The sequence below is a fragment of the Helianthus annuus genome, chromosome 6, assembly GCF_002127325.2.
Source record: "Helianthus annuus cultivar XRQ/B chromosome 6, HanXRQr2.0-SUNRISE, whole genome shotgun sequence".
In the NCBI taxonomy this organism is placed as follows: domain Eukaryota; kingdom Viridiplantae; phylum Streptophyta; class Magnoliopsida; order Asterales; family Asteraceae; genus Helianthus; species Helianthus annuus.
This window is the reverse complement of record NC_035438.2, coordinates 142,544,007-142,616,095: the sequence shown is the minus strand read 5'-3', so window position 1 is coordinate 142,616,095 and position 72,089 is coordinate 142,544,007. Positions and strand designations below refer to the sequence as shown.

Sequence of the window (72,089 nt, the reverse complement as noted above, 5' to 3'; positions counted from 1 at the left end):
GTCCTACGCTTATTTCCTAAGTCAATATGCCTTAAAAGTATTTTGGTATCAGTAGGATACCTTCCGTAATGCCCGTAACGAGTTTAAGTTAATATTATGCCCCGTAGGGGCTTTTCGGTCATTTTAAAGACTTTAAAAGGGATTTTCGAGTTCTACAGGAAATCTGAGTTTCCCGAACAGCTTATAAAGCTTAAAATACTTTATTTATTATTTAAAATCAGTAGCAACTGGAATCGGGTCAAAAGACCTTGTAGAACTCTCGTTTTGGCCAAAAAGGGCATATTCGGTATTAACCGAACCGTAGCCATAACCGCAGGTTATGAGCAAGGTAAAAATTATTAAAAATCTTTAAAATTCCCAAAATATTATTTTACCACAGTGGGTAAAAGTTTTGGTGACGAAAACTTGGGTTAGATGGGCGTTATGCTAATTGCGCCGTTAATTACAAAACTTTCTTAAAAGTGCGCCTTTTAGCATAACTCTCATTCTAGACCTCGGATTGACGTGAAACTTTAAGGACATGCTTATAATTTAACAAGCAAGGTTTTGGTCCGTTCACGTGTCCGAAATACTCGTTTTAATTTTAAAAGGCCGTTACGGTCAACTTTTAGGCGAATGACGGAAATACGTAAAAGACTCGGATAACTCATGAACCGACCACAGAGGCTTATACCAACATGTGACCTGGTCCTAAGAGAGTCCTAAGGTATATTTATACCTCACTAAAACGGGTCAGAACTGAAGTCAAAGCAAAAGTCAAACTTTTGCGACTTTCGGCTCCGAACCGGTTCTATATAGTAAATGATCGATTCAAACGAGCGCAAACAAGTTTATATACTTAATATCATGTTTTATGATTATCAAAACAGGTTCCATAACATATATATTACAGATTATGCATAAATCGCTAAAATAGCTTTCTGTTGACTTTTTAACCGCACGTTTGACTCGACATTTGACATAGTTAGAGTGGTGACCAGGGGGAACCATTTTAGAGGTTTAATACCCACATAAATACCAACTCAAAACTACTTTTGGTTCGTCATAAGACTGAACCATCACTGAGTTATTTTAAAGTCAAACCGTACTTACGACGGTTTGGTTTTTAGCTAAATACTAAGCATAAACTGAAGTATGAATGATCAAGGCAACTTACAGAAGTTAGGACTTGAATATGGAGCAAAGAAGAACACTTGGGAGCACTTAGAATAATCAGATGGAAGTTGTTTGAGTTGTGTGAATGATATGAGCTTAAGGTGGCTATTTATAGCCAATGCCAAGCATCTTTGATCATTACAACTCTTACAATCAGACCAGATGTGATGGTAGGTGTCCCCTAAGTGTTATGGGTCGAGCATAGGGTGCCCATGCCCCATAATTATGTGCATGATCGTTCACAAGCTCCAAAAGTCAAGAAACTACAACCATTCTGCATCTGGGCACTTTACGCGGCCCGCATGGGAGTTCCCATGCTTTCTAATGCGGGTCGCCTAAAGGTTAAGAAATCAGGCGAGTTAGTGAGGAGGCTCGCGGCCCGCCTCGACTTATGTCTAAACCTTACGCGGGTCGCGTGAGGTTATATTTTCTGAATTTTTCAAATCTTTTATAACGAAATCTTTCGTAATGATTTGCCTGACCTTTCGGATTTGAAGGGGTAACTTTGCGGTTTGGCCCTCGGTTATTTACCGATAGGGGCCTCGTGTTAATTACCCGCATTATTAAGTCCCCGGTTTATTTATTAATTATATTGGAAAGCCCTAACTTTCACTGTTGACGCTTTTAACCCTTCTTCTACGAATTCGATCGTAACTTTCTCGTCTCATATCGAAACTTCGCGAAATTCATATATATTATTTTAGTGAGGGTATAATACCGTTACAAAGTCTTTGGTACGTTAAAGGGTCACTCAGAGGTATTATTAAACATGTTGACACAGTTAACCCCTGTAGTTTGTAATCTCTCACTTTCTTCCGCGTTTTGTTTTTGTACAATCTATAATTTATTCGTTTGAAGGTTTAAGCATTATTTAGGGATACTATACAGTACATTTACCCTTGTTGATATTTATAACCCTCGAATTTATATACTTTCAAGGTTTGTCAAAATTAGTCCTTTATTTATTATAGATGCCACGTGTAAACAAATGACACGTGTTAACACATCATTGGACACAAAAATTCGAGGTGTTACATTTAGTGACTTAAAACGAGACAAGAATTAGTTAATTTATGTTATGTACTCTCTGGTTCTTGATTAAAACAATGTAAACTTTCATGTTTGATTAATAAAACGAAACTTCAATTGCCATGGATTTGAAACAATTAATTCTGTCCCAACACTCCCCGACGTTTCCGCCGCGGTTGCATGTTATACGCGGCCGGGGTGTGACACCCGACAAGTTTGTATACTTTTATAATATGGGTAAACTAAACACATTCTGGATTTTGAGATAAAAATGATAAGGTTTCAACCGTTTCAGCTAATTTATGCAAACTAGTTACATAAACCGCACCGAACGCGAAAAATGCATAACGGGTAACCAAATGAGTCATGAACAGGTTTCCCTAAGTTGATATGCCTTAAATATGTTGTGATATCAGTAGGATACCTTCCATTATGCCTAAAATGGATTTAAACTCAAATTATGCCCCGTAGGGGTATTTTGGTCATTTTAAAGCTTATAAAAGAGTTTAAATATTAATCTGAGTTTCAGGTCTGATATAATCAGTAAAAAATATTTATTTTTATAAGTCATAACAGTAAGGTATTGCATATATCTTTTATAACCAAACTATGCACCGTATGGGCTTTTTGGTAATTTCATATAAGCTTTAAAGGTCAAAATTAGAATTCTGAGTTCAAAACTTTTGCTTACTGCTTAATTATAAAAATTTACTTAAGACATCAGTAGGTATTGAGTTTTATATGTTAAAAATAGTTTTAACCCATACGATGCGCTTAAAACGCGTAAAAGTCGGTTTTAAGCGACTTTCGGATTATAATAGGAAATCTGAGTTTTTGATCAGTTTATAAAGTTCAAGATATTTTATTTATCATGTAAAATCAGTAGCAAAAAGTTTGATATCAATATGTTATGTAAAACTCATTTTATTCATGAAAAGGGTATAACCGACTTTTTACCCTATGTTATGCTCAGCTTAAAAATAATTAAAAATCTTTAAAAATCCCAAAATATTATATAACATCAGTGGGTAAAAAGTTTGGTATCAAAATTTGGGTTTAGATAGGCTTTATGCTAATTACGCCGTTTAATTAATAAAAAGCTTTCTAATTACGATATTGAGCATAACTCTTAATCTAGACCTCAAACTGATATCAAATTTTTAGGACAAGTTTATAAATTAGTAACAAAGGTTTTTGTCTTCTCATATTTTCAAAAATCTCGTTTTAAGGTCAAAAGGGCATAATGGTCAACATTTAGGCATATAACGAAAACATGCAAATGAATCGGATAACTAAGGAACCAAGTTGTATAACCTCAGAGGGTTATACTAACCTATAACCTGGTCCTAATAGATCTCTAAGGCATTTCTAAAATATGCTATATTGGGTCAGAACTGAAAGTCAAAGCAAAAGTCTACTTTTGCGACTTTCGGTTCCGAACCGAGCCTAAACATGAAATTGTCGGGTTGAACATGCTTAGACATGTTCTTACATTAATTGCCAAGTTATACAAATGTTAAAACAGGTTTCATGGCTTCTACATTGTTAATTATGTGTTTATTTGAAAATTAGCTTTCTGTTGACTTTTTACAATTAAGTTTGACCCGACATTTGACCAAGTTAGGGTGATAATCAGTAGGTGCCCTCTTAGGGGTTTATTACCTACATAATTACCAACTTATAACTACTTTTAATTTAACTAAAGACTGGATCATTAGTGATTAATCTTGAAGTCAAATCTTAATTGCAATAAGTTTGACTTTTGGTCATTAAGCTAATTAAAAATGAAATTAGGAGGTTAAGGACACTTACAAAGGTCCTAAGCACGATTTAAGACTTCAAGAAAACTTGATTGAGGATCAGGAAGCTCCAGAGAGTAGCCTTGAAGTGATATTGAAATGAACAAGAAATGTTGCAACATAGAACTTCTTATATAGGGACTTAGATGCAACAAGATCATTACAACATAGTCTACACATGTTCCCTGATGATCCCAGGTGTCCCTATGCATGAAAAACCACTGGCCAAGCTCCTGAATTTCGAAAACCAGCCTTCTAAGGCGGTGTAACCTGCTGCAACAGGCAATTGTCCAAAAATCTGCCCAGTTACAGGTCTTACGGACCGTAAGCCTTTGGCTTTGCGGTCCGTATCCACTTTTCAAAACTTATCGCCCAGTTAAGCTGCTTTACGGTCCGTAAGGCATACACCTTGCGGTCCGTAAGCCTTGTCAGAAGACAAAAATCTTGTAAACTTTTAGGTTTTGACCATGCATTCTTTTCGTACTCGAATCTTATGCCTTTTTCAGCAGAAGGGGACCATGCAATCAGGCCTTGCATGTCCTTGAGAGTGTTGCCATGCACTTACATATTTGGACTTTATTGATGAAGGTTTTCAATTGAGGATTTGTCGTAAAACACATAGGATCCATTTCTTATGTAATTTGAATTATGTACCACCAAGGATAATCGGATTTGAATATATGTCAGATGTTTATAAAACATATTAAGGTTTGGGATTAATAATTTGGTCACTCAGAGGTATTAATTAACATGTTGACACTTTTAATCCTACCATACATCTTTCAATTTGATCCGGGTTTATAACACGTTTAACTTCCATGACATGTGTCTTTATAATAGTGGTTGTGATTTTACGAGGTGTTACACACTTACACGTATGAATAAATTTTATTTTGTATTTGAACTTTATTTTTTGTGTTAATATAATGCAGTTATTTACCATATAATAAAGTTCAAAATAAAGTTAGTATTCTAAATTTACAAGTCAACTGAACTTATATAAGTTAATATCCTAAAGTTGCAATAAATAGATATTGCAGTTAAATATAGTCAAGTTGAAATTATAAAATATTGCAGTTATTCTTGGATATTAATCTAATAATTTGTATTTCTTAATTAAAAAGGTATAAAGTAATAAACTTTAAAGCTAAACTAAAAACTTGAACTTAATATAATATAAAGTTAATAAAGATATAAACTCTTAACATCCTATTTTTTATAAAAATTGTTTTTAAAATTTTATAAAAATATAATTTTTATATATATAAAACGAAATTTAACAATTAAAGTTAAAGGTGTAAAACGTATTTACGAGTCAACTACTATTTTTTATTTTTATAAAAACAAAAATTTTAAACTTAAAGTTTATTTGATGAGTACCTTGTGGATATTTAAAAAAAGTTATGAACTTAAAAAAAGTTATGAACTTTAAAGAATAAAATTATAAGCATTATCATTTAACCAACAAAATAAACTTACTTTACAACTATAACAACTTATCTTTTATTTTTTGTCATTTGATTATTATTTTTTATTAAAAACGAAACTTTACATGTGTAAAACAGTTTTTTTTTTACTTTATTTATAAACAAAACATTTTGTTTTTATAACAAAATAATTCTTTTATAAACATTTTTTTCTAACAAGTAATATAAATAAAATACTCTATAAATTTACAATCTTTACAAGATAAATACTAAAATGTGTTGCAAATTTTTAGGAATTACAAGTTCAACTATATTATTATAGATAAAATACTCAAAAGAATTCTTTACCAACTTGACTAGATACATGGTAGATTGTGTTGCATATTTTTAGGGATTATAAGTTAAAAGTTGACTCACATATATAAGATTAGTTAGTAACTAAAAATCTGAATTTAGTATGATATAAAGTTAATAAAGATATAAACTCTTAACATCCTATTTTTTTATAAAAACAGTTCTAGAAATTTTATAAAAATATAAATTTTTATATTTGTAAAAACCCGAAATTTAACAATTTAAGTTAAAGCTCTAAAACGTACTTACGAGTCAAATACTATTTTTTTTTTTATTTTTATAAAAACGAAAATTTTAAACTTAAAGTGTATTGGATGAGTACTATGTGGATATTTAATAAAAGTTATGAACTTTAAAGAATAAAATTATACTTTATAATTTAACCAATAAAGTAAAATACTTTACATTTATAACAACTTATCTTTTATTTTTTGTCTTTAGATTATTAATTTTTATAAAAAAACAATATTTTTTGTCTTTTGATTATTAATTAATTTTTATAAAAAAACAAAACTTTACATATGTTTAACACTTATGACATATATCCACTACAATAATGTTATCATAATTATTAAACTAATAAGAAAACTACCAGAAACGAGTGTCGCAATGCAAAGTATCGCCCCCGCCGCATCGCACGGGCACCTACTAGTGTGTTTAAATAAATAAACCGGGGGTAAATTGGTAATTTAATAAATAAAGTTCCTCTACTCTCAATTCAATCACTGCTCTTGGCTGCTGCTCCTGACCCTGATCGTTCTCGTATCCAACGCTCTTGCCTGCTGCACACTCACATCGTACGGACCGAACCCTGAATGGCAAGTCCTCTATTTTATCAACTCACAATTATAAATATTAGTAATTAGTAATTAGCAATTTTATTGTTAAGATGCAGCAGCAGCTGACGATGATCTAGGGTTACTTGATTGATTAGTCTTTATGTATATTTTAGCCTCTAAATTCAGGATTAATTTGTTTTCTCAACTTTGAAACCCTAATAATTGATGCTCCAAATATAATAATAATGTGTTAGGTTAGGGTAGATCTCCTCCGCAGCATGATAAGGTCTACGGTGTGTATGAGTTTTTTAAATGTAGCCAATAGAGAGAACTGAATGCTACTAATGTGTATATTTTGTGGTAGCTGCATACACGCGGAAGAAGCATCACCCGTCTAAGGTTACTAGCTACAATGAGATTGTAATCCGAGCACCGGGAAACTACCCTCGGGCATGGTTTTAAAAAACGTTTGAGGCCTGCGCCTCGTGGGGTTTTTATTGTATATGCGCCTCAGAGAGGCTAAGGCGCTAAGAAAGGCTGCGCCTCAGGGGATTTTGATAGGTGTTCTTGACTTTTTGTGTCAATTTCAAGCATTTCATGTCTTTTTTATCTGTGTTTTTGATGAATCTAATGATGAAATTAGTTATTATTATTATTTTTATAATATATATAATTTTTAAATTTATTTATTAATACCACCTCGGCCTTAAACCTTGCCCCGGGAACCTAATCTGCAAAACAGGTCGCCGTTAGTCTAGGCACAAGAAGGGATTTCTCATAGTGACCACCCTCAGGCGTGAGAATAAGTACTTGTTTACCACTGGAAATATAAGTTAGAGTGAGAGAGTTGAGCTGACTTTCTTTACTAAGCAAATAGTAATTATACTATGAATGGTTGCCGGTGGTGTGGGTGCTTTGAGGGCATAATCAACTTGAGGTTAACATCTCCTATTTGATTGGTGGTTACGTTACCATGCTTTTTGTGGGGATGTTCCACGTCAGCATGGTTTGGGTCTTTAGAGCCAACCCTAATGGGTTACATTCTTTGACCCGCCAATCTGTCGGGTTCCATCCCATGATCTCTTTCAGCCTGAAACTGTCTTGTGACAATTGCTACATGCTTCAAGTATCAGCTAAAATAGAAATACTACAAAGAGCAAAGCTGCCTGCAATTTGGTAACTTAAGCACTGTTCCTAGATCAATAGCACTTCCTTTTGTGGGCAAGTGAAGTGCATTCATGTTTTGCTTCTGCGCCGGACCTATTCACTGGATGGCCTAAACCACCATGGCATGTGTGGTACGCTATGAAGTGGTGATTTTAAACAAGTATAATGTTTATATAATTTCTTTTTATCCACAATGCGTGTGTTTTAGATGAAAGCTGGTGTATGTTTATGTGCTTACTTTTCTTGTCATAGTTTTATGTTTTTTTAATTCTAGTTTCCTCGCGTTTATGGCATATTTATTAAAGGCGCGAGGCCCACTCAGGGCGATTTGTTGGGCCCGGGGCTTTATTTGCGCCTAGGCGTGCCTGGGCGCTTGCTTTAATAACTATGCAGAAGATTATTGGCATCATAGCTATTAAAGGCGCGAGGCGCACTTAGGGATATTTGTTGGGCCCGGGGCTTTATTTGCGCCTAGGCGCTTGCTTTAATAACTATGGTTTATGGTTATTTTTCTTAGGGTTGCTTTAGATGAGTGAAGTTTGAACATCCACCATCAAACTACAATATAGATCCTGCTAACTTTATCGATTTGTCCATTTCGGTTTTAGAAAAATATTTATATAATTGCTTCCATTCACTTCTCCTATGTTTTGAACATATAAACCAAATAAAAGAGTTTTGGTAACTAATATGGTAATAAATGAATATTAAATGACTCCTGACCATGTGATTTTTAAATTGCTGCAGTTTGAGGGTGACAATGGCAAAAGTTATAGAGAAGTTCTTTATAGCATCCATGCTGATGTGGGCAGTTCCTGTTGCAATTTTGATTGCTTTCAACAAGAATTTATTTCCTGGTAAGCTTCATCTGAATTTATTTTGCAATTTTGTCTGTACTTTTTTATTCAGATTTTGCCTTTTATGAATCCTTATTTTGTTAAACGTGATTAAAGAAAATAAATTATCCATTATCACACAAATAAAATGTCTAGAAAAATGAATTTACCAGGTTTTATGCATTTGAATTTTGAATAAACATCGTGTGACTTTTGACCCATTTGGCATGATTCAGTTTAAGTAGGATCTCTTACCCTTACATATAAAAATAACCCAATCTGACCCATTTATTAGTAAATGTTACATTAGACGCATAAGTGTCACACTTGTTCTAGAGAAAGAATTCACTTGTATTTAATTATCAGACATGTTGTTTCCGTAGAAAAAGTTGACATGAATTCTTAGCTGTGTTTGTTTCGCTACGAGATAAATCAGGAATTATATTGTGTGTTGGTTGTGTGTCTGATAGGGGCTCTATGTATACTTCTGTTGACCTAAACTGACTTTTGGCATTAATGAACAGGTTCCGCTGATATGTCCCCATATTCATTGACACTTTTAAGCGGGTTTCTAGCAGTCATTTCTGTTAACATTGTAATTGCATTCTACATACATTTAGCGATGAAAGAGCCTTCAGAGAAACACGAACCAGATCCTAAGTTTGTCTCAGAAGCCGAGGCTGGTGTCAAACACTTGGTAAAATCCGAAAGTTCATCCACCAATAAAAAGGACGAGTAAGAGTTTTTGTTGATTGTGTTTTTGTACATTTTTATTTTCATGTCCTGAATCTTTTGAAGGATTCATTTCTTATTTATTACAATTTTTAAGCATGTCTTAATGGGTTTGCGGTTCACAAACTTGATGACTTGCTTGTGAGGTTATACGATATTTGATTGTATTTGTTGTCTATCGTTTATATTTTGAGAAGTTATAGAAATCACCTCGTATAATAAAACCCGAATCTGATTATGTCAGTAAGCTGTCAAATTTGTGTTCAGCAGAAACCCGAATCCATTCAATTACAACAAATTTTAGAAGAAGGCATTTGACAAACCACTAAAATCTTAACAGGTTGATACGACCCGAAAATTGAGAATATTAATAAGATGTGCAATAAAAAGAATATACAAGCAAAAATTTTCATGGCCCGCAGTTAAGCAACAGGAAATGAGGTCACAGCGGCTGCAGCCAAGTAACCAATCTGAACCAAAGCTTCATTCCATATAGGTGTGTCCTGAAGAACGTTTCACACGGTCAAGTGGACAATGGGAACCAATGTTGGGGCCACTTGGGATATGCTCGCTTGAATAGACTCATGCATACTGTGTCATTCTGCTGGAGGACACCGTTCAATATGCACTTCATTGCACCTTTAATAAAATTCAAAATAAAGGTTTAGAATCCTTGAATTACATATAGTGTATGTGCAAAAGTTGCATAGTATGGATTATGTTGTATGTAAAGTACTGACACAACAAAAAAATAACCAGGTTGTTGGTTAGTCATATCTATAACCCATTTAATAACCGAGTCGTGTTCGGGTCCTGTTTAATTAAACCAATCGATCCGCCAACCCGATTTGCACATTTAAAACTTGTTTACAACCCGGACCCGCCAACACGTCAACCCATTTGACCCATCTAGAAAAATGGGTTATACAGGTTGTGTCCGGGTTAGGGTAGGATTGATGATTCTGACACAAACAAATATATGGGTCGTGTTTGGGTTCAACGCCCACTAATCCACTAACATGACACGATGTAATTGCAAATCTTAGTATCGACATACCATGGGTACCAACAGGCTCTTTAATGCGACCACGGCGACCTAATTTCGTCCAAACTTCCACAGGCTGCATACAAGAACGCATCAACAAAGGGTTACATTTTATGGGTAAAGTTCTTGTACAAATAATCTTAACATACTAAACATACAAATTGAAGAAAAACTCAAAAAAACAAGGTGACATTTTTGTAATTATCAATAACTATCAAAGTTACTCTACAAATATACCTAAAAAAACCTAACCACTCCCCCCACCCCCAAAAAAACCTAAACCCCCCACCCCCCCCCCCCCCACCCCCCAAAAACCTAAAAAAACCTAACCCCCCACCCCCCCCCCCCCCACCCCCAAAAACCTAAAAAAACCTAACCCCCCACCCCCAAAACCTAACCCCCCCCCCCCCCCAAGCTAAAATGCTAAAAACTAAACCCCCCAAAAAACCTAAAAAAATCTAAAAAAATAAAAAAAACACACAAATTATTTTATTTTATTTTTTTAACATTTTTTATTAAAAATCGCTACTTTTAGTAGCAGCCAAAATTTTTTTTTTTTTTTTTTTTTTTGCTAACGAAATGTAGCGATTTTTTAATAAAAAATGTTAAAAAAAAATTGTGTTTTTTTAGGTATTTTTGGTTGTAACTTTGATAGTTGGTGGTAATTACAAAAATGCCACCTTGTCTTTTTGGGTTTTCCTTCAATTTGTATGTTTAGTATGTTAAGATTATTTGTATTTGATCTTTTGCCTACATTTTATTCATATGAAATAATCAATCTTAGAAACAAAAGTTCAAGCTCCAAAAATCGTATACCTTGAACCACTTCACATCCTCTGGATTATGGAACATGTATCTTACTGCAGCTTTTGATTTTGAAACACGTTGAGGATACCTGCATCATTCACAATCGAAATAATGCTAACAGTTATTAAGGTAGATTAGTTCCCCCTGTTTCATGAATATTGTAACAATCTCTATCATCATAGTCACATAGTTCGCGGTACGCTCGCTCCGGTACGGGAACATGGAACGGGATCGCAATTCGCTAGGTCCCTAACATTCGGTACGGTCGGGGGTAGGCTCATTTCGGATCGCTCCGGTACAATGTACCATGTAATGTGGTATGATGTACCGGTTAAACATTGCGCTATTTTATAAATTTATAAGTTTTAAGTATAAAATGTTAAGTAGTGAAGATAGAGAGGGTTAAATGTTAGAATACACAAACTAATTTTACACTTTTTATATAAACTTTACAAGTTTTAGGGATTAAATGTGAACTAGTGAAAGATAGAGGGGCTAAAAGTAAAAACACCTAAACTTATTAAAACCCTAGAAGGCTTAAAACGCAGGAAGCACCGCTGCTATTCCTGGTTTCAGGCAGAAATCGTTTTTTTTTTCTGTCCGACTTTCCATCTTCAGGTTTGGTTCGACGTTCCCACGTATTTGTATACACGTTCCGAATTCAAGAAAATCGCGATCCCGATAGCACGTAATACGATTGAATTGATGAGTTGGGAACACCAATTTTAACTTCAAAATCGTGATCCGGGTCGATCCAGGATCGCGAACGTACCGCGATTGGGATAGTTCGAACTGGATCGGAGATCATGGCTCAACTAGCAAATTATGTTACTATGATCTCTATTTCTAGGTGGATTACAAAATATTTGAGGTGGCAACTGGCAAGATGGGCAGGTAGGTAGGGTAATGGGTCAAATAATGTGTTCAGGTTGTAGCGGGTCATTTTTAAAACGGGTAGCAGGCTGAATTGCGTTGACACAAAACATCTTGTCCATTTTTAAATGCACTTCATTAGTAGTGACTAAAGCGTCGGTTATTGTTACAAAAACAATATTATCACTGTAATAATCTAAATCTTTAAATATAATAATTACAAGGTTGTATGGGGTGCAAATGAGCCGAGCCCGACTAGGCTCGAGCTCATTTAACTTATGTTATGAGAGCTCGAGCTCGGCTCGTCTATTATCTATTAACTAATATATTAATTATTAAATAAAAAATGATATAAATAATAGACTCATTTAGGCTTGTGAGCTCGATAAGTGAAGCTCGGGCTCGGGCTCATTTAATAAATAAAAGCTTATTTTTAAGTTCAGGCTCGGCTTGTAAACAAGGTTAAGTAAGCTCGGCTTGGCTTGTTTACTAGACAACTTCAAATAAGGGGTAAATGTTAATAAAAACTAGTATTACACTAAAGCTTGACGAGCCTGACAAGCTTCACATGCCAAGGTCGGTCTCGGGCTCAATAAATAAACAAGCTTTATTTTAGGCTCAAGCTCGGCTCGGCTCGTTTCGAGCTTTTTCTAGAGCAGCTCGCGAGCCGCTCGGTTGCACCCCTAGTTGTATGCATTTAGAATAGACTTTGGGTGGCTTTCGATACGTTCAACCTATTTGACCTGTTCTACTTTCACAGCTAAAAAAATTACTCAAGCCCGTATGAGATGAAACACAACCCAAATCAACCCATGTGTAAATGGGTCAAGACTGCCATCTCTATACCAGAAGTGAAATGAAAAACGAGGAGTTTCATACCCGGTTAAAATGATCTTTTTCAGAATAATTTTATCAGGATCAATACATTTTAACGAACCAACAGCAGCCAGTGCAGGTGCAAGAGAATCGCCTCTACTCTTCATAACAATCAAAGGAAGAGGAGGAAAAGAAATTGGAGCATATACTGACGCTACAGAAAACCGTCCTGCATGAAGAAACCTTTCCATCTTGTGCTTGTCTGAATTAAAATTGTCAGACGCAAAAGTCGGCCTGCAATTAATTTTTATAGTCAGTTTGTTAAGAACTCAAGATACAATTAATAGTATGAAAATGATACAAAGAACGCAAATGCTACCTTGTGATGAACTGTCGGAATCCAACATGAAATATTAGTTCTTCTTTGGCTTTTATGGGCTCATTGTATGTCTCATGCTTCTTTATCCTGCACAACAAAAATATCCAGAATGTTGAAAAACCGAATAATCATGTGGTACTCATACTGTATATCAAGTTTCCAAGTTTATCCTGTATAACAAGTTATCAGTTACCGAATGAACACGAACAAGACCTTGTTCGTGTTTGTTTGTTAAGAAATATATGTGTTCACGCGAACGAGATTTTATGTTCATGTTCGTTTGTTAAGGAAATGAGCGTGTTCGTTTGTTAATTTTAGGCAACGAATGAAAACAAACGTTGATGAACACAAATGAACACACACCAATGTTCATGAACACAAATGGAAACAAACACAAATAAGCTTTCATGAACGGAATATATAATACACCGACACTTATTAAATATTTTATTGGCCGGAATTTTGAAGTATTTAAATAAAATATAAAAACTAAAAACACTAAGGAACTATCGAACACAATCGAACATAAACGAACACGTTACCGAATGTTTATGAACATAAATGAACGAGAACTCGGCCTCTGTTCATGTTCGTTCATTTAACTAAACGAGCGAAATTTCTTGTCCGTGTTCGCTTGTTTAATAAACGCACGAACACAAACAAACTTCCCGCTGAACGGTTCGCTGAATGTTTGGTGTGCATAAACAGAATAAGATACCTGAAGTGAAGAACAGAAATCTTTGATTCATGTTGCAAAAGACCACATGCAATGACTGGCATTGTCTTCCACAAAATGCATAACTTCGAAGCAATATGAATCGGGACTTCTCTGATGTGAAGTGTCACATAAGAATTTACAGGCACACATTCAGATATGCTTCCTTGCTCCATATCAAGAGCTTTAGAAAGAACGTGCTTGTGTGTTCTAGTAAAATTATCAAATGCAAATATTCGTGCATATTCTGGAGGTAGAGATTCCTAAAAACAAGAGCATTGTTATAAAAATGCTAAGAACAATGGTGTGAAAATGTATAGAGCTTACTTTTGGGTCCCATGAAGAAGTCCTGAATGACTTTAGGCCTCTGTATTTAGCAAATCGTTTCCGAGCGGGAACGTCTACTGGAGCATCCACCTCATCAGGGAATTCTGAAACAATAACACCCAGTAAAATAAAATAAAATAAAATAAAAATCATAAGTTTGACCTTTTAGCTACAAATGGCTTCATTAGTTGACCATATCAAACTACAAAATACATAAAATATATGTTCCTTTACACTTGTAAGAATCTATATATGCATATTATGAGGCCGGTTAACGTACAAAATGCCTTAACGTACATTGCGTACGCGAGGCAGTATCAACATGTGGATTTGGTTTATAACATGCGACGTTCATCTTTTTATATACATGCGATTTCAGCTTTTTTGATACACGTGCGATTTGTATAAAAATTTTTAACGTATGATTTCTGGTTTCTTAATGTACATGCGATTTTCATCTTTTTTGTAACATGCGATTTTCATTTTTTAGTAACATCACGTACGATTTTGCCATCGCGTACGTAGCGTACGTTAAGGCATATTGTAAGATATACTTTTTCTGCATATTATTGTATATAGTATAATATACCCTCATCTTCAGCATGTGCCTCTTTTATTTTTCGAATATCTTCTTCTATCTGCTCCTTCGTCAAGTTCTCATTATCCTGCAGACCAAAAAAAAAACTTGTTTTAGAATCCATCCCGGCGGTCAATCACAGATAATCTAAATCACAATAACAGTTCTTGTTTCATACTAGCTAATCTCTCTACTCTGATAAACAACACTGGATGCGTCAATTCTGACTCATTTACTTATGAATTTGGATTACGTTTTACCTCTCAGGACAAATGGTGAAATTAAAAAGATTAGCTAAAAAACAAACGGGTCATGAAACCTCCTAAATCATTAATGTTTGTTAACGGTAGTTTTTGTGTAAATATTTGACACACCAAATATTCATAGAAGAACTAATATAGGTCAACCCAAGCTAGCCAGACCAATACCAAAAACTGCCTATTTTGACGGACCCGAACCCAACCCGCCCATATTGCCACCTCTAGTAGCAATTGTGGAATAGCAGGCATATATGAGTATAATGCATGTAAGGACAGAACATGATACCATCATCATAGAATCAGCTTCGGTTTCATCATCAGAATCCCTAAGCTTGAGTGAAGCCTGGTCATCTTCAAAGTCAGACTTTCCACCATCACCTTGACCAGGATAGTCATATTCTCCTTCATCAACTACCATACCATTATCTGGACCATCTTCGCTATCTGAACCTGACACGTCAGAGTCATCGACGATCCAAGCAGCCTGCAAATAAAAAAAAAAAACACATAATATAAATCATGGTAACATCAAACAAACATTGAACGAACACGTGTCAAGCGAACTACCTACCTGGTAATCAGAAGTGCCACGAGGAAGAGTCCGCTTTTTCTGCTTCTTTTCTTTATGTACTCTATCGGCTTCTGCCATCTCTGCCTCGGTTGGCCATGTCTATGTAAAAACGAAGAGATGTAAAAAAACAGAAATAAGAAACTCACTTATATACCTTAAACAAAACTTTATGATCTAAGCATACGGATTATGGAAGTTCAACAAAAGCACGTAATGTTTTGTTGTAACACTTTTGGTGTGGTGAATTCAAGTAACCAGAAACAATATTTAGTTTTCTAGAATTTGAATTAAATACTCTGCAGTTTATGGAAGGCAAACTCAAGTAGCAAGTTATTGAAGGAAAAAGGTGATAAAAAGGGAAAAATGAAAAACAGAGGAAAAAAATGTGGTTACAGATAACAAAAGGTACCCTTTTGAAGCGTCAAGGGTTGATTCTCATATTTCTTAAAATACAATGCCGGTGGTATTTATCAAAAATACCCTCCATTTTAAAAACTCCCCGGTAATGTTATTTTGTATTTACACCCTTCAACTTTTGAAAATTGCATTTTTAACCTCTAGACTACTACTACTCCGTTTTACAATTTTTATAACAGTTTTTGAAATTTTTATTTTTAACCCGTGCACTATTACATCATTTTACACCCCTAGACTACTACTCAAGTTTGAATTCCACCACCACCCCCTCAAGTTTTAAACTTTGCGTTTTTACTCCTTGCACTATTACCCCCTCAAGTTTTGTACTTTGTGTTTTTACTCCTTGCACTATTACTCCATTTTTAATGCCACCACCCCTCAAGTTTTAGCCTTTGCGTTTTTACTCCTTACACTACTACTTCATCTTTACCGCAACCACCCCGTCAAGTTTTAGACGAGTTTTTAGTCCTTGCACTATTACTTCATCTTTGCACCTCGACTATGAAAATTTCATATGGTTGATGCATCACATAACGCTTGGACTAATCCATTCGACGTTTGCAATGTACCCACGCCGCAATGCGCGCAAGTCTAATTGCTAGTTAATACTAAATAGAATGACAGATAAAGTCCGGTGTAAAGATACCTGTTCTCCTTCCAGAGGATCTGGTATATTTTCAACAAGTAAAGGCTCTTGCTTCATTGGATCTGGGAGTAAACTTCTGATCACCTGCTAAATTTCATATTAATATTAAGTACAAAACTAACATTTTTATTGCAAAGTTCACAGATACTAGAAAACATAATTATAAAAAAAAGAATATGTACCTGTGAATCTTGTACTTCATCTGCATCCATGAAATCTCCATCTTTTTTAACACTTAGTGAACATGGATCCTTAAGAAGCTGAATCTTGCCCAGCTGAAAATCCCCAGCACCTGATACATGAACCTAATTAACCTAAGTTAGGAACTGAACCAGTTACGAAAACTGCCAAATGTGTAGTAAATAATAAAAAAAGTAAATACCAACTGATTCACTGAAAGATTACGGGCCCGAAGATAACCAGTGATGAGAAGAGTGCATTTTCCAGACCCATCATCCACCATGTCCACCTGTCATGGTATTAAATATCCAATAAGCGTATGATAAATATTTTTAATAGTCTTCTATAATACAATATATGCGGTTTTACACTGATGGTATTAATAATAAGAAAATGTGTTGTGTTCCTGTAGAAAACAAAAGGTTTACCTTCTGAGCCATGAGGTAAGGTCGTTGAGTACGCCAATGAGGTACCGTGAGCCTCTGCTCCTTAAATAGAAACATGAACTACATAGAAACCAAAAACACAATTTATCCAAAAAAAAAGTTGCTAATACAATCTTATATCATTTCAATAGTTTATTTACACAAATATAAAAATATCCGTTGGATGTTTAGGGAACTTGAACCTAATCAGCCTGTCTCATTTACATTATTATTATCATTATTATCATTATTATCATTATTATCATTATTATTATTATTATTATTATTATTATTATTATTATTATTATTAATTAGCAATTTAAAAAAAATACTTTTAACCCAAAACTTTTCATTTTTGCAATTTAACCTCAAACGTTTTTACTTTCAACTTTGGTCCCCAGTCCCCTATACTTTTCGTCTTTCGCAAATTTCCGTTTTACGTTTCATTCTAAATGTTGCGAGTTAACAAGGCGCAATGTGAGTTTGTGGTTCAACGTTTTTACGTTTCGCTTTACGTGTAGTACAAAATTTTGCAAGTTAACACGGCGCAACGTGCATGTGTGGTTCAACATTTTTACATCTATTTTTCCAGTTACAGGTTCGTCGCAATGTGTGGGGCTGTGGGCCCTAGATCGAGTTAGTTATTCGTTTCTATATTTTACGTCTCGGTCTAAATTTTCGCATTAACACACCGTAACTACAGTGTTGGTGGTCGCTGGCGGTGGTGTGGCATTGGTGCTATTTGGCCTGATTTTACGCCCCCGCCACAACACGAGGAGGCTTAATTCTAGTTAATAACTAATTTTGAACTCGCCTATTTTGCATGTTAGAGATTAATATAACACGAATCAACCCTTTCATAAGCAACTGTTTCAAAAATGTCATCTTTAGGAATGATGCCTTTAATCAAGCATCACAAGCCGTTTATCAGGATTTGGAAAGTATACCTTGTGCAAGTCATCTTTACTATCTGCTGGATAAAACTTGCAATCTTCGGGAAATTCAGATGAAAGGCTAGAAATGCATGTTTTCTTTAATTCATTTCTTCTTTTTAGATCAGAAGGTAAATCCTGATAAACAAACAATCCCGTTGTCAATATAAACACGATACTTTTCATGTACATAACAACATATCAGTCCGTAGAGATTTTATCAAGTGCTTACTCGAAGGAAAACGGCGGAACTTGGTAAACCAAGAGATCTAAAGACAGAGAGACACTGAAAGCCAAATTCATCAACATAATAGTTGGAACTACCTCGATCGCTTGAACAGTTAGCAGAAGCCACAAAAACAATCAGATCTGCGATCTATGATTAAAAGTGTGTGCGTATCAGTTTAAATTTACTGAATAATACGATATTCTATGTGTATGATTCAAAAGGTATGAAATTTAAGTACCTTGGCCATCTCCATGCATGCCATAAAATCACCATGAGGTGCTTCTAGGACCTATTCAAATAAGTAGGTGTAAGATAAAATTTTCACAAATAAGCTCAATGTAGCATTCGGTAAGCAAGTAAATAAAAAGCCAAAAGCTTTATAAGGTTTATCATCCATTGACTCCATTCCAATGTCACTTATCATATAATAATAGCAAACCTTGAGACTGTAATTCTAAAATATATTCTATATTTTGTCAATTGTATTACGAACCGATAAACATACATTACTAGAAAGGGGTGAGCAATAACCGAACCATTAACTGAACACCGACAAAACCGAAATTAACCGAAAGCCGAATAACCGAATTAACAGAAGATCGGTTATCGATTTTTTTGTACCCTTTGGTTAACCGAAACTAACCGAACCATTCGTATTTTCAATTTTTTTTAGCTTTTATACCTCCATTTTATATACTTATGCATCCAATTCATGTTTCTGTACCTCACTATTTATGTATTTATACTACCATTTCGTGTATTTATACCTCCATTCCATGTATTTCTAAGTAACAAACTTAGCCGAAGTTTGGTTTGGTTTATTAACCAAAATGAACCGAAAAACCAACAAACTAACCGAATAAACTGAACCGATTAACCAAAAACCGAATGGTTAATAACCGAACCATGCACACCCCTAACTAGAAGTTTGAGGAAGTAAAATAATGTGGCAACCTACCGTAGCCCTTAGCCTATATTCGGACGATGCAACTGCTGGAAACTGAATTCCAGTATGCCCATTTGATAGTAACACCAAAAGATCCCCTGCTAGTGAGCTTACGCTTGTAGAAGCAGATAGACCGAATAAAACCTGGTTTAACGAAACAGGATGGAACTTTGTAAGCCAAAAGTCCAAAACAAATGAAACTTCAAATGGCCAAATAAGTCAATAGAGTAGATTCTACATGGAGAATACTCACAATAACACGCGGAGCACTAGCTGTTCCACTAGACGCCCTTTTCTCTTTCAAAAGGGTGGCCCGCTTCTGTTCTCTCATCTACATCATTTAAATTCAACACTTTCAAGATAACTTTTTTCTGCTATGAAAATTGGAAACATTTTCCAGAGTGTAGACTAATAATAATATGTGTTGATTAACGATAGAAATGGGTACGGAACACGTAATCTGAATTACGGTCCATCATAACTAACAGAAAGTATAAATAATGAAGAATACAAATTACCATTTTGTTACGCTGCAGTCGAGCAGCTCTTGCTCCCTTCATTACATTGCGATCAGGTTTACTAATCTTGCTCTTATCTAAGTTCCAGTAAAATAATTAAGAAACATAAGGTAGAACAAATAAAAGCCATTTTAGTGATCCAATCAAACCCTTAATTTAAAACTCTATCGGCTAGCTTTGATCCAAAAGAGCTATGTTATCACGTTTAGCCTCAATTTTATTAGTTTCCGAGTGCAATGTTCATAAAAATACAATGGTTTGGCGAGCTACAGCAAAATCGGTCAAATTTGGATCAAAATTGGTCAAAATCTTTGAAGTATTTGAAAAAGTTATACTTATTAATTCAATCCGATTAATAAGTTTGAAAAACTATATACAGAATTTCGAAAAATTTTGCGTGTCTGTGTGTCTATATCTATAAGTTTGAAAAATCAAATATAAAATTTAATCAGATTAAAAATCCCTATGAATCCCGATTAATCACTGGTAGTGCCTAGCGATTTTTACAGCCATGGCAACAGCTTACATGAGTTATACTTGATACAAACTTTTACTTCAGCAAATTTATCCCACATACTTTAAACTCCTTACCTATTTCTACTAATTCTACACTCCAAAAAAAGCACTAACTACAATCAAACTTAGCACATTACGACTGAGGTTCGATAAAAACTTGTTCAATTCATGACACTTGTAATAGAAAACCACAAGCTTCATAAAAATAAGTAATTTTGAAGTCAAATTCACCGATTTCAAACTGTAATCTGTTTCATTTTCGTTTATGTTAAGCAACAATAAAAAATTCAAAACTCCTAATTCAACAGTTTACCTCTGTTTTACATTCTAAATAACACAAAATCTATCAAATTTTAGCTAATCAAAAGATGAAATTATGATGAGGAAAAAGCGTGGGACCTTTGACGGAAGTTTTGTGAATGTTGCGAGAGGATTTAGAAGCAAAACGAGTCTTGTGTGACTTGTTGACTTGAGCTCCAGAACCACCCGCCATTGTTGTTTGAGCTGAAGAAGACGTTGAAGGGTTTATAAACCCTAATTGGGATTTTAGACGATGATTATCAAGTATTTATATGTCGGGTCGGGCTATGACCCGGTTTAATTAGACCGCATAAATTACCCGTTTGGTGAAGTATGGGTGTGCCCCGACGGCCCGACCCATATACAAAGTAGGGAATAGTGGCACACTATCATAATAAACAATTAGAGAAAGAAATGTAGGTAAAAATAGATATTTCATTGATAGATATATCATACAAGATATACACTGGAAAGTATATATAGGAGAAGAAAACTTGAAGAAAAATCTAATCTATTTTTTGTGTTGATAACCATAATATTAATAATATACTTATAACACTCCCCTTGGTTATCAACTTGATACGTTTGGAGATGGTGCCTTGTTAAAAACCTGGCCAGGAAAATCCAGTGGGACAAAACCTTAGCTAAGGGAAAAAAAGTGCAGTGCATATCGTCTCCCCCTGATACTTCTGGATCATGTACGTTGCCTCATTAAAAACCTTACTAAGAAAACTCAATGGGATAAAACTTAGTGAAGGGAAAAAAAAAGAGTGCAACTTGTATAATACTCCCCCTCATTTGAACATGTAATCTTCAAGTGACTAGTGCCCATTTTTCTTGAAAGTTGCTCAAAGTTTTTGTAATCAATGATTTGCCGCTTGATCCCTTAATGTGCAATTCTTTATGTTCGCAATGTTGTATATCTTCATATGAGCCTTCTAGTGCCTCTTATTTTAAACAAATATCATAAGATCCACAAATGTGATTTGTTACATTCCCTGCATTTACAAAACTAACCAAATTTGTTTTTATAGGTTAGTAAAATATAAATTCATATCTTACATACCTTAGATGTATTGAAATAGATGTTTTCCCATTTCAATATTTCATCGTTTAACACATGCTATGTCAAATCTATAAATTCAATAAAGATATATAAAATCATGAATAGATAGGAAGAAATACTAATGCACAATTGCACTTAAAAAGACCTCTAGACCAAAAATTTCAATTTCTTCCATATGAAGCTATAACAGTCATTTTATATATCGAGTAATTGAACAACCTTTAACGTAGTTAAAGGATAAGCATTGTCTATGGTAAAATTGTTGGCTAATGTGATCTTTCCATTAAGAACAGATGATACAAAGCCAAAACTGTTCCGCAACAATTGATCCTAAATAAACAGTGTTTTGAACTATATTCCCTCCAATGGCAAAGGCATCTAACATCTGCTGGTCTCTAAGGTATGTTATGTACAAAGATGAAGTGTAAAGACTGTTGAAGACCAATCCACTGAAGAAGTCAAAGATCTGCTGGAAGTCAAAGGACTGATCAACCTTTGTGGAAAGCACTGCTAAAGCTTCATCAGCGGTTGAGCCCATCAGATGATAGCATCAACAACACTTCAGTAATCAGTGTTTAATTGTATCAGTGTTTTGTATTAAGCAGTGTTTAGAGTTAGTTAGTGTTGTTAGATGTCACTGTCTAGCGTTTGTGATATTGGGGTGGTGGTAAGTGGCGGTGAGAAGAGAGAGACGATTTAAGGATTGACGAAAAAATGGGCTGATATAGGGTTTAACATAGCGGCTAGGTTTAGCTGGTGGTGGCTGATGGTTGTTCGTGGTGGTGATGGTTGCTGGTGGGGTGGAGGCAGAATGTATTACAGAGAATACCTAGGGGAGAAAGTGATGAGAGAGAGAGAGAGAGAGAGTTCGTTCAAAATGGATTTAATGATTATAATAATAAACAATTAAATTCTTTTTGTAAAGTTACTAAAACACCATTCTCATTATATGTAAAATCACCAAATTGCCCTTATTAAAAAAAACATTTTGGATGGCATTAGGGGCGGGGGGTGAAATGGAGATAAGCTTCATAAATCAGGGAGTAAAATGATTATTTTTAAGGATTGGGCAAAACCATTAAAACAACCAAACCACAGGGAGCAAAACGGAAGTTTACTCTTTATTTTTTTCAGCATTGCGATATAATGTTTATTGATAACAATTGTGCCGCTATCACCAAACCGAACATAAACCAACTAAACAACATCTGTATCGGTACCGGCATTTATTATTTTTTTTATTGTTTTCCTTTCAATAAATTAGCATCGTACCGCTATTGTACTGAATTGAACAACATCGTTTTTGGTACATGAGTTTATTTACATTTTTTTTCTTTCGACGTATTGCTACCGTACCATACCGAACATCGGTACTGGTCTGTATTAATTTTTATGGTTTTTGGTTTCGAAAAATTTTCATTTATACAACTCTATCTTTGAGGATAAATGAATAACGTTACCAGTACCGTGACACTCTGAATCGATCGGTGTCGTACGGACAACAACATCGGCGCCAGTACCCGTGTTTGTTTTTATCGTTTTCAGTTATGTAAAACATGTGTTGATTTTTGTAACAAGTGCATGTATCGTACCAGTACTGTCGAAACGAAATGAATCGATACCGATCTAATGCACACAATAACGTACCACCACAACGCACGGACAAATAACTTGGAATGTTAAAAAATAAATAAACACAGATGCGGATTTAGACTTTTTGTAAAAAAATGACCCTAAAAATAAAATTAAATAATCTATAACGTATTTCCATAATATAAATTTGCAACGAATTGTTGCATTATGTGTTGTACCCATGCTTGGGGGGTTTTCCAAAAAAAAATTGTGATTTTTCATTTTCAACCCAAAAGTGTTAATCTTTGGATTTTAACACTTTTAATTTGTTTAGTTCTAACCCAAAACTTTTTTATTTACAACTTTGGTCCCCATACTTTTTATCTTTCGTAAGTTTTTCGTTTTGCGTTTCGTTCTAGATTTTGCGAGCTAATACGCCCCAACGTGCGTGTGTGGTTCAACGTTTTTCGTCGATTTTTTCACATTGACAGGTATGTCGCAATGTGTCTACTTTCCCCCTTTTGGCAAGTTCGCTACAACGGGCGGATCCAACATTGACTTAGTTATTTGATTGTCCTCAATCAAACCGTTACGGAACTACTCACCATAGTGACAACACCTCTGAACCCCTTAACCAATGCAACAGATTAAGTCCCAAGTCATACCCATCCCATAGACTGATACAATCGAGATTGACAGTCCGACAAGCAGTTGGTGCAATTTTTTAAAACTTAAGACTTGTTTATTCAGAACTAACATGCTTAGGATTATACACATGCTACATGCCCCTCACAATAAACTCTCATCTCGGCTTAAAAATATGAACTAGCATGTAATGTGCTAGCATTTATATCACTCAAAACCAAACATAAAATCCTGTAATCATAGGCTTGTATAACGATCATACCTCCACTGTATCATATAACACGGCACGCATCAAAAGGACTTTCGGTTTTTGGCTTAGGCTAAAGGTAGGAAGTTTTTTAGCTTATATTTATATTTTTATGTGGCGAACAAACAAACGACCAAACCGTGACAACTTTATTTGCAAACACATAATGACTATCACATTCGGGTTAGTTTCTACCCAAGAACATAGACGATATTCACAATACTTCTATTTTTTCTTTTTCTTTTTCTTTTTTTTTTCTTTTTTTTTCTTTTCTTTGTTTTCTTTTTTTTTTCAATTATTCATAATTTGTCGTTCACGGTCGGTATCAAACAATTCATATTAGGTGGACAAACGAAAGGTAAATGGGCTCAACAGGGCTACTAAGGGTGATAACTAGGTAAACACAAAACAAACAAACAAGTGGCGTAAGGTATATCGTAATGCCTTTATCATTTACGTGCACATGTCAACCACAGTCTCAGCATGTATCAAATCATACAAGTTCTAACACAGAATAATATGCGGCCTGCTCTCAACAAATGAATTCATAATGTAAATCATTCTATCAGTTCTACAGGCTCAAAATTCTCACCAAAGAAGGGTAAAAGGTTACCGACATGTAGCATATGCAATCTAAAGCATGTTACCCCTAAATAGACATCTCTTTTCACTTCTTTTTTCCTTAAAACACCTGTCAGACCTACTCTCATGAAACTTAAAGGAACAACCATGACAAGGGACTATGTTAGTTTACTACCGGCAAGGACTCATTAGTGATTGAAACGTTCGTTTTTTTTTATCCGTTTAGCTTATTTAAGGTGATGAAATTTTTCAAAATTTTCAATTTTTTTTTCACTTTTCATCGTTCTCAATCACTTTTAACCTCTTTCAAACATTTCCCTTCCCGGGTTTCCCATATCCCCACACTTGGGCGACATTGTCCCCAATGTATAGTGCTTTTATAAAAAAAAACCCGGGAATACCAACTAACAACCCCCTGAGTGGCTATCCCTAACACAAATAACGTAAACACATTCCCTAAACATAAATAGTTCAACCCCACCAAAAACAAAAATAAAAAAAATGCAATAATAAAAGTGGAACAGACTCCCCTTGTTTAAAGCGTAGAATCCTCATGCGTCATGTTCCACCACGACCGTATAGCATTTCATTCGCGATCGTGTCCAACAAGTACTCGGGTCAATCTCTACGATTAGTGTTCAGATCATCCCCGTCCAAATGGAGATTGAGTATGGACAGTTTTGACTGAACTATAATCCGTGCATCATCTGCAGCTGCAACTAGAACATAATAGGACTTCACCAAACATCCCCACACTTGGACCATTGCACCCGTAGAGATTAATAACCTGGTAACCTGCCACAATACTCAAACAAAAACAAAGCAAATATACAATACTCTACATCCTCGGGCTGCCTCCCGAGAGCGCTAAGTTTATAGTCTTCAGCCAGACCGTATCTGGTTAAGCTCATGGTGGTTCATATAGTATCCCCTGTGTATGAAACACATGGTTATCATCCCACATCCATCCATCATCTCTTATGGCATCCCAATGATCCGGCTTATCTGGATCTGCATCATCGAAAGAATATAATAACTCGCCCGTACGTGTCTCTATGGGATTCTTCTTGGATTTGGTTGCTTCCTTTGGTGGGTTCTTTTTTCGCTTGGCTAATTGCTTTTTAATTCTCAATTTGAGCCACCAAGGAGACTTGGCCTCTTTATCCTTCACGCTCTTGTCATCTTTAGACCTGTCAATCATAGCAACACTCTCTTTCGGGCCATCGTCACACACTCGAGAATAACTCGTGTTAGTAACAAAATCCCAAGAACAAGTATTTATAAATGAATAATCAAAAGAATGTGAAAGGAAGTCAATAGAAAGCTTACGGCTCCCGTATGTCATATCAACTGTACCTTTCCAGCAACAGATCTGAGCATCTGCAGAGGCCAAGAATGGTCTGCCAAGTATCACCCTCAGTTGTTCCTTCTCTGTATATGGATCTAAGACAACAAAATCTTCAGGATAATAAAAGTCGCCTATCTTTACAGTCAATCCCTTCAAAATCCCTCGGGGCCTTCCTCGTGAGTATTCAGCTAACACCATAGGATCATTAACCTGTTGCAATGGGCCCAAATCATACTTGTCATAAATATACCCAGGAAGAACACTCATACTAACTCCAAAATTCAATGAAGCGTTATCTGTCTTGAGATCCCCAAGTTGAATTGGGATGAGCGGTTCCCCTGGATCTCTATCTGTCTCTGATCCAGCATCCTCAACCAGGCTAACTGTAGCTTTTCTTTCTGCAAAATTGTCAAACTGATTAGTTAGTTGTTCAATTCGCTGGTTAAGTGATTCATTAATATTTTGCTGTTCCTTGAGAGACTGGGTGAGTTCCTCTACATGCTTGAGGAGGGTTTTGAATAACTCTAAAATCTTATCTTCCTCAATTGCGTTTCGATTCTGCTCGTTACCGCCTTTATCGGATGGATTGTAATTTTGATATCCTCTGGAGCCATGATCCGGGTGGTAAGAACGTGGACAATCTTGAGCCCAGTGATTGTGACTCCCGCAACATGAGCATGGTTCAACATCATAATCCCATTCCATAGTTGCTGCACAAGTAACAAACTAAAAGTAGTACTGAAAAAAAAAATAAAAAAAATCAAATAAACGATATAACACTAAGCGCACTAGCTCCCCGGCAACGGCGCCATTTTGATAGACTGTCGTCGGGTCTATGCAAAAACTTAAAATTACCTATAGACAGGGTAAGTCAGGTATCGAATCCAGAGGAACATGTGGTCAGTGTAATACTGTTTAACTAATCTAAACTTACTTTATGAAATTTGCTAGTTTATCTATTTTTGTAATTTTTATGAATAAGTATTGTGAAAATGAGAAAACAATGACAGAGAAGGTGATCACTCCGGGATTCAGATTCTGTAATTACTAATAACCTAGTTCTGATTTTTTTTGGATGCTATTGATTGAATAGTAAATCTGTCACATCTACCAATTACCTATGCAGTTCAAAATCTTAATATTAATTGATTAGAGAAATATTAAGACAGACATTCATAGGAATCATTCAATCAACAAAAGCATAATTGGATTCAAAACACAATTATAACTCTGACTGTCACTCAGGATTTGTCTGTCACACAAATAATATAATCATGTAAATAGTCGGCTGTCACCCGACTACAAATCCAAATCTCAATACAAACAGAAACTAGAATTAAAAGTGTCTAACAAGAATCATTCACCCGGAGTGTTCACAAGAGATTTAGCCTCTCATGATGCTTGTGCGATCCTCAATAGCTTGAAAGAATGTTGAATTCATGATCGATTCGGTCTTGTGCGGATTAGTGATGATCGATGATCTCTGATGTTTTACGAGATAAAAAAAAAGATCCCTCTCGGCTGCTTCTTTCGTGAATATATATATCAGCTCCCCTTATCGAATTTAATGGTGTCCACCCCAAAATAATTGGGCTCCACTTTTGTGGATGATGTTAATGAAATTCAAGGCCCACCAAAAACCCCCCTTATCGAATTTTGTTAGAATAATAAAATAGGATGATTGCACATTTGCACATGATGGCTCCTAGAAACCCCCCACAAAGCTGCCAAATTTGTCTCCCCTCTCACAACTAAAGTCTACGTGACTTTTTTTTGTGATGTTGATATCCCTTCATTAGGGTTTTTAAACCATTTAAATATTATTAACAACTAAAGCTCATCCAACTTCTTTTATCGTAAGCTACATTGTATTGACTGTAACTTACAATGCATATTGACTGATGCAAACAGAATCCTTCAACCGTAGGATACTCTCCTTTACCGTAGCTTACGTTTTGTATGTTGGTTCCCATATTTGTTCATGCATTTCAACTTTCACTTAATTACCCACAGGTCCCTAGACTTCAATATTCTGCGTTTCTTGCACGTTTAAGCTATTTCTTGGACCCGAACAACTACCGAATAATGAGATTCACTTAATTATTGTGCCCGACTGTTCCGCTTCATCACCAAACATCCTAACTCCCTCGATTTACGCAATTAATCTGTGAAACCATAAAAATTTGTAGTTAACATATTCAACGCGCATAGTCACTTAAAACACAATAAGATACGTATTATAACACACTTAAGGCTCGTGTTTTGCACTCTACATCATTATTCTTTTCTACGTTATCTTGCGAGTTAACATGGCGCAACGTGCGTATGTGGTTCAACGTTTTTGCGTCTATTTTTTCCCATGTAACAAGTTCGTCGCAACGCGTGTGTCCTAAATCGACATAGTTATTTTTTTCATGTTATATGTTTCGTTCTTATATTTCCGCATTAACACGCCGCAACTTCAGTGTTGGTAGTCGCTACCAGCGGTGTGACATTGATGTTATTTGGCATAGTTTTAGGCCCCCGCCGCAACGCGAGGGTGCTTAATTCTAGTTACTAATAAAAAAATAAAAACAATTAAAAATTTTTAGTTACTATTTAATACGAAAAGTGACAAATAATTAATACACAACTAAAAAATAAAAAACGAAAACTTAAAAAAATCATCTCTTTGCCTAATGGTTAAGGGGAATGTGGAAAGCTTTGTTTCTCTTGGAGATCCTAAGTTCAATTCCATGTAAGGGGATTTTAATATTAACTTGGTAATACTAATTACTACCTCGGTTAGCGACATCCTAACCATACGCCGTTTAAAAATATATATATATATATATATATATATATATATATATATATATATATATATATATATAGAGAGAGAGAGAGAGAGAGAGAGAGAGATAATAGATTATATAGTAATGACGACATCCTAACCATACGCCGTTTAAAAAAATCTATATAGATAATAGATCATTTAGTAATGTCTTAAAGAGTCGTAATTTGTTCGGTTTGAATAAATTCAACCGTATAGTAGTCCACAAAGCGGTTAATTTTCGTCGGTTTGGTTAACTGGTTATGACGATTAATTTCACCTTTTTAGCTTAATTGGTTATTACTTTAAGCTGTTATTGCTTTAACTGGTTCAGTTAATCATTTTAACCGATTCAGTAAATGAGTTAATAACTGATCTTTTTGCCTTTTTTTGAACCTTTTGTTTTTATGGTTAAGCGGTTTACCGGTTAATAACCAGTTCAGTTTCTATATTAAATATCTATAACTGGTTACTAACCGATGGTTAAAATTAATACTTATTTTTGCCCACCTCTGTGTTCACAGATTTCAGGTCAAATCGTTGCTTACATCTCTACACCATTATTATCTAAATTTTAATAAAAGACTCCAAATAATGCCACATGGCATTCTCTCCTTTAACCTCATAAATTTTATTTATAATTATTTAATAAATTTCTTTTAATATTATTATTAATCTATATATATATAAATGAGATGGATTTGGGCTATGTGGCATTTGTATTTGGTCATCTAGGCTGACGTGGCAATTTGATTTAGGAGGGAAATCCCATTTTGCTTTCTACAATCACGATTCCAAGAAAAAAGAGGCGGGATCCGGATTTGATTCGGGTCACCCATCTCTCAAATTCGGATAGTATATATTCTCTTTCTCATACACACAACGTATTACATCCTCACCTTCCTGAAACCCTAAATCCCAAAATACTCTGCTCTTCTTTTTCTTTTCCATTGTTCAACGATAATAGAAGGTATGTTTTTAGTTTCATTCCTCTATGATTTTTATTGTTCAACGATTTAGACGCATCATTTATTCGTTTCCAATTCGGGATTCAACACAGGTCGCTATGTATAACCTTTATGTAATAATACTAAAGATTGGTGCCATGAATGTTAGGGCTTGATGTTAATGACATATCTGAAGATGCAAGACAAGATGAAAATGAATCCTTATTCATCGATCAATTGTGTAAGTGCTAATCTTAACCCTTTGCCAGTTAATCATTTTTCCGTTTTTTCATCTGAAGAGAAAAAGATGACGGCGAAAAGGATTTCTTCGTGTAGTTAATTCATTAAACCGTTGATGTTTTTGGATTCGTAAATCATTGGTGTTCTTTATTCTTCATATTTGAGGTTCAATTGTTTATTCTTCACCAGTATTCCTTTCGTTTTAAGTTTTTTTTGCTTGGGTTTCTTCATTATTTTGATTTTTAAGATTTAATTATTTTTTAACATAAAGTTGTTTTTCAATTACAGAGAAGATAGTTACTACTGGGACGGAATCTACTACAAAACTGGAAATAATGGCTTTAATAGGAATGGTTATGTGTTGATAAACCTATTTAATTTAGATATGTGCTTTTATTTAGATTTCATGTAAATAATGTCATTTTGAATTTGATTATTGTTGACTAATCGGTCCGTGTTAGTAGTCGAAGTGGAATTGTTGGTGTTACCAAACCACGTTGTGTGGCGGTTTCCGCAAACGCAAGGTAGGTGACTTTTGGGCTTGATGTTGGTCTCTCGAAGGAGGTCAGTTTTCAATTTAGGCATGACAAAAGGATTGAAGAGAGTTGTTCTTTCAAGTTCTTTGCTGGGCTTTGAGCTCTGATTTCAGAAGTTGAAGATATTCTGAGCTCTGATTGCCTATGACTCCAGGCATCTAAATGAGTTTTTGTACTAATTATCAAAATTGTACTAATTATCAAAATTTGAATGTTAAAAGATGCGGATTTGATGCAGGGGTGTTGATGTAGCTGTTAAATGACAACCGAAACTACCTCATCAACCTATTTTGAATGGTACGCAATAAAGGTTACGCCTATTTTGGATGATTATTTCAAACTTCTAGAGTAAATGATAAAAGTCTGATTGCAAGTCTTTGTGTATTATTTGATTTCTTTTTTGTTAAAGTGTACTTTTTTTAAAATGAGAGCATGCATATATAAGGCTTTTACATGTGCTAATCTCATTATATAAAAACCTTATGTAAGTATATATACTAAAATAAATATTATAAAAACCTTTTGTCGCCACATGCATTTAGATACGATAACTTGATTGTGAGAAAAGCAGGCCCTTAAGCCGCTTGAAAATAATTTTTTAATGGTAAACTAGGCTTCTTTAGGAATTCCAAACCCTTGGCAAGATCCATGAAAACAGCTCTATGCGATCTTTGCATATCCAGTCTTTATTTATTGATGTTGTAGAGTTTGGATCTTCAAAGGATTGATATAACCGGGTTGTTTTAATGCTTAATATGGTCTATTTCAATTGTTGTCATAGCCACAAGGAACTGAGGACCAAAGAGATAAACTGAGATAATGTCATACAGTTGGGGCGTGCAGTTCCTTCTAACCCAATTGATCCGTCACGAGTTACTGAACTCTCTTGGCGACCAAGGTCAAGTACTCCGATCCATAAAATAATGCTTTTTGTTTCGCTGGTACATGACCTCCAGCCACTGCCTTCGCCACTAGGTACATCTCTCAAATTAATCATCACTATCAAAAACCCATTTTTTTGTTTGATCTGAGCTGTGAAGCGCTTTTAGAAAGCCATAGTTTGAGTTTAAGAAATTTGTTATCTTAATTTGGTTGTGACCATAATTCACAGTTGGCTGATTTGATTGACAAATTTAAGTGTGGATTAAGGTTATTGTTTAAGGTGATTTTAACTGCATAAGAGGCGGGAATATCCTATAAAAGTCTCTAGAACGCCTGAATGGGGTATTACATTGTTTTATCATTATATATATAGATTTCATCTCCTTTCAAATATATGATCAGCTTGACTTAGAGGTTATATTTTTAATGCAGTTTGCTGGAAACTCTTCATTGTCATATGGAAGTAATGCAAAGACTTCCCCAAAAAAGTCGACCGTTGGCAAAAAAATGTTAGAAGCATCTGTTTCTTTGCTAAGGTAGTTTGTTTTTTTATTTCAAACTAGGTTTTCATCATTAATAAAATTGTTTTCTTCTATGTCTTTCAGTTCCGCGCAATTTCTGACCAGCTATACAGGTCACCTCACCTGAGTATCACAAACATGTCCGAAAGGAGGTTGTGAAGCAAAGTTTGTCATAATTTCTTTTTGTACATCTGCCATTAATAAATGGGAAGCATTATCTTCGCCTATCCGTAATACTTTTATCGTATGTTCTTCAATCTGTGTTTTTTTTATTAACTTACGATTTATCGTTTTAATAAATCTGTATATATGTTAATAATCAAAATCGGTTAAGATTCACAGTAAAGATCTGTTTGTAGCTTTCCGGATTTTGGATTGCGTGCTTGAATATGCAATTACAGTAACGTAATTACATGAACCGATTGCTTTAATTCATATTGATTCTATCTCTTATTCTGGTAGAATTCAACTTTGTGTGTGTTTATGGAATAGTATTTCTGACTGTTGATACTCGATCAATTAGTTTAAATGATAACGATTTTTGTTAGTTTTAATCATACTTAGTGTGTTTTAATTTGAAGATTACATGCGCGCGTGTGTGTGTGTGTGTTTATTGAATATTTTGTTGAGGATCTTCAAATTGAAACTGTTGATATCGATTCAAGTTTGAATGAGAATGATTTGTAATTATCATGAAATTAAGCTTTGATTATGCATGTAAGTGTGTTGACTTTTGAAAATTAAAGGTGTGTTTATGGAATAATTTGTTTTGAAATCGAAACTGTTGACAGAATAACTAGACCAATTCAAGTTTAAAATGATAATCATTTGTGTTAATTGAATTTTCATTTTGCATGTTAGTGTGTTTAATTTGAAGATTAACATAGCGATGTTTGAACGAAGGGACGAAGGTTGCTGGAGTTGGAACTTGCTAGAGCTAGACGCGCGATTCAGCGAGCGGATACTGTTCGTAACCTTTCTCAGCTTTTGCAAAACGGTGACGTTTTGTCCAGTGATATCTATCATAACCCCAACGAGTTTTATCAGTAAGCTTCCATCACTTCTTCTTAACTTTTAGATTTTTGTTTAAATTTTATACTATGTACAACAATTTTTAATAGGGATGAGTATTTGGTATCGGGTACCGGTACCGTACCAGGTATATTAGGTACCGATACTGGTACCCACTTTTCATGTTTTTTCGGTACATATACCGGTATTTACAGGTAAAACACCGGTAAATACCGGTACCCACTTTTTTTTTGTTTTTTGTTACCGGTGCTGGTTCGGTACCGTGCTTATCCTTAATTTCTAAAAGAATATCTGACGAAATTCACAATTTTTAAATGATTATAAAAACTTACAGATGGAAAAGGTGAAAACACGAGAAAATTCAATACTACTAAGACAATGTCTCAGCCTCTCAGGTATTAACTACTATGCTTTTTTTAGAAACGGTAATTGGTCCTGCTAACTTTAGAAAAAAGGTCAAATGTAGTTATATTTATTTTCAAACTGATAAAAAAAGAAAGTGCATAAAAGAAAACATGGTTTGATGGGCTAACCAGAATTGAGAAATTAATGTACGGTTTGTGGGACAAGTTGACTCAATTTATTGATTTAGATGATGTGGAAAAGAATAGAGAACATACAGTGATGGCATAAATGGTAGTGATGAATTTGCTAGGGGCTATGATCATGTAATAGGAGAAAATGTTGGGTTTAATAAGCTTGACAAGATAAAATACACAGTGTTATGTTGGTATCAAGTATGTGTTTAGGAAGTTGGCCATTATACGATGCATTTTATATGAATAATAACTCTCTTAATAGGTTGTAAAAGCTTCATTACAATAAGATGTGTTCTTTTGTTAGAACCTGTGTGTTATCATTTTTAATTGTATTGAGTTATTAAGTGACACAAGATTAGTCTCACAAAATTGCATTAAGTGACAAACGATTAACCTTGTAAAGTTGTTAATTTTCCTTTTATACATTTATCTCATGTAACCATTATGTGATCTAATAGTTTATTGGTTGAATCAGAGCGTTGTATATTTGTTGACAGGATTAGCTTAGTAAGGGAGGTCTTTGTGGTATACACTCATATTTGTCCTTGCTAGCAAGGTCTCATATTAAGGTAAACTGTTTTTCTATTATCTTTGTAAGATTTGTTGTAAGGTAAACTGTTTTTCTATTATCTTTACAAGATTTGTTGTGTTTATAGACCTAAAGTGTATACTCTTTTATTTGTATGCGTTAAACTACATGATATGCATTCAGCAAGTTTTATTGCCCAAGTCCTACATACATAGAGAAATCTTCAAGAAGCACAAATAATATTTATAACAAGGGTAAGATAATTTCACCAAAAGTTATATATATATGATTTGTTTTATAACTTGACGATTTGACTATTATGGTATTGATGTTTGTTCATGTTGCATGCAACATGGAATATTTAGTTCTATTATCAAAGGAAGCAAATCAAAACATGAGCTGGAAACTGAACCCGAGTCCAGAAGGGAGAGTTTTGAAGAACCGTCAACATTTTCAGTGGTCAACTTTCCATTAGAGAATGAAGAATGAAATCCAACATGAGGTCAAATGTCCGTTGGTGCTTAAGGCTTAAATAGTCCACTATAAATATGATTTTGGTTGAGGTGGCCCTATCAATGACTTTTGTAGTTAATAATAATTATTGGTAAACATTCAATAATTAATCTCTTAAATTGATTAATATACTTTATCCTCACACATGCGAGATTACGTTTTCAAAAGATGACAAACAAAAGCTTCGAAGTCAGGTGCTTATTTGTTTCCTTAAAACAAACATCGCCATGAAGGGATTTACATCTATATGAACTTTCTTTTGAGGGTAGGCTTTAACAGTTCACAAATACTAACATGTCTAAGATTCCTGTTGACAGCCTTGCTAGCTAAAGTTGGACTGAACATCCAAGAAGCACATGCTTTCTCCACAGTGGATCGCTACTCATTAGATGTCTTTGCTGTTGATGGTTGGCCATATGAGGTATTTCCGTGAACTCCTAAAGTTATGTTATATAAGAAGTTTAGTTGAATTTATTTATTTCTATATTCACGGGCGATAACCCGTGAGTATTCACGCAGGCGACAGGGACGCAACTCATGTTGGACACACTAACAAGTCTTCAAAAATGGAAAGAGAAAATCAACATATGTTGTATATAAATACTCAATTTATTTATTTACTTATGGTTTTCTTATAATATTTTATATACTCTATACGTGCATGCACTAAATGAAGCAAACACGAAAAAATTGCTTATAAAATAACGTAACTACTATATATAGACATAGCAAAATGTAAGTAGATTAAGTCAATTGGTAAAAATTGAAGTATTGTTACATGCATACCAAATGCAAGTATATAACATGTTAACATTAATGCTTTCATATTTCTGATCTATTGTATTGTTGAAGGAACAATACCATATGAAAGCTTACTTGACACTACAGAGAGCTTTTCTCAGCTCTCTAAGTTATTAATATTTGTCCCAATGGCAAAGTGGGTGAGTTGAATGAGTTGGTAAGAGGTCAAAATAGATATACCTATACAAACACAAACATAGGCTCACTTACAAAACTATTTTTATGGTTTAGATTAGTTATTAGCCTATTAATATTAGGTTTAGACCTTTAGTGAGCTCAATACTCAACTTCGTTAAGGTCAAAATCACCACCCTTTTAATCTTCCAAATATACAACTAATTTGGTCCATTGGCCGTAGAAAATGGTTAGATTTTTGATGAACACATCGAAGTTTTTGATGAACATAACAAGTCCAAAGGTAGGAAGCTTTCATATTTATAAAGCAATATAATTTTACACATTTGCTAATTAGTAATACACACATGCATCATTGCTTATACACGATTTACAAATATGAATACGTGAATGCAATATAGGGTTCTATAGATCGATGCTTATTCGGATACAAACTATTGTGAAATGAGTGGCAAAACACAACGGTTTAAAAGTCAACTTTTCTCATTCTATTTTATTTCAGGTAGCGAAAGAAGTCAGGCAAGTTCAAGTGAAGTTGACCGATCAATTCCCTTTTCAAATCCCGCTACTCACTTTTATACGACTTGGCTTCGCTATAGACTTAAGACTACTTTATATTTATGTAAATTTCAATTTTATTATTTCTTTTATTTTCTTAAAAGTAATATACAGTTTACTTTTTCTTTATTTTATTATATATTTATATGTCTTATACAACTTAAATTGTTCAAACCGTATAACACACGGTAGATAACCTATTGTTGTATACAAGGAAAGCTTTAGAGACTTATGACCATTTTGAATTATGTGATAGTAAACTTAGTTGTTACTTTTAATCTTTTAATGTTGGCTGGATTATGCAATTTATTTATTTATTTATTTTTATTTACATATATGTGTGACTTATAGGTATTAAATACCTGAACCCATGAGGTACACGGGTCTTATTTCTCCTTTTCTTTTATCATTCGTATTCAGAAACCCTAATAATCATCAACGGCACCGTGAATCAAGATAGTTTGAATCTTTTTGTTTGAGTTATCCACGACACCGGGAATCAATACAAGGCGAATCGTTTTGTTTTAGTTTGCAAAGATCCATGTATCTAAAGCCTCAAGGGTGCAATGCAATTAGGGGGAAGGCAAAGCCGAAACTGATAGAAAAGGCCCAGTCTTTACTAATATGCTACATATCTTAATTGTTATTATATCTTATTGAGGTTAACACGTAATTTTGTGTACATAAGTTCATATTTAAGGAGTCAAAACTTTGCAGACGAGTGGTAGAAAAGTCAAATATTGATTTCTTTTTTAGTAACTATGAGTTCATGATGGTGCGGTCTTATAAAACCTAAAAGCATATGCAGTTGGAACTATTATTTGACACTAAAACCTTTCCTTTATCATGTGTAATACTTAATTTCAGTTACAATATACTTCTTTTTATTTTTGGTAGAATATAAATTTAGGCGAATATCTGGGTGCTCATCATGCATGGATTGATGTTATTTGTTTTACTAATATTGATGATGCATGGATGTATGTGGGTCAAGAGTTAAAAGCAGATGGTTGTAGATAAAGTTAAACTACTAATATAAGATAGAGATAACAGTGTAACAAATAAAATAGCAAATGGTTGTAGATAAAGTAATATTTATACATTTATGAATTAATTGTGTACTTTTACATTTTAAGATTTTTTAATTTGTATTTATTTATTATTGTTCTTTTTTAATTTAGTGTCGTATGTAACTTCAACCAAATTTATAATTTAAAATATAATATGATACAATATAAAGATATTATAAAATTAAATGGTAACCGTTGTTTACATCATTTAAATTTCCAACCCGCGAAGTTCGCGGGTGATAACCTAGTAACTAATATATAGATATCATTTATTTTTATTCTTATCTTTATCTAAAATTAATAAATTACTTCAATATTGCAATTTAGACCCTTTGTTTTTTTACTTTTAACCCAAAGTTTTCATCTTTTACAATTTAATTCCAACTCTTTTTAAGACTCCAAATAATGCCACGTGGCATTCTCTCCTTTAACCTCATAAATTTTATTTATAATTATTTAATAAATGTCTTTTAATATTATTATTAATAACTAATATATAGATATCATTTATTTTTATTCTTATCTTTATCTAAAATTAATAAATAACTTCAATTTTGCAATTTAGACCCTTTGTCTTTTTACTTTTAACCCAAAGTTTTTCATCTTTTACAATTTAATTCCAACTCTTTTTTATTTTCAATTTTGGTCCACCATTCTTATCATATTTCCCAGGTTTTTCGTTTCGTTCTAAATTTTGCGAGTTAATGCACCGCAACATGCGTGTGGGGTTCAGCATTTTTTTTGTATATTTTTTCCCGTTTGACTGGCCCGTCGCAACACATCTATTTTTCTCAGTTTAACAAGTTCGACCAACGCGCGAGTCCTAGATTGACTTAGTTATTTTTTTTGTATGTTTTACGTTTTGGTTTAATTTCTCTGCAACGAACGTTCGTGATTCAAAGATTTTACGTCTGCTTTTGTTTTTACGAGCTTTTCCGGTGTTGATGGTCGTTGACAGTGGTATACAATTGGTACTACTTGACACAGTTTTACAATAACCGCTGCAACGCAGGGGCTTAATACTAGTTATAGACTAAAAACCAACATTGAAACTTAATGAAAACTAGAACTAAAACAAGACAAACCATTTGGTTCCAGTCTTATGATTGGCCATTTTGATAAAAAAAAATGGTAAAAAATGCAATAATGTTTTAACAAAAACTTAAAAAAGCGGGCTCGTGTACTGTTAAGCAAAGTCCAACCATTTATATCGTCTAACTTAAATATAAAACATTACATAGCCCAAAAACCTAGTGCCGGGTTCGGTTTTTATCGTCGGTTATAAATCAAACCGTTCAGTACGACTTGAAAATTCCTAAGACAATCGACTGGTTGTATATCGTCCAACTTAAATATAAAAAGTTACATAGCCCAAAAACCTATTGTCGGGTTCGGTTTTTATCGACTGTTGTAAATCAAACCATTTGGTACGACTTGAAAATTCCTAAGACAATCGACTGTTTTTTTTACACACACACACACACACACACAAAAAAAAAAAAAAAAAAAAAAAAAAAAAAAACACGAAAGCCAGATTCACATTGGCCAAACATCAAGAATGGACAAGTCGAAAACTTCATGTTTCTATTAGTGCACAAATAATCCGTAGTTCATGAATGTTGTACAAATCAGAATCATATGCTAACACGAAACTAGCGGTTTAAAAAATGGTAAGGAGAAAACCCATAAAAATAAGTAATAATGTTACACACCTAGATATTATCAAAGAGGAATAGAAGGCAAGTGTGATCTATTACTCTTTGCAATTCTGGAACAGAACATAAACATTAACATCACTGAAGACAGCAGGAACAGTCTGAAATAGGTTCTGATTTCTTGCAAACCCAGGTCCAGAAATTCCTTCTTTTCACCGTACCGGTTTTTCCTCTCGATTAAGTAACCGTTTAAATAGTCATCTATGGAAATTAAGTGTTCCACGTTGTTAAAAGGGGTCGATTCTTGCACATCCGTCATCTGGTGCGCCCCCATGTTAAACATTGCAAAGAACATGGCAGACCATTCGTTCAAAACTCGCTGCAATCAAGAGGCAAAAGTTAGAAACAAGAATGAAGCGTTGGTCAAAATAAGATCTGTATGGCACATACATTGAAGGTAACATGGTCCACAGGGTTGAACATTTTGAAGCAGTCTCTTGAGGATGCTTTTTCATCTCCATAAATCTGGCAAGTCGATGAGTGTCATGAAAGTATGAAACAAAGTTGATGACAAATTGAGGTTCTGCTAAATATTAATAGGGCTGTAATCGAGCCGAGCTAGGTTAAGCTCGAGCTCGAGCTCCAACTTAAACGAGCCAGCTCGGCTCATTTATTTTATCCAGCTTAAAAGTCGAGCTCGAGCTCGGCTAGCAAAATATTCGAGCCAGCTCGTGAATTTTTTAATGGTTTTTACTTTTTTTTAAATATTGATAACATAAAAAAAAGTACAAAAATTAAAAATTACACATATATCTATATGTATTATCTTTATTTTTCTATTTTTTTTACAGATCGAAAGACATATTAAAAGTATTATATGTATACTTTTATTTATTTTCTCATATTTTTATAGGTTATTAATTAGTTAAAGTAAAAATATTAACACTTCACCCCCTCCTAGATATTTTTTATTAACATACATTTAAAATTAAAACTAATCTACATGAAAAAAAAAATTATTCGAGCCAGCTCACAAGCCGAGCCAGGCCTAGCTCGAGCTCGATTCGTTCACAAGTCGAGTCAAGCCGAGCCGGCTCGTTTACAACCGAGTTTTTTTCGAGCCGAGCTTTTTTTGAGTGAGCCGCGAACTACGAACACCCCTACTAAATAATGGCATGTATATACAAACCTCGAAAGTGTAAGACATGGGGACCCTTGCCACATCATACATGTAATCCGTTGTGGTACCATGTGCTAGATACCTGTTTTAGGTAAGTGAAATAGATAAAATATTAAGATTGTGTTTGTTCGGGTCATATTTTACATTTAAAAGATCAAATGGGTAAACATTAAAAAGTTAAAAAAAATCAGAAACAGATCAAACGGGCCACGCGAAGTGAACTTAAATGCTTACAACCTCCTAGATTGCTTAACTAATAAAACATAGATTAGTAACTTAATAAGTGGTTTTTGCAATCACATTTAAAACATTCAATGAAAATGAACTAAATATGAATGTGGGTCAACCTGACCCATTGTGACCCGTATTGCATATTATCCCTTCAGACTCGAACATGCCCATACCTGTTACCCAACCCACTTATTTTGTCATTCTCACCAATAATATGGCCGTTAATTACACCAGTTCATGAAAGAGTAAAATGCCATTTTCGTCCCTGAGGTTTGGCCAATTTTGTGACTTTCGTCCAAAGGTTTGTTTTTCCGCATCTGTATTCAAAAGATTTGAAATCTTGCCATTTTCATCCGGCCCGTTAACTCCATCCATTTTTTCCGTTAAGTCAGGGGTATTTTTGTCTTCTTTGTTAACTTAAAGGGTTTTGAATACTAGTACGTTATGCTAAAGGGCAATTCAGTCTTCTTCACTTTATACTAGTACAAGCATAATGTAGAGTATTCAAACCCCTTTAAGTTAACAAAAAAGACGAAAATACCCGACTTAACGGGAGACAAATGGATGGAGTTAACAAGCCGGTTGAAGTGTGGCAAGATTTCAGACCTTTTAGATCCAGATGTGGAAAAACAAACCTTTGAACGAAAGTCGTATAACTGGCCTGCATTTTACTTTTCATGAAATTATAAATAACACTTACCCAACAGATCCACCGCCTGATCCAACCACACAACGGTCTCCACAATGAAGGTGGTTTAATGTTTCAAGCATCAACTTCATTTTCTCGGATTGTATTCCAGATGGTGTTGTGTTTTTGTGATCGTATGGCATAAACAGAGCCTGTGACAAAAAAAAAGTCAGTAAAATTCAATGATGAAATAAATTCTTGTATATGTAAACAAATGTTTCATCAAATTTAATAGATTGGAATGAGTAGAAAACAAATTCCAGAAGTAGATTCTGTTTTGCTTACGAATGGGTCGATTTAGTTTCTATTATATCTTTATCAAGTTAAAACATGTAAAAAACTAAAAAAGTTGGCTTAAATAACTAGTTAAACGAGATCGAAAGTCTCCCAAAGCGCATTTGATGCATAAAAAGCTCCTAAATCAATTCTTTTCAGAGAAATATTATTATTGAAAGGGAAAATGTCAAACAAGGTAACCAAAGATCCCACATTGAACAATGTACGGTACAAAGTTTGAACTTTTCATACCTAAGTTGGTCAAATATTAAATTTTCACTCCTATTAGTAAGAAATCATATACGTTTCTCTTACTGAAACGACAAAACATTTAAAATAACATTTGGCACATTAATTACTAATATGAAAATATTAGGATAAAAGTCGGTGTTGCGGGTCAACCTGACCCATTTCGACGTGTTAAGACCCGCCAATATTGAGACCAGTGGGACCACTAATATTAATCCATGACACAACACCCTGAATCACTAGCCATCCATCAAGATTTGAGTAATTAATCCAAAAATCGAAAGTGAGAAGGTATTGCTCACCTCCATTCCAGAATGCACGTTGACCCATATATGCGGGTCAAATGACATTGAGAGCTTCCGCATTAGTTGAGCCTCAGGCTCACTAAAAGGGGCAGCACCAGGAAATTCCTCATATGGATCAAAATCCTGAAATGCATGAATAAGAAGCTCAGTGACATCACACAGTTAGAAATTTGATATGCCTTATTATCAACTAGACACATAGTAAAAATGGAGGATAAAAATATCAGAAAAATACACTTCCAGGAAAAATAGGGTCAAGATTGTCATCAGAGGTAAAAACTTTGACCCATTTAGTTATGAGTAAAGTATACGAATGGTCCCCGTGGTTAACCAAAATTTTGGATTTAGTCCCTAGCTTTTTTATACTACACGGATGGTCCCTATTATTTGCACTTTGTAGCACATTCGGTCCCCAACTTTTGCAAAAATACATGGACGGTTCCTGTGGTATGCACTTTGTAACACATTTAGTCACTAAATGTTGGGAACTAAACGTGTTACATAGTGCAAACCACAGGGACCATCTGTGTACTTTTGGCAAAAGTTGGGGACTAAATACGTTACAAAGTGCAAACCACAAGGACCATCCATGTACTTTCGAAAAACAAATGACTAAATCAAAATAGCTAAATAGGAATGTGCTATTATTAACTAGAGCCGACGTAGAGATGAAGAACAAAATATCAGAAGAATCTATCTAGAAAGTAACCTCAAACGAATAAATGGGTTGATTTGGATTAAGTTTAATCTAAAAAAAGACAAGTGTTTAAACTAAATATCAATAGATTACAAGGAAACAGGACAAATGGGCAGGCGAAGTGTATTTTAATGCATGATACCACCTAAACCGTAAAATTAACTATTACCAAAAAAATGAAATCACTGTATTTATATTGCACACATGACATGCTAAATAATTATTAAAATATATAAAAATTATTAGACAAGAAAAGTCTTGGGTCAACCTAACCCAGCCCGTACAATGGTGTCAGATTTTTTAAGAACTAACCTTCTCTTTTTTCCCCCAATCTACACTCCAATTCCGGTTGAGATCTACTCCTCTGCCTGCAAAGAATAGTCATATACAAAGCTATAAAACTGACAAACATTATCTCTTTTAGTATACACATAATAATATCTAAGATTAACAGCAAGACCATTTCTTCTTTCACAAAGGTCTCCTTCTTCCACTTTCTTGCGTCCATTCAGATTTTCCACTGGTACCACCTGTTCTAAGTGATATTTAGTTCAGAATCTGATACAAAGAATATACAAGCTTCTACAACCGCCTTTACATTGGAATATAAATCAAACTTGTCATGAGAAAAAAGTAATATTTCAAGGTGAAATCTTTGGTTATCTTTTTAATATAAACAAGGTTAAATTACACTTTTCATCCTTTATGTTATACCAAATTTCAGTGGATGTCCTTTACCTTTTAAAATGGTCAGGAATCATCCTTTACATTTAAAAAACCTTGCACTGTTTGTCATTTGACACTATGGGGCTGTTTGGTAGCTTCTTAATGACCATTCAGATGCTACCTCTTAATGGTTTAAAACCTCTAAATGAATAAGAGGTAACCTCAAGTCTGAATGGTTAAGAGGTAACCTCTGAATGGTAAATCATCACATGTCACATTCTTCTACCTTCTCATTGGTAAAATTCTTAATGGTTCCATTAAGAGGTAGCCTCTTAATGACCATTCAGAGGCTACCAAACAGCCAACCCAGTTAAAATTTTCAGTGGGCAATTTAGTCATTTTATCCATTTATTTAAAAGGTATATTAAAATAAAACAAAACGAATAAAAAATAAGAGATATAAACATAACTTCTCTCTCTAAAGTCTAAACACCATAAAAAAGACTAAACTACCCTTATGTGACCAGACTTAACTGAAACTTTTAACTGGGTTAGTGTCAAAGGACAGATCGTGCAAGGTTTTTAAAACGTAAAGGATGATTCCTGACATTTTTAAAGGTAAAGGACATCCACTGAAATTTGGTATAAACATAAAGGACGAAAAGTGTGATTTACCCTATAAACTAAGCTTAGCAGACTGATATCTGATTACAAGACAATGCACGCTCTTTATACACACTTTTTGTAGACTATGCTTCTTTTATCTGATGATAAAGAAATAATTAATATCATAGATCTGACCTTTATAACAATCTTCTCAAGGGTCTTTTTCAGTAACAACGGATCCACTTTAGGTAAAAATTGCTCCTCGCTTAAAATGGAGAGTATCCTTAACGCAAGCTCAGTGGTTATTAGCTCCCGCGCATGCTGCCCAAAACTCTGGAAGACAAGTAATCATCTGTCAAAAAGATCAGCAATTACAATATGAGACAATAAATGTCAAAAACAATAAAGGCGTTGCTTTTTTTCAGGTCTTGTGCTTCGTTTACAGAAAAAACAAGGACTATTGTGGCCACTGTAGCTAGTGATGCAAATTAATATATAGTATAATATAATAAGAAGGCTAAAAGTGGAAATATATCGGTCTGCCTTTAATGTGATGCATTTACAAGTTTAAAGTGAAATGACTCACAAGAAGTATTCGAAACTTCGATTTGTCTTCAATAGCTGTTCTGTTCTGGCAATATGTAACGACATTCAGTTCAGCATTGTATCCCTTATTTGAACTTCGAAATGTCTCCATCTGTTGAGATTTTAGTGAACCGAATGAAATTATGACAAAGGGGATGGCGAAAGAAGAAAAAAGAGACAGAGAACACCCACGTGGAGTTTATCTGGGTGTCGGTTAACCAACGCTTCTATCTCTTCCATCAGGGCAGCACTGAAAAAGGAACAACAAAAATGTACGATTTATAAAAGGTTGGTATTTTTATATGTCCAACGAAAATAAAAAATCAGATGACAGCTGTACAAAATGATTCAAATGTTTGTCATGTGGGCATTTATGTTTGCTTTTCTATTTTGAAGAAGAATATAATATAATGTCCAGATTCTTATCCATGAAAAACCAATATCAATGTGCATGAGTATGATATCGGCTTGCACAAAAGAACAATTTTGAGACATATGTAACACATGTCTCTCGTCTTAAGGAGTCATGCTGATGCCATCATTTATTAGATGAAAAACATGAATAAGTGAAAGATAAGAGTTTCACTTCTGCAAGTATATCCTAATACATGCTAGAAGTCAGCCCTCAGCACCACATCACTACCCATATTATAAGACAACTATGAACAAATATAAGTTAAAAGGTGTCCATGCATAACTCAAAAAAGTCAAAGTTGGACTTCTCTTCTCTCTAAAAAGATCTGAACCTGTACTAAACAATTATAAATAAAGTACACACAAACAACGATATCAAGCCTTCTTTAATTCCTTATGCTTTCTAGGAGGTCACAAAATCTCTGCTTTAAAATCCAAGTCAAAGCAGAACCAGTATAGAATTTAATTATTATGACCATTAGTTGTAATTAGATTCTTAATCAGCAAAAACCAACTGAAAGACATGCATATTTTGTGACCTATTTTACCAAAGAAGAAGAGGCCTATCGGAAGTCGAATAAAAATACTTTGAACACTTATACTCATTGATTTCAACACCAGTTACCACCAGGATTTAAACTATACAAATTGACAGATAATGCACCGAAGAAAGAAACTATACCCAACATATAATCAATCAGAATCAACTTTCATATTCACTACAAGAATTTACATTGAGATAGTTGGTAAACGGGCGACAAGCTGTGCCGCTACCCCTTTTTGAATAGCAAAACTAAGTCTTTTAAAAACTACGACCATAGATCTCGGGGTCATAACATTACTATGCATGACCCTTTGAACTCGACTAAGTAGGTCCACGGCCTCTGGCGCCAGAAAACCAAAAGTATCAAAAGCAAACGGGATAAACACGTGCTGGTTGTCAAGGCACGCTTTCTCGTGTTTGGTCACTTTACCCGAAGCAGCCTTTAAAACAGCCTGACCCACCGTGAAAGCAAAATTTGTTGTTATAATGTTATATTGGAATGCAAAATTTGACATGAATACATATATATATAGACATTCCAAATTTGTTGTTATAACGTTCAATATAAGTAGGCAACTGTCAAAATAGATCTTATTACTAAAATAATAAATGAGTAACTAACTCTCTTTTAACACTCTCCTACAGTTACAACCTTTTCCAGATTGAGATCCATACATTAGTAAGATTTCAACACAGATTAACAACTAAACTGCATCAAATCAAACACACAAACAGGCAATCAAAATATCAAATCAAATCGAATCAAATCTAGAGGCATACATGATAAGTTTACCTAGTGCGGTACAGATCGCGATTGATAGGCGTAACAGGAGGCAGTTGCGACACATCATGATCACTGCCACAAGAAACGCTCGAGAAACACGAAAACAACAAGAATAAAACAAATAATAATAATTGATGCAGGTTAAACGCCATCTGAATCAGCAGTTGTATCTTGTCATTTCGATCTCAAATTGAGGATTTTAGATCAATGAGCTCCGTACCCCTGTCAGTTTCGAATCGATATGATGTTGTTCGTGAGCGATCGAATCAATGGAGATGGCGATTTAGAGAGAGAAAGAGGGGGGAGAGAGAGAGGGGGGTTTGGTTTTCTTCTACTTAAACGCGTGTTTGTCTCTTTCCCATTTATTAAAGGTTCATAACTTGTTTTGATAATGTAAACATGATACACGGGTCATCTAACTTTCAACTTGTTGGGTATGGGTATTATTATTTGCTCCAAATAACAAAAATATCATCAATCAACTTTCATATAATGGTTACAGGTTATAACCCTGTGTATTACACGGGTTGAATAAATGAATTTTATATACCAAATAATAAAACATTATCTTTTTAAAAGCCTCCTTTATTGCACGGATTGAAGAAATGTAATTTTATATATTAAATAATAAAATAAGTTATATCTATAAGAACCATGTGTATTGTACGGGTTGAATAAATGTAATATTATATATCAAATAATAAAAAAATATATCTTTAAAACCATTGTATTACACGGGTTGAATAAATGTAACATTATTTACCAAATAATAAAAAAAGTTATATTTTTAAAAACCCTCGTGTATTACATGGCTTGAATAAATATGATTTTATATACCAAATAATAAAAAAAAATATTTAAAAAAACTAACGGATTTTTTTATATTTAAAGTAGGATAAGATTGAATATTAAACAAATGGGAAAATCAGGACCGTAGTTAGGAAATATTTTATCAGAGTAAAATACCACGCTTTTAATATATTAAACAAATGGGAAAATCCCAAGTTTCAAATACACACATTTCCATAGGGACAAACCCTATTTTATTTAATAAAAACATCTATTTATTTTAAGTAACTTTATTGCCACTTTTCCAAGCCTTCAGTGATGTCCAGCTGGCTCTATTTGGCTTTCACATTTTGTTACCTGAAACGCGTTTAAAAACATTTTGTCAGTGGGAAATACTGGTGAGTGAATCCCAGTTTAAACAAGTTTAATAAAGACCATTGTACAGTATTGAGGGCGGTCGCGCAATTACATTTGTTTCCATCTATTCAATTACCACCCAGGGTACTGTCAACCCGACTTGTGGTCATGTTACTCCTCGCAAGGTAGTAACAAATTTTGTATACAAAACCCCAACATACCGACGATAATTGTATAATACAAATACTCAATAACTGTTTAAATATTATTAATTAAGTGAGGTTTTGTAAAACAATTTGCAAAAATGAGATTACTCACATTGCTGTCTTAGGTTTTCTGTAAGGATTTCCTGGAAATTATCTACAATTTACACAAATGCACACGTGTTAGTATAATAACCCTTAATATTTACATTAGTAATACCCTCCCCGAGACGGCATTCCAACGACTACGTCGGGCAGAACCACGACAGCCGTTACGAAACCCTGGATCAATCGGGCAGCGTATCTAATACGTAACTAGGGTTATGATACTTACAACGGAGCAGAACTTCGTTATTTAGGGGGGTATTATGCCCGGAAATTACTTCTACACTTAAGAAATTCGAGAGAGAAAAAGGAAATGAGTGAGCGGAACTGTAGGCCCTAGGGTTGCTGATTCAACTCGTAGCCTCCACACGCGTCTCAACACGTGGCGTCCTAGGGTTTCGACCTGATCCCTTGCTGTCGCGGCCCGCGTAGGTGGTAGCCATGGGCTACGAGCCCCGCGAGAGACCATTAAAACTTGTTTTTATCTAATTTTTAATAAAATAAAGGTATTCGGGTCCGTTTTCGCGTATGGGGTGTATTTTAAAACATATTGGGCTATTTTAATATATTTTAGGGTGTTGAAATATTTTGGAGGGTTGTTATACATCACGTGAACAGTGATGTGACTGCTGAGTATTTATAGAGTGAGGGCGAGAATGGCGGTGCAAAGGAAACGGATCGGACGACCCTTCGATCAGACAACCATCCGATCGGATGACTATTCGATCGAACGGTTTTTCGATCGGACGGCGCGTGTGAGTTGGTCTCCGACTTCCGTTTCGTGCTTTGAGCGTTGCGTTGCGTTTAATCGAGTAAGCGATGCGATAGTTTTAAATAATAGTTACACAAATAACATAACTAACATATAACAACATAAGTAACCTTGCGTTTAGCGTTTGCGTTGAGATTGCGTTGCGATAGAGTTGCGATTGCGTTTGCGATTAACACCTCAAACAAATATAAACATGCGCAAGAAACACATAATAGCACACACACATAGGACAGTAACAATAACTGCGATTCGAGTTGCGATGCGACAGCGATGAGATAGCGTTAAGTAGATTAACGTTTAATTACGTTTATCGTATTGTTACTTCACATATTACAAATCGTAAAATAAAATAGCGTCAACTAGATTATCGATTAACGAGTCAAAGAGTACAAGCAATAATTAAGTTAGAAATGACAGATCTGATTAGCAATCTTTTATTCCTTTGACTTTGACTTTGACTTTAAAACTCGGGTTGTTACAATAATGTTTCCTGGAGTTAGAACGACGAAGCCTTCTTTACACCGGATTGATTTGCCGCCAATATCAACTTTAACGTAATTTTCATGTCGGTTGTGATGAACCGGTTTGCTGGCGGTTGATTATAATGAACTCGGTGTGATGTTGTCACCTTTTGGTTCATCGGAAGTTTGTACGATGGTTTATCACATTCCCAACGTTTTTTGTGGTTGTGGTTTGGTTGGGTTGTGCCGTTGTGATGAACTCGATGTGATGTTCTCACTTTTTGGTGCGTTGGCAGTTTGTACCTATGTTTATCATAAACCTCTTTGATTTTTTTGTGGTTGTGGTTTAGTCCGGTTGTGATGAACTCGGTGTGATGTTATCACTTTTTGGTACATCGGCAGTTTGTAAAGTGGCTTATCACAAACCTTTGGTTTTTTGTTGTTGTGATTTGGTGTTGATGAAGCCGGTTAGTCAAGCATCGGCCGGTGGTTTATGTTTTGAAAGTTTGAGGCTTTTGCGTTTTGTCACATGGTGACGATGAGACACATCTCATCCGAGTATTTAGGATATCGATTTTGGTGTATGTAGATATGCTTGTTGATGACGGCCATGAGGAAGTTAATTTACATTTGAGCCTTTTTCTTTATGATGATCTGAGTCGATTGTTTCTATTGTTTTCGTTTTGTTCTTTCTTTTGAAGAGTTTAATGAAATGGTTATGTTGGTGGTGGTGGTTGTGGTCGTGATGGCGGAGGTTGTGGTGAGACGATGGTGGTGTTGTATGCTAAACGAAAGTAGATAGGTTGAATTCTTTTTTTTTGTTAATTAATTTAAGTGGTATTACCTACTGAAATGGTTAACGTGTTAACAAGGCACTGTAAAAGAGTTTACAGGAATATTGTGAAATATTTTTTGATTTTTCAGGGCCAACAAAGAATGAATTGTTGTATAGTAAACTTAACATGGTACAATGTGATCTTGATTGAAGATAATACGATTAAATAATAAAACAGTATACATACTTATTCTTATTAATTTATTTGTTTTTGTATTCGGTTGATCAGTTTATCAAACTAATCAGTTTTAATACCTGTTAAGTGATTTAATTAAATGTTCTTTATTTGGAAAGGTAATAAACAAAAAGTTTATTAAGGTTGTCACAATCTGTTATTAAAAAAGTGGACTAACATGATATTCTACTGAATTGTGAATGTACATTATGAGATTATAAATGTTTAATACATTATGAGATGTTGATATGATATTAAACCTTACAAACGTGGATACACTCAACCTATAATAATGCATAATAAACATGGCGTACATGGATATTTCATGTTTTCCAAATAGTAAAATGGAGGCAGTCTAAATCAATAAATGTAAATGTAAACGATTTGATTTCTCTGTACATTACATATTTCAAGTTATTTTGACAGGAGCAGGTGAAAACATGAGGGCACATAGGTGGGTCTATTGGTTCATCCGCCATTAATGGCATAAATTAATATAAATAAATATGGTAAACGGAATTGTTATTTTGTTTAAGAGTACTTTAACTATAAAAAGAAATCCTTTTATCTGCAACGTACCGCTATAAGACACCATTGTGTTCATGTTCTCTAAGAAAACCCCGCCACAACCCGGTGGAGGTTAAACCTATTATTCTTAATTAGTAAGCCCCGATCGCAACGCGGTGGGGGGTTAAATCTAGTTTAGAGTAAAATGCACGAATAGTCCCCGTGGTTTTGTAAAATAACACATATAGTCCAAAACTTTTGGAAATTACATCGGTGCTCTCTGTGGTTTGACAGTTTGTTACTCGGATAGTCCCTGTAGTGGATGGGGGTTAGTTTTCTCAGTTAAGTGGGCTTGAAAGGACCTTAATGCCCTTACTGTTTAAAAATATTAAAATATTAAAAGATAAATTTAACTCAAGTGGCCCCACCCCACCCTCACCCTCACCACCTGCAACCCCTTCATCGATACACGCCTTCTTTGTGCATTTTACAAAAGTTGTGGACTATATGTGTTATTTTACAAAACCATAGGGACTATCGTGCATTTTACTCGTAAATTTAATATATGTTTAAAATGCAAGAAGAATAATAATAACATTTATCATACTAATAAATTTATCAAAAACCAACCATACTTTTAAGATGCAACTCACGTCCAGATATTGAAATTTTAAAGTTATATAATTTAATAAGGGGTAACTTTGTAGAATAGTAACCAAGTTTCAAAAGTGCTCCAATTAGGCCACTCAAGTTTCAAAAGTGTTATAAGCAGGTCACTCAACATTCATTTTTCATTAAAATTAAGGGGTTTTTCATCAATTTCATAGGTAACCGTGGTGATGTGGATTTTTGTTTCTTTTTTCTCTATTATATGATGCTAACGTCGAGTGATGACGTGAATTGTAGCTTGTTTTTTTAATTTTTAATGAAATTAAATGGTTTTTATTTTTAATAATATAATTTCATATATTAAAATAATTCGACCCCAACATCTTATGCTCCATTTTTTTCTTGACACGTGGAAAAAAAGACATGGCTCGATTTGAATGTTAAGTTATCTAATTGTGACAAAAACAACACCAGTGACCTAATTAGAACACTTTTAAAACTTGGTTACTATTCTGTTAAATTTTCTCATTTAATAATTACCAATAATTTATACTTATCTAATTAACTTAAATTGAAACATTATTTTTTTGATATAAGTTTATCTAATTGGATAATTGCTATATGCCTCATATGGACATTTCAACATTTTGTTTAGAACTAATAAATTAAGACCACTATTATTTAAATAAAACATTGGTTATTAAATGTATGTTCACATGACTGTTAAAACTCGTGAGAAAATCGATGATAGTTTGTCTTGTAATCGATGGTTCAAATGCTTTCATATTTATAAACTTGATAAACATCACAAGTTTTGATCATACATGACACAAAATTTTGTTTAGATTTCAGAAAAACGTCTTAAAAATTCGTTTTAGAGTGAATTGCAAGAATTGTCCTTTATCTTTATGCCTCTTTGCAGACGGTGTCCTTTATGTTTAAAATTGACGAGTTTTGTCCTTTATGTTTAAAAGTTAAGCACGTTTTACCCTTTGGGCCTAACCCAGTTAGTTTTTTTCGTTAAATCAGATCACAAAAGGGTATTTTAGTCTTTTTACCCATTTAAATAAAAATGTTTTAATAAATAAAACAAAAATAAAAATGTTTTAATGATGTATATATAATATTTCTATCATCTCTGAACATCTCTATCTATCTCCTTTCTTTACATCTCACTCTATCCTCTCCACCACCACCAACAACCGCCTCCATCAACCACCAACTGCCGCGCACCACTGCCCCACCTATCAGAAACATTTATCGAGCTTTATCTTGAGATCTGTGCTACACTCACCAAAAAAAATTCCATATGGATGCTTATTCAGAAACAGTTCAATTACTACACCAAACAATCAGTTTCAACAAATTTCATATCAACAAAACTTTACACATAAGACCTGTACAAGCCACACTTATATCCTAAACTTATGTAAAGCATTAAAGTTGTACAAGTGTTTGTTATAGATGATATGGGCAATTGAGTCTTTTAACTTACTTCAGCACACCTAGTTTTAGGGGATTTTAATTGAATTGAGTTGAATCTGAAAAATTTTGAGGTTTTGTATTGAATCTGCAAATTTTGGTGGGTTGGTGGTTATGGTGGAAACAGGTGGCGGTGGTGGAAGAAGGCTGTGGTGGTAGCGGCGGTGGTGGAAGGAGGTTGTGGTGGTAGTGGTGGCGATGGTGGAAGGAGGTTGTGGTGGTGGTGGCAGTTACGGTGGAAACAGGTGGAAGGAGGTTGTGGTGGTGATGAAGGAGGTTGTGGTGGTTGTCTGTTTGAATGAAATACAGAGGGATGGAGATGGAGTAAAGAGGAGGGAAATAGGGAGAATTGTTTTTTTTAATCTTTCTTTTAAAGTGTTTTTTTTAATAAAATGGTTACTTATTTATATAATTAGTCCCTAAGAGATAAAATGACAAAATTGCCTTCATGTGCAAGGCACATGACAAGATTTAACGAAAAAAACCTAACTGGGTTAAGCACAAAGGCTAAAACGTGCTTGATTTTTAATCATAAAGGACAAAACTCGTCAATTTTAAACATAAAGGACACCACCTGCAAAGAGGCATAAAGATAAAGGACAATTATTACAATTCACTCTTCGTTTTATAATTATTAAATCTTCATTATTAACTAGATTTTTTATTTACTACTTAACCCGATGCACGGATTATAACTCTAGTCTACTACTTCTAATAAAGCAAAACAAGCTTAAGCCACATGGTATTAGCTTAAGCCATTACTTGCCACGTGGCATTTTCTTAGACCACTTTTTTTGCTTTTTCCGCCAAAACCATCCTCCTTAGCTTCTTTAATACGCTTCACTTCACTCCAAACCCTAATACCCATTTCCTGCATCCGGTTCTTCCTTCTTCATCGATTGATCTTCGAAAAACATAGGTATGTTATTTTTCTTTTCCCTCTTTGATTTTTCTTTGTCATTGTTAAACACTATCTATTTCTTCCTTAAACCCTAGATGTCATCTATCGATCTTTAACATGTTATTTGCAATCTCCTGAACCCTAGATTTCTTCATCTTCAATCGCGAGTGGAAGCAACCAGTCCTTATTATGCGGCGTATAAGGTATGTATCCATGTTTTCAATTTTCTTTTTGCGGCGTTGTTGGTGTTTGGAAGACCTAGCCGCCGCCTCTTCTTAGGGTTTCAGTGATTTCTAACTTATGCATTCATCAATACCTATATTCATTTCTTGAGTGCTTCTGTGATATTTTTCAAGATTTGGTGCTTTTTGAAAGATGGGATCCATCACTGTCTTCTCCATACAATTCAACAAATAGGTAACAATTCTTCAAATATCGATTCATGTTTGATAATGTCGCTTCCTGTTTGATGTTCTCTATCATATGTTTATCTTTAGGTTTTCCGATTAAATTCACGTATTGAAGTAGATTTTGAGCAATTGTCAGAGGTGACATTGTTTGCTGACACTATTACAGTTCAACAATTGGGAGTGATGATTTGGCATACCAGAAAGGTTATAGTACAGATTATTGTTTAAGCTTAAGCAATGTTTCATCCATCATTCTCTATTTAAATCCTTAAAATTGTGATGTCTTTGTTGACAACAGGTCCTTTAGAGAGCTGATCATTCATCCAATCGATTGCAAGCAGGTTCGTTTTCCATAGATTTGGTGTTATTTTGAGTCTTCTTTATCGTTCTTTAGGTAAATTGTTTTGACTGATTATTTCAAAATTTGAATTTTTTGAAATTTATATCAATTATGGATACCTATCAAAGTTGTCTAAATTGTAACGTATTTCCAAATTTATCAATATAACTTATATTAAAGTTTTAATTGCTTCCAAATTTTGTGTTAGTTTCCATAATTTTCGACAATCACATTAATTTTCAAGTTTCTCAGAATTTGTTCTTCTTCTTTTTTTGTAGATCATTCCACTTATTCTGCAGGTATGTAAACTAGATTAGATTGTTATGTATTTTAAATGCTTAATCGCACTTTTTTTAATCATTTTTCTGTATTTTTTGTGATTGATTTTTTTTCACAATCATTTAGATATTGATTATATTATGAATATATTAACCTTATTGGTTTTGAATTTAAGTTTGAATAATATTAAACTATTTAGGTAAATTGTTTTGACTGATTATTTCAAAATTTGAATTTTTGAAATTTATATACTTATCAAAGTTGTCTAAATTGTAACGTATTTCCAAATTTATCAATTTATAACTTATATTAAAGTTTTAATTGCTTCCAAATTTTGTGTTAGTTTCCATAATTTTCGACAATCACATTAATTTTCAAGTTTCTCAGAATTTGTTCTTCTTCTTTTTTTGTAGATCATTCCACTTATTCTGCAGGTATGTAAACTAGATTAGATTGTTATGTATTTTAAATGCTTAATCACACGTTTTTTTAATCATTTTTCTGTATTTTTTGTGATTGATTTTGTTTTCACAATCATTTAAATATTGATTATATTATGAATATATTAACCTCATTGGTTTTGAATTTAAGTTTAAATAATATATAACTATTTAGGTAAATTGTTTTGACTGATTATTTCAAAATTTGAATTTTTGAAATTTATATCAATTATGGATACTCAAGTTGTCTAAATTGTAACGCATTTTCAAATTTATCAAGATAACTTATATTAAAGTTTTAGTTGCTTCCAAATTTTGTGTTAGTTTCCATAATTTTCGACAATCACATTAATTTTCAAGTTTTTCAGAATTTGTTCTTCTTCTTTTTTTGTAGATCATTCCACTTATTCTGCAGGTATGTAAACTAGATTAGATTGTTGTGTATTTTAAATGCTTAATCGCACTTTTTTTTCATCATTTTTCTGTATTTTTGTGTTGCTGATGATGATTTAAATTTTTCGAATCTAATCTTATTAATGGATCTATTTTTGATGTCTTTGAAAGAGTGATGCTCTTACTGATTTTTTTTTTTTTGTTTTTTCATGATAAACCCTAATTTTTATGCAATTGCAGGAGTTTGAATCTTCTTCGAATACAAGAGGTAAGTTTAATGTTATCGTTTTTTGGTGTTTTTTGATCCGGTATAATGATAGTTTAATCATTTATGCTAATCTCTATAATTTTTAAGTTATTTTGTTTTTTTTTTGTGGCAAATCAAACTATGATATTTTTTGAAATTTGAAAATCTTTGTTTTTTTACTAATAAATTTTGTATTGTATTAATATGTATTAATGATTCTTTTGTTTTGTTTTTTTTATTTTTTCATGGTTAATCCTAAATTTTATGTCATTGCCGGACTATTAAACTTCGTCGGACGTGTTAATAAAAAATTTTAGTTTTATTGTTTTTTTTTCCTATTTTTTATCCGGTATAATGTTTGGTTTCATACTTTATGCTCATTTAATTTTGGCTGTATTTTTTAGTTACTAATAAATTTGGTATTGTATTAATTTCCGGAAAATTTGTAGTGTTTCTATAAATAAATTCATTTATGTTTTTTGAAACCCCTCCTTTTGTTTGTTTTATATTCTTCCCTCTCTTATGAGTTTGTTTCTATGTCGGTTGGTTTTGCTTGGCAAGGTTAGACTTTCCTAATAAGTTTGATTGATTTACAGGATTGGATATTAGTGATTTGATTTTCAGATTTTAAATTTTGAAGTCAATCATTATTTTAAATTTAAATTTTGAAGTAAACCATTATTGTGTTTGATTTTAAATTTTCAATTTCGAAGTCAATTATTATTTTAAATTTAAATTTGAAAGTTTGCCATTAATGTGTTTGATTTTAAATTTCGAATCTGTAAATTGAATTTAAATTTGAAAAGTTAGACTTTCCTAATAAGTTTGCTTGATTTACGGGATTGGATATCAGTGATTTGATTTTCAGATTTTAAATTTTAAATTTTAAATTTTAAATTTTGAAGTCAATCATTATTTTAAATTTAAATTTTGAAGTAAACCGTTATTGTGTTTAATTTTAAATTTTGAACGCTTTGAAATCTTGATGTTTTTTATGAGATGCTTTGACTATATTATTTGTAATTTTAGGGATGCTTTGAGTCTTCTTCGACTATTGTTTTTGTACTCGAGTTGCATATCTAATTCAAATTGTGTTTTGTAATTTAGGTGATGAGCTTCTTTCAGACTCCTTCCCCTACAAGGAACTCTTGAATGGGATCCTATGAGAAGTTGAAGGAAAGGTATATCTTGCACCGCTTTTTATCTATATCTATATATCTATATATCTTAAATGGGATCCTATGGGAAATTGATCTCTATTCGATTCACTGATGTATATTCTTCTCCTCACCATTTGGTTCCATTAATCAACTCATGTGTGCTCTTATGTTTGATACCCGATCTTATTCCAGTGATTAATATCCGCTTGAGTAACCCAATCCGAGTCTGATTTTTTTCGTTAACGATTCAGGTAAACTTTCCCGATTTGGGTTTTCTGCAAGGCTAATCATCTAAATTAATTTGTTATTTTTATGGTTTACATCCTAAACCCCAGTTTTACAGTATCTCATGATAATCTTTCTTCGTTTTTTAGAATCTGATCAAATTGGGCCATAATCTGAAGAAATGTGTTTAAGCTACGACAAGGTGTGTATAGCATTATGATTAATATTATATAAAAAAAATAACTACAACAGTTTCTCTTCCTGTAATTTTGTATAGCATTATTTATAAAATGATTACAGGTTTGATAAAAAAATATAAAAGCTGCTCTTCCTGTCTTTTGTTCGCTTCACGTATCTCCGCTAAATCAATATGTTGGAAGGTTTGTGTATGTAGAATTAGTCTGGATACGCCCACGAATAACAATGCCGATTTATATTGTATTTCTCATAACAATATGAAGGCTATGGTTAAGGATAAATGATAAGATCTTCAAAGGGGTCGATGCTTTTCAAACTAAAATAGTGCAAGACATTAAGGAGGCTACTCTCTGGTGGATGATTAACAGATCGATAGGCGTCAATCTCTCAATCTGGTCCACTTTCTCTGGTTTAGACTTTGGTTAGTGTATGTGTATAGATAATTTTTTTAAAGTGATTGGATGTGTAATGAGGTAAGAGTATTTTGGATGTATCTTAGTGTGTTTTTTTGGAAGCTTAATTGTTGTTTGTATGCCTCTTTTGGTGATTAATAAAGTTTGGTTTACTGAAAAAAAAAACGCAATTTCAACCGTTTTTACCTAACGGGTGATTTGCTTTATATTTATCTCTAATTGCTCAAGTAGGTAAACTTTGAAAAATTGTTTAAAGACGGACTTATGATTAGTTTGTTTGTATTTATTTTATGCATAGATGTCAAAAGATATTTAGAGGATAACCTGTGATTAACTCGATTAAAACAGGTTGTGATGAAATGAGTTTTTTTTTTTTTTTTTTTAAACGGGTCTTTTCAAAATTGGTGAGGCTGTGGTATAAATGAAGTTTTTCAAAATCATATTAGATATTACACACTCAGAATAATAATATTGAGGGTTGAATGTATGTGACCCTATAAATATAGAGGTGTACTTTACTTTAATTTTTTTTCTATTATAGAAATTCCAATGTGATGGTATTTTTGTTGTTTTCTCTATTATTTTCTCTATATAATATAGAATAGAGGTTCCAATGTAAATGCTCTAAATATCGACGTTTCCTTTACATTCTTGCTTTTGTATGTTTTTATGGCTCTTTACAACAAGAAAAAGTTTAAGAAACCAATTAAAAATTTATGATGGAGAAAAGGAAAAGATGATACTTTAGATGTTAAAGTGTTATTTTTTATACTTTTATTTGTTATAAATTAAATTTTCCTACCCGGAAAATTTCCTGGTTATAACCTTATTTTTCTCTATAACAGTAAAAGGGATTTATAGCAAATCAAGTGTTGGAGGGTAGCCAACCAGTTGATATCTCTAAGAACCCGTTTGAGTTGTTCTTACACTTAAGTAAGAATCTATTTTTTCAAATTAATTTCATGTATATAAAACAGTAATTAACTCGTTTGAGTTAATTACTGTTTCGTCCTGTGGTTTGTTAAAAATCACTATTTCAGTCCATTAGTTAAAAATTGCGATTTCAGTCCGTGTGGTTTCACTTTCGTGACCATTTTCAGTCCCTGTGGTTTCACTTTCGTAACCATTTCAATCCATTTATTCTGTAAGTAAAGGGACTGAAATGGTTACGAGGTGGACTGAAATGGTTACGAAAGTGAAACCACAAGGACTGAAATCACAATTTTTAAACTAATGGATTGAAATAGTGATTTTTTGACAAACCACAGGGACGAAAACAGTAATTAACTCTTTTTAATAATCTAGCAATAAAGCTTTAAATTCTAAGTCGTCCTGATTGGAATTGATAATGTCAGAGGATGAATGCGATAGTGGAGTTAAAGAAGACATTATGAAAACATCATGAAGGTTTAGCTGACAAAAACTTAATTTGTAACGAACATTATGTAGCTGTACTATTGGGACGTGCTCAACTGTCTCAAAATATTAGACTTAACAAATCACACTTTAACGCTTCTACGTTTAAATTATTTTATGTGTTTAGTTGGTGTTTAGCCACCCGCGAAGCTCGCGGGGTCTTAGGGCATGTGTAGTCATAAAGCCCTCAAAGGGGCGTTATGCGACATGTGGCATGCCACGTCAGCAAGGGGCTTTATGGGGCGTTATGCAATTTGAGGCCGTAGTCATAAAGCCCCTGTGTGTCACAACCCCCGATCCCTCTCTCCCGGGAACGGGCGGCCGTGAGCCAGTTGCGGTGGTATCACGTTATTAATTTATTTGGCAGCGGAAATTTCATCAGGACCGTAGTTAGGAAATGTTTTAAATCAGAGTAAACCACCATATTTTGTAATATCAAACACATGGGTGAAACCCAAGTTTTTATTACACACTGAATTACAGGAATAAATCCCACTTTATTGAACTAAACGCTTTCTTTTATTTAGGTAACTTTTATAGCCACTTTTCCAAGCCTTCAGTGCTGTCCAGCTGGCTTCTAGTTTGGCTTTCACATTTTGTTACCTGAAACGCGTTTTTAAAAAGGTTTTGTCAGTGGAAAATACTGGTGAATGAATCTCAGTTTAATCAAGAATTATTAATTTAACTTAAACAGTATTGAGGGCGATTACAATGTTTCCATCTACCCAATTACTCATTCAGTAGTGTCACGTCTGACTGAGGGTCATATTACCCATTGGCTAACTCTTCGTCCAATGGTAACGTTACTCACATTTTGTATACAAAACCCCAACATACCGGCAGTAATTGTAGAATTACAAAGACTCAATCACTGCTAAATTGCATTATAAAAAGGTTAAGGTTTTGTAAAAACTGTTAACAAAAAGGAGATTACTCACATTGCTATTTTAGGGTTTTCCTTTATGATTTCCTGGTGAATATCTATAATTCACACAAATGCACGTGTGTTAGTATAATAACCCATTTTAACATTAGTAATACCCTCCCCGAGACGGCATTCCAACGACTACGTCGGGCAGAACCACGACAGCCGTTACGGAACCCTAGATCAATCGGGCAGCGTATCTAATACGTCTCCAGGGGTTATAATACTTACATCGTAGCAGAACCTCGCTAATTTAGGGTGTATAATGCCCGGCTATAGTGTATACTACTTCAGAAATTTAGAAAGAAAGAAAGTTGTGAGCGACGAAAACTGAAAGCCCGTTGCCTTCTTATATAGGGCTGTAATCGCGATCTCTCGCGGCCCGCGTGGAGTTTGGCCAGGCCTTACGCGGCCCGCATTGACTTAGGTCAATGGCGTAGCTTGGCTGGGTCACCCCCTAGGCTTGACACGCTTCGGACACGTGGCCGCACCGGGCTGTGCCACAATGCTGGGCACTCGCGGCCCGCATCAACTAAACCAAACATGTACGCGGCCCGCTTGGGCTTATGGTTTTGGCGATATCAGGTTTTCCTATTCGCGCGGCCCGCATGAACTTGAGGTGAGGCCCTACGCGGCCCGCCTCAGTTTAACAAATTTTGTTTTTTATTTATTTTATATAGTATAATCTATTTTCGGGCTCGGTTTTCACATACGGGGTGCATATAAAGACAAGTTGATATATTTAAAGATATATTAGGGTGTCGGAATTATTATGAGAATGTCGGTTTTACCGAGGGTTGTTATATCCTCCCCACCTTGTTTTAGAGCTCGTCCTCGAGATCTACTGGAACAAGTGTGGATATTTCTTTTTCATTTCCGATTCAAGTTCCCATGTGTACTCGGGTCCTCTTTTGGAATTCCATTTCACTTTGACCAGAACTAGTCTTTTATGTTTGAGATTCTTAATTTTCCTATCTTCAATTTGTAGAGGCTTCTCCACAAACTTGAGTTGCTCATTTATCTCTATATCTTTGAGAGGTACTACGAGTGATTCGTCAGCTAAACACTTTTTAAGATTGGATACATGAAACACATCATGTATTCCTGCCATTTCCTCTGGCAGTCGTAGCTGATAAGCTACAGGTCCTATTCTTCGGATAATTTCAAAAGGTCCAATATACCTGGGACTTAGCTTTCCTCTTTTGATGAATCTTACCACTCCTTTCCAGGGTGAAACTTTCAATAATACTTTATCTCCTTCTTGAAATTCTAAGGGTTTACGTCTGTTATCGGCATAACTCTTTTGTCGATCACGTGCTGCTTTCAGTCGTTCCTTGACTTGAATAATTTTATTGGTTGTTTCTTGTACTATCTCGGGTCCAGATAGTTGTTTTTCTCCGATTTCTGCCCAACAGACTGGGGTTCTGCACTTTAGTCCATAAAGTGCTTCGAATGGTGCAGCATTGATACTTGTGTGATAACTGTTATTATAAGAAAATTCTATCAAAGGTAAGTGTTCGTCCCAATTACCTCCAAAATCAATTACACAAGCTCTAAGCATGTCCTCCATCGTCTGAATTGTTCTTTCGCTTTGTCCGTCCGTTTGAGGATGATAAGCGGTGCTTAGTTTTAGCTTAGTTCCCATTGCTCTTTGAAAACTTGACCAAAAATGAGAAGTAAAACGGCTATCTCTATCAGAAACAATTGATAAAGGTATGCCATGTAAAGAAACGATTTCATTTACATACAATTTGGCTAATTGTTCCATACTAAAGGTTTCCTTTATTGGTAAGAAATGAGCTGACTTGGTTAACCTATCTACAATTACCCAGATTGTATCATTTCCTTTCCTTGTTTTAGGCAATTTGGTAACAAAATCCATTGTTATCAATTCTCACTTCCAAACTGGTATTTCTAATTGTTGTAATAAACCTGAGGGTTTCTGGTGTTCAGCTTTGACTTGTGAGCAAGTTAAACATTTAGAAACATAAGCTGCTATATCCTTTTTCATTCCTATCCACCAGAAATTTTTCCTTAAATCCTGGTACATTTTATCACTTCCTGGATGCATCGTATATTTAGATTTATGGGCTTCTTCTAATATACGGTGACGTAAATTTCCTAATTTAGGTATCCACATTCTCTTTTTATGGAACCTCCAAATTCCATCCGTTCCTTGTTCTAATTCCTTAATCATTCCCTTTAGTTTTTCAGTATCTTCCTTGATTACTGATTCTTGTGCTTTTCTAATCTGTTCGTTTAAATCTACTTGCAGATTTAATTTAAGAGAACGTATCCTTTTTGGCTTTTCATAATATTTTCGACTTAAAGCGTCAGCCACCACATTGGCTTTTCCTGCATGATACTGAATATCGCAGTCATAATCACTAAGCAATTCCATCCAACGTCTTTGTCTCATATTCAGCTCTTTTTGCCCGAAAACATATCTTAAACTTTTATGATCAGTGAATATGGTAAACTTACTACCATAAAGATAATGTCTCCAAATCTTAAGGGCAAAAATTATGGCTCCTAATTCCAAATCATGGGTCGAATAATTTCCTTCATGACTCTTAAGTTGTCTAGATGCATAAGCTATAACCTTTTGACGTTGCATCAATACGCATCCATAACCTAACTTAGAAGCGTCACAAAAGACTACAAAGTCTTCAGTTCCTTCTGGTAATGCTAGTATGGGTGTATGGGTTAATCTTTGCTTAAGGATTCTAAAGGCTTCTTCTTGTTTTGGTCCCCATTCAAACTTAACAGATTTACAGGTTAACTTAGTTAAAGGAATGGCTATTCTAGAAAAATCTCGAATAAATCTTCTATAATAACCGGCCAATCCTAAGAAACTTCTAACCTCAGTTGGTGACTCAGGGGTTTTCCATTTAGTAATTGCTTCGATCTTTGTTGGATCTACATGAATTCCTTCATGATTCACCAAATGTCCGAGAAATTGCACTTGTTCTAACCAAAACTCGCATTTTGAAAACTTAGCATAAAGCTTTTCTTTTCTTAATAAACTTAAAAGTAAGTGCAAGTGCTTTGCATGCTCTTCTTTGCTTTTAGAGTAAATGAGAATATCATCTATGAAGACAATTATGAATTTATCCAAATATGGCTTACATATTCGGTTCATCATGTCCATAAATGCGGCTGGGGCATTGGTTAAACCAAATGGCATGACAGTAAATTCATAATGACCATACCTTGTTCTGAATGCGGTTTTAGGAATATCTTCTTCCTGTACCTTTAATTGATGATATCCTGATCTTAAATCGATTTTAGAGAAAAATCGAGCTCCTTGAAGTTGATCAAACAAATCATCGATCCTCGGTAATGGGTACCGATTCTTAATCGTGACTTTGTTCAATTCCCGGTAGTCAATGCACATACGCATCGATCCGTCCTTCTTTTTGACAAATAATATTGGTGCTCCCCATGGCGATGAACTTGGCTGTATAAATCCTTTTTCCAATAATTCGTCTAATTGTTTCTTCAGTTCTTGCATTTCAGCGGGTGCTAAACGGTAAGGTGCTTTAGCAATTGGTGCTGTTCCTGGTAATAGGTGAATTCTGAATTCGACTTCCCTGTCTGGTGGTAGTCCTGGCAATTCTTCTGGAAAGACATCTGAAAATTGGGATACTACTGGGATATCTTTTAATTCTTTTCCTTTAGTGTTAGTGATTATTGAAATCAAATACACTATAGATCCTTTTCTTATACAACTTGCAGTTTTCATCACAGAGATGAATTTAGTGGATCTAAAAGGTTTATCTCCTTTAATTGAGATCTTTTCACCTCTTGGTGATTTTAATTGAATTGTCTTTTGATCACATAAAATACTGGCTTTATTGGCTATTAACCAATCCATTCCTAACACAACATCAAATTCAGCCAGATTCATTGGGTAAAGGTTTGCAATAAATTTTTGATTAAAAATTTCTATTCTTGCTCCCTGATGCGTGTCAGTGTGTATATATTTTTAGATGTATATTTAAGCCCTTTTTACACTTTTAGCCAAGTTTTAAATTTATAAAACACGATATTCACTAACACTAAACACACATATGGGCAAGTGCACCCATCGTGGACGTAGTATAGTGTCGGTAAGATACCGAGGTCGTCCAAAGACACAAGAGCTTTTAATACCGGTTTATCCTCAACGTCTAATCAAATCAAAAAGTTAGAAAAATGTTTTAAACTAAGAAAAATAAAAACTAACTAAATGCTGAAAATAAAATAAAATAAAAACAGATAGACAAGATGAATCACTTGGATCCGACACGTGTGTTAGTATAACCTTTGATTATTTTCGCACTTTTGCACTTGTTTAAGAGATTATCTTAGTTATTGTAGTAGGCCCCTCTTTTGAAGGCGACGTTACCCTCAACCCAGTAGTTTGAGTCAGCAAGGATACAATCCTAAAGGGCCGGATTATTGAAAGATAATGAATTAAGTTATTAATGCAAATTGTGGTAGGCCCCGCTTTTGGCGGTGACGTTACCCTCGGCTAAGTAGTCTGAGTCAGCAGGGATACAGTCCTAAATAGCCGGGTTATAGTATTAATAGTAGTTAACTTATGAGGGGGTCAAAGAGTTTGGATCCCCGCCATCCAATACCTATGGGCATTGAAGGAGATCCTACTAAATTTGACCCAGGTCCCAAGCAGGACCTCTAAACGCTGAACAAGGGCAAGACCCTTACCAAACCGTTCCCTTAACCCCCGACCAGGTAGCCAACATACCTCCATATAGACCGTGGAGATATGAATGGTGAAAATCTTTTATTTTATATAGACAGTAAAATAATGCCAAGACACCACGGACAAACGATAAGGAAAGATCACCTTCAACATAAGTAACTAGTTATTAAAGTCATTAATACAAAACCAAATAAAAAGTGCAAAAGATTAACAATAAAAAGTATTATACTAAACACTTGTCTTCACCAAGTGATGTAAGAGACTCAGGCAAACATGGCCTTGATTGTCAAGAACTCTTACGATCAATCTTGGATCCCGAGACGACTCACACACTCTACGATGGACAATGGATGATGGTGGTGGATGATGGTGTTATGGTGGTGGTGGGTGGTGGATGAGGTGTGAGAGAGGTGGTGTGCCAAGGGATGAGAGAGAATGAAGCCAAGCTCCTCTATTTATAGGCTGAACAGAAGGCTGGACACGGCCCCGTGTCCGCTGGACACGGCCCCGTGCCCGCCTGACACTCTCTCTCTTCATTAATTGTAATTGCGAATTACAATTAATGCGCCTGATGTACTTTCACCACGCCCCCGTGCTCGCTGGACACGGCCCCGTGGTGGGCAATGGAAGCTTCTACTGGTTTGTCTTTTCTGCTGCTTCCTGGGCACGCCCCCGTGTTCGCTGGACACGGGGCGTGTTCAGACTCTGTTTCTTCTCTTTTGCCTTGGGAGATGCCGTTGAGGGTCCGGGCAGTCCACTTTTGTTCCTTTTCTTGTATTTATGGTAGAATTAGTAGTCTTTTTGCTTCTTTTGTGATTTTGAGCTCATTTCATCCTGAAAATACAAAAGGAAGACAAAAACACTATTTTTCCAACATTAGTACTTAAAGAGGGTTAGTTTTATGCCTTAATTGATGTGTTTTATATGTTGCATTTTACACACATCAAATACCCCCACACTTGAACTTTTGCTTGTCCTCAAGCAAAACTCTTTAAATGTGGCTTTCACTCCCAAATGGAATAGGTAGAAGAGAAGTTTTTTAGCTTGTCCTAGAGTGTCGGGAATCCAAGGTTTTTATCGGTTTTATTTTTATTTATTTACAATCCTATTCGTTATGATTTATTTTGAACTTTTCATAAGATAAATTACTTATTTGGGCATAGCATGCCTTATTAAAATTCCATTTATATACAAGTTCACATACCTCACGGGAGATCACTCAACACTCGGCCGAAGGTGTATATTTTTAGTGAATCACTCGAGAGCGGCACGGAACTTACGTCTTCCATAGGCTTGCCAAGCAATCAATCCTCCTCCTTTTTAACTTTTTACCTTTGTAAATATCAAGAGGACTTTTTTGGGTGAAGGCTTGGGTTTAAAGGTGGGTGGTTGGTTAGTGGTTAGTAAAAAGGGCGAAAATCGTAACAAGCGTCGGTTTTCGTGAAGTACCTTGTTTTTAGTGACTTTTTATTTTTGAAGTATTTCTCCAAACAAGCTTTTATAGCTTTTGTTTGTTTTTGACTTCATCATCATTTTTTTTTTTGATCGTCACATAAAAAGGTGATGTTTACGAAAAAGCGAACTTGTTACTAAAATAAAAAAAAAATAAAAAGGTTTTTGGTGGGTAAAAAGGGTTTTGGGGTAATGAAATGAAAGGTTTAGGCTCAAAGGGGCTATCTAGGGGGATTTTGGGTAGGTAAAAAAAAATGAAAAATAATGGTTTTGAAAGAAAAATGGTTAGTCCTAATGCCTCCATCATTTACTTACTTGGGTTTAAGTTGGTAAGGACCGGGAATGTATCGTCGTGGCAAGTTCTAGATTTGTAAGGACCGAGCGGCTATTCACACAAGAAACGAAAAATGAGCGTTTAATCTAAATATGTGTATTTTTGTGCTCAATAAAGGCTCAAAACTCACCTTTGTGGGAATGGGTTTTTAATGTGACCAAGCATATATAATCGAATTTTAAACTAGACTTGTTATGCCGTTTCATAATTTTCTTATGTTGGTTCCTTTTTTATCACGACGCTATCGGTTGTAAACTTGTAAAACTATAACCTTTTTAGAACTTGTTATTCCCAACTTAAACTAAGACAAGTAAATAAAAAAAATGAAAAAGTTTTTGAAAAAATTTGGGGTGTTTAGCGGTTCCAATAGAGTTTTGTGTAAGGCTTGTGTTTAGGATTTTGCAAAATTTCAAGTGTTTTAGCATCCCCCCCCCCCCACACTTAAATTACACATTGTCCTCAATGTGCCCAAAAATAATGTTTTTGGTTGATTAGAATGTATAAAAGTGGGTTAAAAAGCAAAGATTTGTGTTACTGGCATCCTGGACACGGCCCCGTGTTCACCGGGCACGGCCCCGTGGTCAAGTGCCAGTAACAAAAATTACAGAATTGAAACAGAAGCCTGGGCACGGGGGCGTGTCCGCTGAACACGGCCCGTGTCCAGTTACCTGAACTGGGTGATTTTCTGCAGGGGGCTCAGCACGGGGCCGTGTTGGTTGGGCACGGCCCGTGTTGAGCCTTCTGTGATGGAGATTTTTGTCGGGTTGCTCTGTTCTTCGTGCATGGTTCCATTTTTCTCGTTCCCTTTTTCATCCATTACCACCATGAGTGTGTTTTATTCTCACGACAACCATCAATCATAAAAACCATCATAGCATTGCAAATCATAGAGAGACATTACATAAAGATAAAAATTACATAAATATTAAACTTATGGAGTTCTAGCCCTATGTTTTATTTTAATTTAGCAAAATTTCCAAGAAGCTACTAGTCTTGGTTAGATAAGGCTTTGTAGAACTCCTCCCTTCGGGTGCGGTTCTCCTCATATGTCGGCAAGCCACTCCTCTACCTCCCTTGGAAGGAGAAAAGAGGGCTCGTTTGCATTGGTTTGAGGAGTTTCAACTTCCGCGGGAACTTCTTGTGGGTTTTCCATAGGAGGTTCTGCGGGAAAGTCTTCCCACCCGGTAGGGTTGTTAACACCGAGTGCCAAGTTCCAGTCTTGTTGTGGAAGGACTGGTTCCATAGGGGGTGCCACCAAAATGTTTAACCTTTGGTGCAAAAGGTTAATCTCTTGGAAGCTGCTTTCAAGTCCCATTGTAAGATCGTTAATACGGTCAATGAGGACCTCCTCTACTGACGTCATTTCGTCGAGAGCTTCTCTTAGCGCTATTACGTAGTGCACAAGTGTAACTTCAACGGAGGGCCTCCTTCCCCTTCGGCTGTTTGATGAATGAACGGATGATGTTTCGCTGTTTTCACTCGCCATTCTACGAAAAATAAACCAAAAGCAGTTTATACGATGAAACAGTTTCTGGACACGGCCCCGTGCTCATTGAGCACGGCCCCGTGTTCATCTTTCTGCAGAATTTTGGAGCAAGGAATCTTGGGTTTTTAAGTTATTTTCTGAGTTTATGCAAGCTTTTTGACAGTAAATAACTTTAAACAATGTTACATAACATGTTTTTACCAAGATTCTATGATCAAAACTCATTGTTCCCTACCACAAAGATTGAAAATTCAAACTTTTCATGGTAGTTCTTGAAGAAAGATGAAGAAGAAGGAAATGTCTAGAAGAGGAAAGGACAAGATGGGTTGTTGGAAACTTCTTTTAGACTTACCTAGGATTGTTTGAGAGAAGATTCCTTCAAATCTCTGTCCCCAAGTTGGTCCAAATGTGCAGGATTTTTGGCTGCATTTATAGAAAACGACAGCCTGCTGGACACGGCCCCGTGTCCGCTGGACACGGCCCCGTGTGCAGATGAAATTCTGACACAGTTTGTTCGTATTCTGACGTTCTGATCAGAGGGGAATCTTTTGGTGGACACGGGGGCGTGTTGGCCGGGCACGGCCCCGTGTCGGAAAGCTGTCTTATGAAGTTTTGTCTTTACTAAGGAGCTAATCTATATCGGGTGGCTCTTGACTTGTTGGAACAACCCCAAAGTGCCTAAGATACCTTAATTGTCCTATACTAAGGCGAGAACGCAAGAGGTTGTCGGTGAGGGTAATTCCTATTTTCATTCTAGGTGGACAAGTCCAACCCTTTCCCGGGCTCTCGTTAAAGAAGGTGTATGCCGAATCGCTCAGGTCTATGTATGCATCGAACGAAGTCGATGGGGAGTCCTTCACGGCACAATCGACACAGGGACGACTATCGTCCGCGTCTTTTCTAGGTAAGAAGGTATTTTCGGGAGCAACGAGGTTGTCGGAATGCGGTTCCAACATTTCTTCGTGGTCATCATCTTGGGATGGATCTAAAAAATCCTTCCTAAGTTCTTTTGACCAATTGAGAAGTAGTTCTTCTAGTTGAAATAACTCGTCAAGGAGCATTTCTCCTAGAATATCTGGTTGGGCGCATTCGAGGGAGAAATAGTGCTTATTTTTACTTTCGCCCCTCTTAAGGTTACAAGGAATCGGTGGGTCTATATAGTGGGGCCTATAAGTGGGGAAAAAACATTTTAATTCCTCATGTTCGCCTCCACATATTCGACACCACAAACCATAAGAGTGCCGAAAGTAAAAAGAATTACTATTACTCATGTTTGTGTCAGAAATTACCAACCGCCGGGATCTAACGGTTCTGTTTTCAGCAACTGAATCTTGGGCACGGGGGCGTGTTGAGTGGACACGGCCCCGTGTTCAGCCTACTGTCTGACTTAAAACAGGATTGCCAGTTCCAATGATTGAGCACGGGGCGTGTTCAGCGGGCACGGCCCCGTGTTGAGCTCTGCAGAAGCTAAAAATCTAAGAGAAAATCCTAAAAATTTAAAGAAAAATAAAAAATATGATTAGGCCGTTGATTCCTAACTTTCTTAAAATCCTTGTGTCCCCGGCAGCGGCGCCAAAAACTTGATGCGTGTCAGTGTGTATATATTTTTAGATGTATATTTAAGCCCTTTTTACACTTTTAGCCAAGTTTTAAATTTATAAAACACGATATTCACTAACACTAAACACACATATGGGCAAGTGCACCCATCGTGGACGTAGTATAGTGTTGGTAAGATACCGAGGTCGTCCAAGGACACAAGAGCTTTTAATACCGGTTTATCCTCAACGTCTAATCAAATCAAAAAGTTAGAAAAATGTTTTAAACTAAGAAAAATAAAAACTAACTAAATGCTGAAAATAAAATAAAATAAAAACAGATAGACAAGATGAATCACTTGGATCCGACACGTGTGTTAGTATAACCTTTGATTATTTTCGCACTTTTGCACTTGTTTAAGAGATTATCTTAGTTATTGTAGTAGGCCCCTCTTTTGAAGGCGACGTTACCCTCAACCCAGTAGTTTGAGTCAGCAAGGATACAATCCTAAAGGGCCGGATTATTGAAAGATAATGAATTAAGTTATTAATGCAAATTGTGGTAGGCCCCGCTTTTGGCGGTGACGTTACCCTCGGCTAAGTAGTCTGAGTCAGCAGGGATACAGTCCTAAATAGCCGGGTTATAGTATTAATAGTAGTTAACTTATGAGGGGGTCAAAGAGTTTGGATCCCCGCCATCCAATACCTATGGGCATTGAAGGAGATCCTACTAAATTTGACCCAGGTCCCAAGCAGGACCTCTAAACGCTGAACAAGGGCAAGACCCTTACCAAACCGTTCCCTTAACCCCCGACCAGGTAGCCAACATACCTCCATATAGACCGTGGAGATATGAATGGTGAAAATCTTTTATTTTATATAGACAGTAAAATAATGCCAAGACACCACGGACAAACGATAAGGAAAGATCACCTTCAACATAAGTAACTAGTTATTAAAGTCATTAATACAAAACCAAATAAAAAGTGCAAAAGATTAAAAATAAAAAGTATTATACTAAACACTTGTCTTCACCAAGTGATGTAAGAGACTTAGGCAAACATGGCCTTGATTGTCAAGAACTCTTACGATCAATCTTGGATCCCGAGACGACTCACACACTCTACGATGGACAATGGATGATGGTGGTGGATGATGGTGTTATGGTGGTGGTGGGTGGTGGATGAGGTGTGAGAGAGGTGGTGTGCCAAGGGATGAGAGAGAATGAAGCCAAGCTCCTCTATTTATAGGCTGAACAGAAGGCTGGACACGGCCCCGTGTCCGCTGGACACGGCCCCGTGCCCGCCTGACACTCTCTCTCTTCATTAATTGTAATTGCGAATTACAATTAATGCGCCTGATGTACTTTCACCACGCCCCCGTGCTCGCTGGACACGGCCCCGTGGTGGGCAATGGAAGCTTCTACTGGTTTGTCTTTTCTGCTGCTTCCTGGGCACGCCCCCGTGTTCGCTGGACACGGGGCGTGTTCAGACTCTGTTTCTTCTCTTTTGCCTTGGGAGATGCCGTTGAGGGTCCGGGCAGTCCACTTTTGTTCCTTTTCTTGTATTTATGGTAAACACTATTTTTCCAACATTAGTACTTAAAGAGGGTTAGTTTTATGCCTTAATTGATGTGTTTTATATGTTGCATTTTACACATATCACTCCCTGCAAGATTTCAGAAATCCTAACAGTTTCTACATTTACAGTTTCCACTAGACATTCTTGTGGTAGTTTAGTTAATGATTGATTTAGGAGTTTGCAAAACGAAGTATTAATAAAACTTTGGTTTGCACCAGAGTCAAATAATACTTTAGCAAAAATATCATTAACTAAAAACGTACCAGCAATGACGTCTGGGATCATCTTGGCTTCGTCTGCAGTCAAAACAAATGCTCTAGCATTTCTAGTGTTCTGGTTGTTTGCAGCTGGGGTCCATTTTGGGCAGTTTGTCTTGATATGACCTGGTTCCCCACAGTTGAAGCATACCCTGCTATTGGCTTTCTTCCTGCAATCTTCTTCCTTGTGACCTGAGATTTTGCAGAAATTGCAGTATATGGAGCATTTTCCAGAATGCTTCCTTTTGCAATACTTGCAATAAGGTGCAGATGTAGAACCTACATTCCTACGGTTGAAATTCTTAGAACGGAGTTCTTGGGTAAGCCTTTGGGATAAGTTTTTCCTCTGATCTTCTTCCCTAGTACGGATTAGTTCATCTGTCAAGGTATTGGCTAGTTCTACAGCTTCTTCTATGGTTTGAGGTCTAGCTGCCTTGACTACATGCCTAATCTCCCCAATTAATCCCCAGATATAACGGGAGATTAACACTGGTTCTGGTGATGCAAGGGTTGGTACCATCCTAGCATATTCAAAGAATGTGGTAGTGTAACCTTTACTGTCTACCCCGGTCATTCTAAGATTTAGGAACTTATTTGCTATCTGTTCTTTTTCATTGGGAGGGCAGAATTTCCTTTCTACCATGTTCTTGAATTCTTCCCATTCCATATTATAAATCCTATCACTTCCTCTGGATTGGAGGATAGTGTTCCACCATTCTAAGGCTGCATTTTTAAACAGATTTGAAGCAAACTTTATTTTATCTTCTTCAGCACACTTGCTTATTTTCAGAACTGCCTCAGTTTTCTCTATCCAGCGTAAAGCTGCAATGGGTCCTTCATTGCCCGAGAATTCAATTGGTTTGCAGGACCAGAATTCCTT

At 35.0% G+C, this 72,089-nt stretch overlaps 3 protein-coding genes and 2 long non-coding RNA genes across 16 annotated transcripts; 3 read left to right on the top strand and 2 right to left on the bottom strand.

Annotated features, from left to right (window-relative positions):
• The first annotated feature begins 6,470 nt into the window (after positions 1 to 6,470).
• Positions 6,471 to 9,757, top strand: LOC110865919. The gene is made up of 4 exons (XM_022115253.2): positions 6,471 to 6,582; positions 8,458 to 8,567; positions 9,071 to 9,281; positions 9,619 to 9,757. Exons 2-4 carry the CDS (start codon positions 8,471 to 8,473, stop codon positions 9,638 to 9,640), a joined length of 330 nt encoding a protein of 109 aa, XP_021970945.1. The 5' UTR covers positions 6,471 to 6,582; positions 8,458 to 8,470; the 3' UTR covers positions 9,641 to 9,757.
• Positions 9,495 to 21,009, bottom strand: LOC110865918 (pre-rRNA-processing protein TSR1 homolog). The gene is made up of 21 exons (XM_022115251.2): positions 20,857 to 21,009; positions 19,942 to 20,018; positions 19,677 to 19,754; positions 19,436 to 19,567; positions 18,716 to 18,766; positions 18,481 to 18,624; positions 18,264 to 18,386; positions 17,320 to 17,397; positions 17,094 to 17,180; positions 16,894 to 17,016; positions 16,712 to 16,795; positions 15,649 to 15,747; positions 15,364 to 15,561; positions 14,830 to 14,905; positions 14,241 to 14,344; positions 13,917 to 14,176; positions 13,199 to 13,285; positions 12,883 to 13,113; positions 11,140 to 11,218; positions 10,336 to 10,399; positions 9,495 to 9,917 (listed from the first exon to the last, which is right to left on the bottom strand). Exons 1-21 carry the CDS (start codon positions 20,948 to 20,950, stop codon positions 9,802 to 9,804), a joined length of 2,385 nt encoding a protein of 794 aa, XP_021970943.1. The 5' UTR covers positions 20,951 to 21,009; the 3' UTR covers positions 9,495 to 9,801.
• Positions 21,010 to 29,855: 8,846 nt separating this feature from the next.
• Positions 29,856 to 30,905, top strand: LOC110865917. Of its 2 annotated transcripts, XR_002551074.2 has the most exons (4): positions 29,856 to 29,999; positions 30,146 to 30,217; positions 30,313 to 30,381; positions 30,505 to 30,905. It is a non-coding gene; the product is annotated as an uncharacterized LOC110865917 (long non-coding RNA). The 2 variants fall into 2 exon arrangements; XR_002551073.2 differs by lacking the exon at positions 30,313 to 30,381 and having other exon boundaries at positions 29,900 to 29,999.
• A 79-nt stretch (positions 30,906 to 30,984) lies between these two features.
• On the top strand, positions 30,985 to 35,470 carry LOC110865916. Of its 10 annotated transcripts, none has more exons than XR_004860892.1 (12): positions 30,985 to 31,049; positions 31,534 to 31,727; positions 31,902 to 31,976; positions 32,067 to 32,170; positions 32,240 to 32,307; positions 33,067 to 33,201; positions 33,522 to 33,582; positions 34,224 to 34,295; positions 34,439 to 34,509; positions 34,621 to 34,757; positions 35,086 to 35,189; positions 35,288 to 35,470. It is a non-coding gene; the product is annotated as an uncharacterized LOC110865916 (long non-coding RNA). The 10 variants fall into 10 exon arrangements; XR_002551072.2 differs by having other exon boundaries at positions 33,059 to 33,201; XR_002551070.2 differs by having other exon boundaries at positions 32,240 to 32,399.
• Positions 35,471 to 38,891: 3,421 nt separating this feature from the next.
• LOC110865915 (putative metallocarboxypeptidase ecm14) lies at positions 38,892 to 46,570 on the bottom strand. Of its 2 annotated transcripts, none has more exons than XM_022115249.1 (11): positions 46,222 to 46,570; positions 44,663 to 44,720; positions 44,472 to 44,582; positions 44,081 to 44,218; positions 43,074 to 43,143; positions 42,926 to 42,981; positions 41,914 to 42,039; positions 41,099 to 41,238; positions 40,177 to 40,249; positions 39,438 to 39,512; positions 38,892 to 39,366 (listed from the first exon to the last, which is right to left on the bottom strand). In XM_022115249.1, exons 1-11 carry the CDS (start codon positions 46,362 to 46,364, stop codon positions 39,055 to 39,057), a joined length of 1,302 nt encoding a protein of 433 aa, XP_021970941.1. In that variant the 5' UTR covers positions 46,365 to 46,570; the 3' UTR covers positions 38,892 to 39,054. The 2 variants fall into 2 exon arrangements, with proteins under 2 accessions (XP_021970941.1, XP_021970942.1); XM_022115250.2 differs by having other exon boundaries at positions 46,209 to 46,567.
• Positions 46,571 to 72,089: the final 25,519 nt, after the last annotated feature.

What these genes read in the sequence shown, in the direction of transcription:
- LOC110865919 (XM_022115253.2), top strand. Translation starts at nt 8,471, where the DNA reads ATGGCAAAAGTTATAGAGAAGTTCTTTATAGCATCCATGCTGATGTGG. An exon ending in CAACAAGAATTTATTTCCTG is followed by an intron (nt 8,568 to 9,070) that starts GTAAGCTTCATC and finishes ATTAATGAACAG; the next exon opens with GTTCCGCTGATATGTCCCCA. An exon ending in TCCACCAATAAAAAGGACGA is followed by an intron (nt 9,282 to 9,618) that starts GTAAGAGTTTTT and finishes AAATCTTAACAG; the next exon opens with GTTGATACGACCCGAAAATT.
- LOC110865915 (XM_022115249.1), bottom strand. Translation starts at nt 46,364, where the DNA reads ATGGCGTTTAACCTGCATCAATTATTATTATTTGTTTTATTCTTGTTG. An exon ending in CGAAGTTTCGAATACTTCTT is followed by an intron (nt 44,219 to 44,471) that starts GTGAGTCATTTC and finishes CTTGTCTTCCAG; the next exon opens with AGTTTTGGGCAGCATGCGCG. An exon ending in CCTTTGTGAAAGAAGAAATG is followed by an intron (nt 42,982 to 43,073) that starts GTCTTGCTGTTA and finishes TATTCTTTGCAG; the next exon opens with GCAGAGGAGTAGATCTCAAC.
- LOC110865918 (XM_022115251.2), bottom strand. Translation starts at nt 20,950, where the DNA reads ATGGCGGGTGGTTCTGGAGCTCAAGTCAACAAGTCACACAAGACTCGT. An exon ending in GACTGCAGCGTAACAAAATG is followed by an intron (nt 19,755 to 19,941) that starts GTAATTTGTATT and finishes TAAATGATGTAG; the next exon opens with ATGAGAGAACAGAAGCGGGC. An exon ending in CTTACCTCATGGCTCAGAAG is followed by an intron (nt 17,181 to 17,319) that starts GTAAACCTTTTG and finishes ATACCATGACAG; the next exon opens with GTGGACATGGTGGATGATGG.